We start from the raw sequence: 72,089 nt of genomic DNA, 5'->3' as shown, positions 1-72,089 counted from the left end.
ACAATGAGTTTGGTGTAGAACCTATATAGTATAAAACATTGTCCTGTAAGCAGGAAGTATGGTGAAACAGAAGGACTTTAGGGCTGTATTAATATGCTATCCTACAAGTTAGACTCATATACACCAATTAGAAATCTAAATGCACAAGTAAAATTCAGGTGCAAATATAGGATGGTTTGTAGGGTTTGGAACATTGAGACGGTTTCTGCAACAGACAGCTGGGCAGCTACAGGTCAAAGGGGGATCAATACTTGGGCTGAAGGGAAAGCCAGCTGTGATGCACAGTTCAAATTAGCAGAAAGGGGGAAGAGAAACACACAGGAAGCAGCCTATAGGGCACCAGCAGGATGGAAAACGCAAGCAATGGCCATAGACAAATGGGGAGGCAAAGAAACGTTTGCGTTAGAATACATTGTATAACAATCACTGTACAAACTATTATTCCCTTGATAGAAAGGAAGGAAGGAAAAAATAATATAAAGAATATAGACGAACATGAAGACTGAGAAGAAGTTTCTAAGCTGCAGTAATAAATATTCAATTATTTAGGAAGGACTTATCCCACAATTGCCCTGCAAGATTCCCCAAGGCTCCAGATTTCTCAGAGGAAGGCGTGGCTGGAGGCTACCTCCTCTCGCCCAACTTGCCTGCAACTCCTCCCTATATTCCCAGCTGAATTCCATCACCAGGATCGATGTAGCTATGAAACAGCCATGCTATGATTTTTAAGTGCGCTGCACCCTGGCATTTCTGAAAGGTCAGCCTGGGTCAGCACAGACAACAGCCATTTTGCCTTCAGAATTGCCAGGGTCCAAGCAGAACAGGGACACGGGCTGTGCGCCCTCCCGGAGACTTTACTTTTGTCCTTCTCGTTTTCCTGAAGCTAAAATGAACGTCTCTCTGACTGAAAACCCAGGGTTGCACTGACCTTGTGGCCTTCCAGCCAAACCCATTAAGGGCTCTTTGGGAGTTCTGAAATTTCGCACCTTTGTGAAGGGAAAAGGGAGCTCGCAGAACTCAGCGTTATATCAGGAAGTGACCCCTCCTCGGCTGGAAGGGAGTTGATCCAATTAACACAGAGATTCACTGATCAGAATCAGGAATGCCCTGGGCAATGGGGAGTCTAACTAAATTCAGTGACCACAAGCGCTAATCATTTACAAATGGCAAGGAGGACATGGGGCTGAATGGAGAGGAAGCTTTCCTAGATGTTTATTTTTAAGAGGGACCATTTAATGGGGTGATTCATCTTAGAAATAAGGTCACCCCCTCCCAAATTCTCCTAGCTGAGATAACCTCAAAAAGATCCATGTGCTGGAAGCCTGGTTAGCCAATGGTGTGAGAAGGGAAAACCAGAGCTCTTTTAGAAGCTGTACATTTTTATCACTCAACTGCCAGGTAATGTAATGGAGCTGAAACACTCATAAATTCCATGCCAGGAAAGTATAGTGATGAAATTGCATACAGATCTGCCCTATAAAGCATGTTGGATACTGCTTGCACTCCCCTTCCCGCACAAGCTAGGCCTTATTTTGGGGCTTCTTACCCCATAAGAGGGCCGTAAATACTTTCTGAGCCATCTGGTAGTCTTCACCTTGCCCTGACACAGAATGTTTAGATCCTGTTGGCTCAGACCCACCCACTGCTCTGGCTCTGTAATGTCTGTTTATAGCCAAGTGAGGGGGAAAATAAAGAACCAGAAGTAATTGCAGAGGATTAGATTGTGCCTAACTTTATGCAAATGTAGGTGGAGAGGGTACAAAGAGTCTACACATACACAGCCTTCTGCCTCTGCCAGGGGCAGGCCCAGTCTCAGTCCTCACCCTACAGACATGCAAGAACTAGCGGACTCTAATGCCGGCAGCGGCTCTAGAAACCCTAGGGAGCAAGGACGAGCAGCGTGAGGCATTCAGGCCTCTAGCACTCCCCATGATCCTGTTTGTAGGAGCTGAGCCCACTGCAACTAATGGGAGTCTCTCGCTCCATTGGCTTCAACAGGCTTTGGATGCGGCCCGAGAGAACAGTTTTCAAGAAGAAAACTGCACCACTTAGTGTCCTTTTGTCATATGCCCTTTCTTTTTAATTACTGTCACTCACTCTGCAGGAGGGTTCTGAAAGTAAATCCTCATTCTGACATTAAGTCCTCATGGTGAAATGGGGTGACATCACTTTGGGAGAATTATTGGGTCAGTAGCCTTACAAGGGGAGAATTGGGGAGGGTCTGTTGGCCGTCTGAAAAAGCAGTTAAAGGAAAGAGAGGGCCACGGATAGTTCTGGTCTACAACCCTGGTCTACATTCTGCAAATACAATGTTATTATTTATGTAGTGGCTAAATGAATGCATCCAACCTGTGCTGCAATGTGATGTGAAAATGCATTTACTACACATAAATAGTCCCATTAGGACATTTGCTGAGAGGAACAATGAAGCAGTACGACATTTACTACCAAAGTCCTTGAGTGCTTTTCTTTTTGAGCCTCTATGCCATTCATCTAACACTTTACACAAACATTTAATCTGCAGCAGCATTCTAGCCACGGCTTGGCAGTGGGCTGCACACCAGCTTGACGTGTGTGGGCCCACTCCTGAAATCCTGAGGGAGCACTCCAGTTCATTGCAGCAGGGCTTTGCCCTGAGTTAGGGTAAATTAGGGCTCCACAGCTTTTCTTGTACAAAATAGATGGGATTTTTAGTGTATTTTATTTAGAAACAGCCTGCCCTCATGTGGTGGAAAAATCCAAGACCATGAGAAAAGACTGATAGCTTTTTATCCATGGGAAATGTTGTACATTGAATTCGTTACAGCATAAGGTTTCTGCATAAACGATATGCTAGGCATCTGAACTGCAACAGGAATGCATTTTTTGGCACAGTAATAGTTTGAAGTAGAAAGAAATCACCTGAGTCCATCTAATATTTGTATCTTGTGCCCGTTCCTTGGTTCCAAGTGCTTCCCTCATTCTTTTAGAATACGCATTTGCTGTAGCATCGATTGCAGTCTTTGAGCCATATTATATCATAGCAATTTTTAAGCAGAATGGCCCATTGAAATCAGTGAAGGGTTCTGCCTAAAAATGCGTAAGCCTCTGGAGGTACATAAGCTGGTACTAACCCTGCTGCCATCTCTATTTAGACCAATTTCCCACTGCCCTCACTGGGAATTCCCCGTGTCAAGATCAGGTCCCTCTGCACACAGAAAATTCTCTAACTCATGGGATGCCTAATCTTTGTAGGAGTATTGGCTTCTGCCCTCTTGTTCTTGAGCCTATTCCCCTTCCCAAATGGGTTTCTGGCACCTACCTTTCCTATATGCCTCTGAGTGACAGTCAAGTACCCTCTTTTGGATAATGAAGATAAGCCTGGGTTTTTTTTAAAACGTGTTAGAGGATCCCTACTACTCAGCATGGATTCCCATGCACTCAGGTTTGGAGTTCTGCCTTCACCCAGCGGAGAGGAGAGCACAGCAAAAGGCTGCCCCCTTTCAATGCGCTTCTCAAAATTGGGTGCAGACATGCTGCCTTCTTCCTTCAAAAAGCCCGAGGGAACTCTGCCGGCTCTTGGGCAGACATCAGTTACCCATAACTGACTGTGCAAAATAATGGGCCAGATCCTCAGCTGAGGTAACTGGGCATAGCTCCATAGACATGTGTGTCTATAGAGATAATACAATGCATTCATGTACATAATGGGAAACAGGCCCTGTCCGGCTCATTTTTGTTTAGATTACAAGTGGGTTAAGGAGGTCACTGTGTTGACATAGTTTGACTTATGTAGGGCATTTGACTTAGTCGCACGTGACATTCTGATAAAAACTGTTCTTTGTATAATACTAATGTAGCCCATATTAAATAGATTAAAAACTAGTTAAGTGATAGATCTCACTGAGTAGTAATTGTAAATGAGGTACACTCTTCCTATGGGGGTATTTCTAGTGGGGTTCTGCAGGGACCTGGGTTTGGCCCAATGCAATTCAATATCTTTATCAACAATCTGGAAGAAAATACAAAATCATTGCTGGTAAAATTTGCAGGTCACAAAAAATTAGTGGATTGGTAAATAATGGTTGATTCAGGTCCATAATGCAGCCTGAGCTGCAGTGCTTGGTAAGACAGCTCCTTTGTTCAACCTACATTTTCATACAGCCAAGTGCAAAGTCATGCATCTAGGAACAAACACATAGTTCACACGCACAAGATGGAAGACAGCATTCTGGAATGAAGTGAAACGAACTTGCGGTAATGGCAGAAAGCCAACTTGAAACTGAGCATGAGTTCCCAGAGCGATGCTCTCGCTAAAAGGGTGAACACTGTCCTTGGAGGTAGAAGCAGAGGAATATCGAATAGAGGGAGGGAGATAGTATTATCTCTATAAATGGCATTAGTGAGAGCACTACTGGGATGCTGTGTCCAGTTCTGGGGTCCACACTTTTTAAAAGGGTGTTTACAAATTGGAAAGGGTTCAGAAGGAAGCTACAAGAATAATTCCAGTTCTGGATAACCTGCCTGGTAGAGACTAAAAAAGTTCAATGGATTTTGTTTATGCAAGAGAAGATTAAGAAGTGATTTGATCAGATTCCACAAGTACCTACATGGGGAAGAGATTTCTGACAGTCAATGGCTCTTTAATCTCCCGGGAAAAGTCATAACAAGATCCAGTGGCTAGAAGCTGAAGCTAGACAGGTTTAGACTGAAAAGGTGCAAATGTTTTAACAGTGAAGGTAAGTAACCGTAGAACAGCTTACCTACGGACATGGCAGGTTCTCCATTACCTGCAGTCTGGAAATCAAGACTGGATGTCTTTCTAAAAAGACATACCAAAGCTCAAACAGACGTTGCAGCCTTGCTGCAGAAGTTATCTGTGGTAAGCAGGTTAGTCTAGACAATCCTTAAAATATATGAATAGGTAGAACATGTTATAGTTACAAGTGCGTGCACATGCTTGTGTTTGTGACTGGGGGTGGGGAGAAGAAGGGCTGGAACACTCTCCCTATGCAAGGGAGAGGCTACAGCTACTTGCCTGCACTAGAGACAGAATAGACTAGAAATTGTAGTGGTCCCACCAGCCGTCTGGGTGCTGTATCACAATGTTCTCTTCCCAGTTGCACTCTAGCCTTCCATTAATCCATTCCCAGTGCTCGGGTTCCATCCCAACCCACTTCCATGGAATGATTTAAACTGTTTACATTTCAGCTGACCATCACCCTCATTCTTTACATTATTATGTGTATTACTATAGCACCTAGAGGCCCCAGCTGAGAATAGTCACATTGTGCTAGGTGCCGCACTCATACTTAGTGAGAGGCAGTTCCAGAGCCAGAGAGGTTCCTGTTATGAGCTGGGTGAAACCTTGCTATGGGCTGAGTTGAAACCCGATTGATAGGTGTGAACTTGTCCTTCAGTTCACTTAACCGTAAGCATATGCCCCCACCTAAGACACAAGGTATGTGAGAACCGATCATGGGGTTGGCTAAAGAGGCTGGGGGCAGAGGGGCTCTCAGTGACTTCACATGGAACATGCCAGCCAGATATAAGGGCAGAATTTGGTCCTTAAAACGAAAAGGAGTACTTGTGGCACCTTAGAGTATGTCTACACTACGGAATAAGGTCGAATTTATAGAAGTCGGTTTTTTAGAAATCGGTTTTATATATTCGCGTGTGTGTGTCCCCACAGAAAATGCTCTAAGTGCATTAACTCGGCGGAGCGCTTCCACAGTACCGAGGCTAGAGTCGACTTCCGGGGCGTTGCACTGTGGGTTAAGCTATCCCACAGTTCCCGCAGTCTCCGCTGCCCACTGGAATTCTGGGTTGACATCCCAATGCCTGATGGGGCTAAAACATTGTCGCAGGTGGTTCTGGGTACATATCGTCAGGCCCCCGTTCCCTCCCTCCCTCCGTGAAAGCAAGGGCAGACAATCGTTTCACGCCTTTTTTCCCGAGTTACCTGTGCAGACACCATACCACGGCAAGCATGGAGCCCGCTCAGCTCACTGTCACCGTATGTCTCCTGGGTGCTGGCAGACGTGGTACTGCATTGCTACACAGCAGCAGCAACCCATTGCCTTGTGGCAGCAGACGGTGCAATAGGACTGGTAGCCGTCATCGTCATGTCTGAGGTGCTCCTGGTCGCCTGTGTGAGGTCGATCAGGAGCGCCTAGGCAGACATGGGCGCAGGGACTAAATTTGGAGTGACTTGACCAGGTCATTCTCTTTATTCCTGCAGTCAGTCCTATTGAACCATCTTATGGTGAGCAGGCAGGTGATACGGATTGCTAGCAGGCCTATTGCATCATCTTCTGCTGGGCAGGCAAGAGATGAGGATGGCTAGCAGTCCTATTGTACCATCTTCTGCCGAGCAGCCATGAGATGTGGATGGCATGCAGTCCTTCTGCACCGTCTGCTGCCAGCCAAAGATGTAAAAGATAGATGGAGTGGATCAAAACAAGAAATAGATCAGATTTGTTTTGTACTCATTTGCAAACCCTCCCCCCCCGCCCCCCATCCAAGGGACTCATTCCTCTAGGTCACACTGCAGTCACTCACAGAGAAGGTGCAGCGAGGTAAATCTAGCCATGTATCAATCAGAAGCCAGACTAACCTCCTTGTTCCAATAAGAACAATAACTTATGTGCACCATTTCTTATTGGAACCCTCCGTGAAGTCCTGCCTGAAATACTCCTTGATGTAAAGCCACCCCCTTTGTTGATTTTAGCTCCCTGTAAGCCGTGTCGTTAGTCGCCCCTCCCTGCATCAGAGCAACGGCAAACAATCGTGCATCTGAGTTGAGAGTGCTGGCCAGAGCAGTCAAAATGGAGCACTCTGGGATAGCTCCCGGAGGCCAATACCGTCGAATTGTGTCCACAGTACCCCAAATTCGACCTGGCAAGGCCAATTTAAGTGCTAATCCACTTGTCAGGAGTGGAGTAAGGAAATCGATTTTAAGAACCCTTTAAGTCGAAATAAAGGGCTTCATCGTGTGGACAGGTGCAGGTTTACATCGATTTAATGCTGCTAAATTCAACCTAAAGTCCTAGTGTAGACCAGGGCTTAGAGACTAACCAATTTATTTGAGCATAAGCTTTCGTGAGCTCACTTCATCAGATGCATACAGTGGAAAATACAGAAGACGTTTTTATACACACAAACCATGAAAAAATGGGTGATTATCACTACAAAAAGTTCTCTCTCCCCCCACCCCACTCTCCTGTTGGTAATAGCTTATCTAAAGTGATCACTCTCCTTACAATGTGTATGATAATCAAGGTGGGCCATTTCCAGCACAAATCCAGGGTTTAACAAGAACGTCTGAGGAAGGGGGGCGGGGAGGAAAAAACAAGGGTTAATAGGTTACCTTGCATAATGATTTAGCCACTCCCAGTCTCTATTCAAGCCTAAGTTAATTGTATCCAATTTGCAAATGAATTCCAATTCAGCAGTCTCTCACTGGAGTCTGGATTTGAAATTTTTCTGTTGTAATATCGCAACTTTCATGTCTGTAATCGCGTGACCAGAGAGATTGAAGTGTTCTCCGACTGGTTTATGAACGTTATAATTCTTGACATCTGATTTGTGTCCATTTATTCTTTTACGTAGAGACTGTCCAGTTTGACCAAGGTACATGGCAGAGGGGCATTGCTGGCACATGATGGCATCTATCACATTGGTAGATGTGCAGGTGAACGAGCCTCTGATAGTGTGGCTGATGTTATTAGGCTCTGTGATGGTGTCCCCTGAATAGATATGTGGACACAGTTGGCAACGGGCTTTGTTGCAAGGATAGGTTCCTGGTTTAGTGGTTCTGTTGTGTGGTGTGTGGTTGCTGGTGAGTATTTGCTTCAAGTTGGGGGGCTGTCTGTAGGCAAGGACTGGCCTGTCTCCCAAGATTTGAGAGAGTGTTGGGTCATCCTTCAGGATAGGTTGTAGATCCTTGAGAATGCGTTGGAGAGGTTTTAGTTGGGGGCTGAAGGTGATGGCTAGTGGCGTTCTGTTATTTTCTTTGTTAGGCCTGTCCTGTAGTCGGTAACTTCTGGGAACTCTTCTGGCTCTGTCAATCTGTTTCTTCACTTCTGCAGGTGGGTATTGTAGTTGTAAGAATGCTTGATAGAGATCTTGTAGGTGTTTGTCTCTGTCTGAGGGGTTAGTCTCTAAGGTGCCACAAGAACTCCTTTTCTTTTTGCAAATATAGACTAACACGGCTGTTACTCTGAAACCTGTCCTTAGAACGGCAATCTGTCCCCCAGCAATCCCATCTTTGTAGCGTAGGAGCAATATACACCAAGATACTAATTAATAGTAATGCCTTTAAAAACACTCTGAAGATACCATAAACAGTGTTTGTCAAGATTAATGAAGATTGTAAGTATTCTTGCAAACTGCAAAGATCCATAGCACATGGTCTTGTTGCAACATTCTCTTCATGTTCTCCTACCGCCCTCATCGCCATATATCTGATGGCTAAAGCTTGCTCTCAGACTTCCCTGACAACCTCCGACAGACCAGGTTCTGCTCTGTGAGTTGCTCTGTTGGGGAATGTTTTTCGAAGTCCAAATCCATGTCTGTGGAGTTCAAAGGCCTACCAGTGCTTCTCTCTGGCTGACAACCTTCCAGCAGCTGGAACGTCAGCACTGGGGAGCTCTGCAACACAAACTACATTTGTAAGCCACCATCAACCCCAGTGCAATAAACCTGCCCTCCCATGAGCACGGGCTCCAATTCCATTTTATCGACGTGTCATCACCCTTTTAAAACAAACCAGGCCCACGTTCTATCTGGAGCGTAAAGCTGAACGGGCGTAAACAGAGTTTGGGTACATAAAAATATTTTGAATGGGTCTGTTCACAGTGTCAGTCGCTGGGAACTGCCTTATCAGAGCAGCTCTGTCTCAAAGCACTAATTGAAGGGTGATGTTTTGTTTACTGTTGTATTAGCAAACTTATACGCAGGCCATGTCGTGTGTACAGCGCTGCAGCACATCTGGTGAAGATGCTCTATGCAGATGGGAGAGAGCTCTCCCATTGGCATAAAAAAAATCCACCTCTGTGAGCAGCGGAAGAAGCTACATTGACAGGAGAAGCTTTCCGGCACACAAGCGCTTAGGTTGGTGTAACTTATATCGCTAAGGGGCGGGGGGAGGTATGGTTTATTCACATCTACCTGGTTACAAGAGACTATGAGTCAGCCCAACTATACTTTGATACAGGCTTGGAGCCCAGGAAAACATTTTTAGAGAATTTTGACCTATTTGGTTAAGATCTCAGACTTTTTCACCTAGGGGAGAAAAAAGACCAGACTTCCACATTTTTGCAAGAAATAAGTATTCAATACAGGCTTGTAGCATTTAAGGACAACAAGAATATTCAGAGTTATAATTTAAACATCAATAACTATTTTGGAAAGGATATAAGCCCTCCTGCTTCAGAATTTAAACTAAACTAACTTATAGCTCGGGGGGGAACTCTTCCTAGGGCCAGGTTATCCCACACTGTTGGGTTTCATGCATCTTCCTCTGAAACATCTGGTCCTGGCCAGTCAAAAGCAGGATACTGCACTAGGTGGACTGCTGCTTGATGTTCTGAAAACAATACAACTTCCTTGGAGAAGCTGGCTGGTTTTCTATAAAACTCAGGGCAACCGGGAGGGTGAAATCCTGGCTCGCTAAAGTAACCGAGGCCAGGATGCTAAAGTAACCGAGGCCAGGATTTCACCCTTAATTTTGGAATCCTCAGTTTTATTAAGGTTTCAGGTACAGCGGCCCCTGACACATCCCCAGAATACTGGACATTCACACACAATCATCATACCAGCAGGGATGAAGCAATGCACTCTTCAAAATGGTGTCCTCCATACGTGACACCAGACAAAACCACGTCCTGTTTTATATCATTACTGGACAGGGGACAAACCACACAAAAAGCAGATGAATGGCCAGCCTAGTTTCAGGTGCGCCCAGAGTCCTTTGTGAATTGAAGAGTCTGTAATGTATTAATCTACTTAATCCCTCATATAGTGCTTTACCAACATTAACTATTTAATATACACGGGAACAGCTGGAGTATTGCATCCTGATGCGTTCTTACACAATTCATTAAAAGATCTGCTCACTCTTTTCATATACTCATAACTTCATTAGTTTTAAATTAACTTTCTTCAAGCATGGCAAAGGCTCTAACTGAAGATTAAGTATTTGCCAAGATTTTTAAGCTATTTTGAGCTGAATGTTAAGAAGCCTTAAGTTTTTTCCCCGTGTGTTTCTCAAATTCAGTTTTGTTTTGGTTTTTTTTTTTTTTTGTTAAAAACTAAAGTACTTCCATGATATGAATTAGCATAAGGATTATTTTTTTGGAAGATGCAATGTCCTGAAAATAGAGATTTTTCATGATGCTGCCTTTTCAGAATCTCCGCTATATCTCTGCCACTGATACCATCATAACAAATAAAGTAAAACATTTTGAATCCGCAAATTAAGTTGTTGCTGGTTGTTCTTTGGAATGAAATACGTGGTTAAGATACAGACTTCCTGTACCTTAGCTGCTGCTCAAAAAAATGGAAAAAAAAATTCTACACATTTTTTTTCAATGAAATTAAAAGTTTTTGTTTCGTTAGAAATTTCCCTCCAAATTTTCTAATTTTTCAAAAAGAGGCAAAATAAACCAAATTAAATCGAATGAAGACAAATTTCTTGTGGGCTGAGTTTTTTCCTTTTCTCTCCTTCCCCTCCCCTCCAAATCAAATATTTTCCAAACTAAATTTCATTTAGTCAAAAATTGGAAAAATTAAAATGATACAAGTTTTCATGACATTTTGTATTGTTCAAAGAGGAATTTTTATCAAGAAAACCTTTTCGACCAGCTCTGCCATCATCTGCCAAAGTAACAGAAGCCAAATCCATAGAAACAGCAACAGTAGATGCCCAGAAAATGCAAGCCAGACTCAAGCATGTCTCTTATTTCTGGGGATAGCATTCTAGCTCAAGTCCTCCTCACATCTGAGGCTGCTGACTAAATGCTCATTAAGACTAGTATCAGGGGGTAGCCATGTTAGTCCGTATCCCCAAAAACAACAAGGAGTCCGGTGCAATCTACAGATGCATCTGAAGTGTTTTTTTACGCACGAAAGCTTATGCCCAAATAAATCTATTAGTCTTTAAGGTGCCATTAAGACTAGTGACCTTTGAAGTCATTAAGTAGCAACAGATTTGTTAGAATCGTTTTCTTTAAAGTTTCGGAATTAATCTTAGACATATCTGCCACCGTTTCATGACACTCATTGGGTTGCCTCTACCAGCAGAGACTGGCACCATACTTTGCATTTACTTTTGCATCAGCTAGAGCCCCTGCTGCAATCAGCATTTCCATGCGCAAACCAGTCACTTTACTCCTGCTTTAGGTCATCAGATTAATAAAATGCTCATTTCCTGTTTCATGGGATTTTTTTAAAATTATATATAAAACCATTTCCTTAGTGACTGACCTTTTCATGATTCAGGATAATGATTCCCCATCGTGTGTATTATACAGACACTTCCCTTTCAGAGGGGGTCAGATGAGATGATCACAGTGGTCTCTTGTCAGTAGCATCCCCTTGGAGTTTTGACAGGGTTGTACGCTCACTCAAGGTCTGGTCGCTCGGTAGCACTCTGCCAGGGACAGGTTCTCAGCCCTCTGACCTTCCAGCGTCCCAGAGAACAAAAACAAACAAACTGAGGAACAGGAAAATTAACAAAAACAAGAAAATACAATCAGTCCCAGGTGGGCCGCTGGGCTCTCTTCCTTCAGAGGGGCCTTGGACCACTTCAAGTCAGGCTCAAAGTCCAGCAGGAGAATATGGCACAGCCCCTTTCACCTCAAAGAATCTGGGCCTTCTTTAAGGCAAGGGAGTGGGCTCTGCTCCCCGCCAGGCCTCTCCCTGGGAGCTGGGAAGCTCAATACCGTACTCTGCTCACCTCCCAGAGTTGCCCACCCCTCCGTTGACCTTCTCCCTTCTCAAACTCCTCCTCCACTCTGGACATGGCCAGGCCCAGTGTTTATACCCCTGGTGCGGGGTTTGTATCTTCACAGCTTTTCTGGCCTGAAAAGCTGCCACTTTATGAAAAAAGGTGAGAAGCAGACATAACAATCAATGACCCCCACTGGGAAAGAAACCGGGCAAACTAACCGGTGACTGGTGGTCAATATGCAACAGAGAAGCTGAAATGCTTGACTACAGAACAGCAAAAGCACAGTAATTTAAAACAATAGGTAGCCGTACAAAGCCAAAAAGGACTAAAGTACATGAATGTTATAATTGCACGTGATTAACAACTCTTAAGTAACATGAAACTTTTGAGAAAAAAGGCACAAAAGAGTTAGTAATGATAGATGTAATACGTAGTTACTGCCTGAACCTTTGGGTCTCCAAAGCGACTAGGCTCAGATCTGGCTTCGATCCGGACAATAGTTGATTCAGTGACCAAGACAATATGAGCAAATTAGAAATACGTGCGCCTTTATGTCCAATGACTACAGTCTGATTAAATGTAATCTACTCTGAAAATCAAAACCAGTTATTACAGAAACACATTGTAATTACTTTGGACAGGGCAACTTGGAAACAATGCAAGATGAACCGAGGCAAGTATACTGGATATAAATTCTGAAAGACACTTCAGTTGGGGTTAACCCACTGATTTAGGCAGGATTATATTGACCAGCAACAGACATTTTAAAAACAAAGGTAGTCAGGAAATATTAAGAGTAATCTTAACAGTTTCTTTTAATAGAAAAAAATTGTATTTAGTGAATAGCCTTGATAGACAAAATGTAGCCTAAGGTAGGGTAATATCGGTATATTATGTCAGGATTTTGTTTTGTGGCACCATTTCAAAGAAAGGAAATTGAAAATAATAATACAGAAGTCTTCCCAGTCTGTAATAATAGGCTTGCAGGTTGTATTTTAGATGCTATTTGAGATTCCCAAAACAAGAATAGTTTCTGTCCAAGTAGCTTTTACTTCTCAAACAATATGTACCTTTTTCAATTTATTCTCCTCAAAATGCAATACAATACTGCCTGCCTTTCTTCCTGATGTCCTGTCCTCCATAATAGGAAACATTTTTTAAAATTTAAAATCCAGCCGACAGTCCAGCACTGGTGATGTCAAATAGCCCCATTATCTTTAATACCTCGAATGGAGAATTATATATTTGAAATATTTTTGTTTAAAAGCAACTATAAATATCTTAAATCAGACAGCAAAATAATTTACAAGAATAAGGACAGTAGAAATACAAAGATTTCTTCCTCCAGTACTGTGCCAAAGCAATAGTGTTGGGCCAAATTATCCATTCCTGTGCCCTTGCTATCAAGTCATCCATCTAGATACCCATCTGGCTCCCAGCACCATAACACTTCACAAATATTGATGAAATTATCCTCAGAACCTCCCAGGAGGCAGGGAAGTAGCATTGTCACCATTCTATAGGAGGGGAACTGAGGCAAAGCAAAATGAAATGACTTCACCGTCACACAGGAGTCTGTAATAGAGCCAGGGATTGAATCTAGCCTCTTGGGTCCAGGCCAGTATCTTCAGCCTAGCTTTCGTACCAGCATAACCATTTTGGTTACAGGTGCAATTTTTTTAAATCATTTATTTTAACCAAAGTAGTTATACTGTACAACCGCTCGTGGGCCCAGTTATACCAGTGTAAAGGGGTAGATAGTATTCCAGCATAAAGCACCTTTATACCAATGTAACAGCATTCACGAGATGTTGGTTTAACTGTCCCTAAACTTCTAACTCCCAGCTGCTGGGACTCATAGACATTAAGGTGAAAAGGGACCATCATGATCATCTAGTCTGACCTCCTGCACGTTGCAGGCCAGACTGGACAACAAGGGATGTTGTTTGATGATAATTGGCCTGTTCCGTTCATTCCCTTTGAAGCATCTGGTACTGGCTACTGTCAGGGTGAGGATACCAGGCTGGTGGACTACTGGTCTGATCCAGCATGGTTGTTCTTATGTTCTTAACTATAAAGTGGTCCAGCTTTTGTGTTCAGACAAAGCCCTCATGCACAAGGTTATCTTTCCTCTACATAATGTATAGTTAAATGGTATACCTAGATTTAGGCTTTTTGACACGGAATAGCTTTGAAAAGAAATACCTATATCTAGGTTTCCTATTTAGATACACAGAAACTTCAGTCTTTTGAGTAGTTTCAGTGCAATTAGAACATTTGAGGTTCTATTATTTCCACTTTTTTTTTTAAATGTAAGATGACCTTCATAGCTCCCCATGATAAACTCCCACTAAACATGGAAATCCATAGGGCCCAACTACTTCCAATACAACAAAACTGGCAGATTTCAGATAAACATACCTATTCAGGTTAACTTCTGAATTTTTAGTCCTGCTGGGGTTACATCAGATTAAACCAAAAAGCTAAAACCCTAAATATTTGCATTAAAATAAAGCCATCTTTTACAGCTCTTTAACAACAAATTGGACATAAGGCTCTCTGCAGAGTACAAAGGTTGATCTATTGCCAGCAGCAATAAATCTCCAAATATATTTTGATTGGAGTAAAATAGATTGCATATTTGAATCCGAAAAACTGTACTAAGCAAGTCAGCATTAGTCTACTATTCAATGGAGATTTTCGTTATTGGAGCACACCATTAAACTTTCCATATTTTAAGAGCTAAAGGGGGCTGTGACTAACCAACAATTATATGTATAGCTGGAATGTACAAAACAAACAAGTGTTTTGGATAAACTAATGTGGAAGCTTACAGCTTCTGAATAAAAATGTTCTTGCTCACTGACCTTTAAAGATTTTTAAAGAATGACGACAGCAGCGCGTGTGTGTGTTTAACTTTAAAATCCCTTTTCCTGCTGCAAAGTATTCCAATACCCTGCAATTCTGGTCCCACATTGCCATTTAGTAACTGACACCATTGATAAATGCAACCGCTAACAGAATACAAGTCCTGGAAACACAGGGACAGAAAAACATTCTGACCTGCTTTAGATTGCTTTAAATGGTGTAATCCAACAATAAAAACATATGTTATGTAAATGGTATATCAAGGCAAGCAGTTTGCAGAAGCCTCTTGCAACATAGCCTTGGATTTTTCTATTTTACTCATCAGCGTGTGGACCTTCATTCAGTGTACTTTAGGACTGGAGAAAGGTTCAACATTTGAGACTTTAATAGTGCAAGCAAAAAGACAGTGAGCGCTCCTCACACACCAAAATTGCAGAAGTGTGAACTTGTCATTTAGAACCAAACACCTAGTAGATAGCTAGCTCAGTTACCACATGCTCATCAGTTGCTTCAACTGTCGGTTGCTGGACGCATTTCAACTTTGTTACATGAATGCAGTGGCTTTAGTATTTCACCCCATACTTTAAACCTTGTCAGCAAAGCAATGTATAGGACAACGACAGCAGGGACATTTAGGAAAAAAAAGCTCAATAGAGAGACATGGTGGGGTCTTGCAGCAGCTAAATGGAAATATTGTTCCATTTAATGTCAGGTGCTGAGCACTGGTCTTATACATTTGCTACTAGACTGGACTCTCTCCATTAGTAGTGTTGGTATCAAGATTTTTCTGCTATACTAAACTGTGGTGAGGATGGTGACTTAATTTTTATTTAAGCATGAACACCCCCCACTGCCTTGTAATTTAATGGGGAGCCTAGCAATCACACCAGTTTGAGGTGTATGACATTGCAATTTCTCCACACGACAAAAAAGGTTACGATTAGTGAATATTGTGGCCAATTGTTCTGATGTCAACAAGCCTAGAGCAACTATGCTCTAAAGTTAGTGAGGAACACGGTCTAGTATTTGTGCAGTGAATTGAAAGTTCCAGACAAGTGCTCTATTTACACAAAGATTAGAAAGTAAACCTACAATTAGAGTCCAGGTTGTATAAGCAAATTCTGAAAACCCCACTCATGAATTTCTATTGTCCCAGTAAGGACAATACCAAAACTGCCATATACAGTCAAGCTAAAATTAAGCAAACTATTTCAAACCACTGCAGTGAATAGTATTTTTTCAAGGCATTTTTGAAATGCCTCATCATGCCAGGAGTTTGGGTAAACTCAAATCCTAAAAGACACTAATTTCATACTTACTCTGTGTAAGATGAGCAAAAACCCTGGGGGAATCCAGACAACCTTGAAGTCTGCATACACTCAAGATACCTTTGTAGGAGACAATATTTTTGACTGAGGTGTCTCTCAGCCAGGCATTATATGGGGAAATAAATGCCTTCCTTATACCTACCCTGATGTCTTAAGCAGGGGGAAGGTGCCTGTGCCTCTTAAGAATCTGGTACCCATATTAAACCTTGGAAGAGGGGGCTGGAAAAGCCACCATTTCTGTGACCCTCCTCTCAAGGACAGCACAAGGTTGATTAGAGGCCAGTGCTGAGAAAGCCAACTTTGCCGTCTGCCAATATCTGTCCTGCAGCTCCCTCCCTGGGCTTTGACTTTTTTTTTTTTTTTTTGGGGGGGGGGGGGGAGAGGACGGGACAGGACGACCACCAGCACTTCTCTTCTCCCATCTTGGAACCACTTGGGCTGAAGCTTGCAGTAACAGCAGCAGCTCAGTCTTCAGAGCATTGCCTCCCTCCTGCTTTCCCAGGAGGCTCTTCCTCCAGACCAGGGAGCATCTAGTTTTCTGGGGAGGCGAGACAGAAGGAGGTGCTGCAAGACAAATGTAAAGGCCGACCACGGGGGGACTCCCTCATTTTCCTCCCTATCTGCGGGAGTAGAACCACTTGAATGATACACATTGTTAAAAACAAGACTTTCTTTAAATCCACTTTATTGACAAGTCCACTACACCACCAGTTACATTCAGTATTCATACAAACTTCATTCTCCACATGCGAGTTCCACCTTGGACAGTCCTAACTGCATCCAATTTTCTATTAGTGGATTAGTGATGGAATTTTGAGACAACTGTCCCTCCACCTCACCCCCTCATAAAGCCTCAATTTTCAAAATAAAACCAAAACCATTTGAGACAAATTACTACAATTTTCACACCATTACATGTGAGCACTGACAAAAACTACATTGTCAGCGATGAAGGTCCTGCGGTTTACAGATGGATACCGTGCAATTTTTCTCCTGCTAAACTAATCAAAATTGCATCGTGATCCACCCGACAACAGCAAAACAAAGCTTAGCACACAGGCAACTTTTAGACAGCAGAATTGGCGACAAGTCCTCCTTTCCTCCACAGGCCGGGACAAGTGCAATACTCTACACATAGCTACAAGTAATGCAACAAATCCCCACCCATGGAGAAACCAGCGCAAAAGCCTTCATCGAAAAAATGTTCAGAAACCTATTCCTCGCAACCGAATGAATCCAACCACAGTCAGTTTTGCATGGATTTGCACAGCGTTTGGAATAAGCTGGAATGCAATCCTGCAAAACTGACTGTAGTCAGCACTATCTTTTCATGACAGCCACTGGCCAAGATGCATTTTATCTGGCAGTACTGTAAGTGCCCACATTACAGTAGATCCAATTAAAAAACTACCTGCACTATGAGCACTTTGATACTGCTAGGACAAAAATCAGTTTTGTTTCTTCCGTAAGAACCTTAAGGGAGAAAACACCCTGGGTTTTAATTACAGGCTATTTTAACGGTTAATCTAATATATGGAGGACGAACAAACTTTTTCAAGATGTACAGTAGGCAGCTTGTGCCAGAAGGAGCATTTAGGGCAGTAGATTCTAAGCTACTTCACTAACTGCACTAGATGCACCTTAACACAAGGAACACTTGCAAAGCAGATACAAAGCAGGCTCGATTATGGGGACATCTACAATCCTGCAAACGTGTGGGACTGAATGGCCATTGTAATGCTAGAAGTGCTTCCACTGCAGTAGATACCAAAATGCTACCTGCACTGTAAGCACTTTTGCACAACTCAAGGCCCTTCCACCAGGACGAAGCTCCTCAGACTTCGGTCGTCTCTTTTCAGCACAGTGAAGATCAGGCAGAAACGTGTTTCAGTATCAATGCGGCATTCAGGACAACACCTGCCAAGAGAAAAACCAGAACGTTACCACCACACACACAGAAAATATAGCAATTAAGAACCTACTCAGAAGATCTTGAGAGTAATTTATTGCTGAATTTAGGATTCGGTGCAACCTTTCCCCATTGTTCATTCAAGTGCAGATTCAGAACTAGGTTTTGAGTAAAAGTCAAGTTACCCAGTAAAGTTGAACCAGGTTGTTTAGCAGGAATTTAGTGAAGCAGATTCCAAAATTAAGCTAAAGTAAAAAGCCCATCATATGGCTTGCTTTGATTTTTTTTTTTAATTGAGGAGTTTAAAAAACAGGTGATGTTCTCTTAAGTCTTCTGGCCTACACCTACACTTAGGTGCCCCCCCAATCAGAAACCCAATACTTAGTATTGGAGGCACTTGGTCAAATTAAAGAAAAATATCTGCTAGCATTAGCTACCTTTTACTCATCCTGACCAATGTGCTCAAAGTTAATAATTGTTTCCCCAACAGCTTGAACAAAATTCTGTCGCGTGATTTCATTCATTGTACCATCACTGACAGAATTTACTGGACTACATCTGTAGCTAATTACAACAGATTAGAATTCCAAGATGAACCCTCAGATATTCCGTTATTTAAAATTAATGCAAAAGCCATGCTCTCAATACAAGTAAGACTCATAGGCAAAAGTTACGGTTGCATACCTTACATTATCACCTATAAGTGTGAAGCTGAAGACAAGATGCCCTCAGATCTGGTTTATCTAGAATCTAGATACAGCATATGGCAGATGTGTTCAGTTTTGAGTAGATTTTTCTATTAAGAACTATAATAGAGGGAGTCTTACCAGAAGTTTAATAGCAGTATAATTATGTATTGGTCAGTTTCCTCAATTAGGCACAGGAGGGCAGAATACCTACCCCATCCCCCAACAGGGCATTATCTCCCCCTTAGCCATTCTGCCTCTCCCATTTCCAAAGGCTCTGAGGCACTCATATCTTGCCATAAGTGTTATCTCATGGCAGACTGACCATCTGCTTGGCGGGGGAGGGGGAAGAAAGATTATTCAGCATTATTCCTTGTGTGCATGCAGACCACTCAATTGAGCTGGGTGCACCCACACTAAGACAACACAACCCTAAATAAAATAAGTGCTTTATAAGCATATCCAAGTTTATTTCACAGCACAAACCCACAGCTAGCTATTTATTTCAGCTAAAGGTTATAAAGTAGAAGGTGTAGTGTTGCACGCAGTTAAGTGACAATGAAAAGCTGGTTTTGATTAATATGGAATAAAATGAATACATTATAGTGGCTGCGGATTCAGTCTATGAACAGAGGCACACTTCTTGCACTTAATGCCTTACACAGTCACATGCTACCTAGCGCTGGTTATCAAACAATTGCCTAAATAATTTAAAATAGAGACCACATTCGATCACTTATGTAAAACAGGGACCTACTCGCCACATTCCACTGCCAACATTAAAATAAATTTAAATTCCAATGAAGAGTTGACTTGATCTCAAAAAAGTTGCCTCCAGATTTTAAATAATTTTACCCCTTTTATTTTTTTTTGTTTTGTTTTTTTGTATTTGTTTTAGCTGCGAAGTTGTCGTTGCTATTTGTTACGGGTAAGAGCTGTGCGCTGCCGGCAGAGCTTCAGAAACACTACCAGGTTAACCCCTCGTGCCAAAAGACAGATAACATTATTCAACATTGCGTCCTTCACATCTCTGAAAAGCTCCCTCACAGGGCAACCCACAAGTTCAGTTTGCAAACCTTGCTCCCTCTCTTGAATTAAAAATAACCGCCCCCCTCCCAACAAAAAATAAAAATACAATAAAAAGTTGCAGGACAATAAAAAAAAAAAGCTACAAAAACCTCCCCGCACCCTGGGCAGATTTTCGGCCCCCCCCCCGCAGACAAAAAACCCGCCTGTTCTCTGCAGAACACCCCCGGCCAGCGATCGGACCCGCACCTGCCCCCCATTTTCTGTGGGCCCCACAGCTGCGGGGGGAAGGGAGCGGGGGGAAGGCCGGGAGCTGCGACCCAGGGCGGATTCCCCGGCGGCGGCTCTCCCGGGAGGGGGGGGGGGGCTGGAGCCCCCCCGCCGTTACCTTTGGCTCGTGCATCGCTGCACCCGGGCTGCATCCCCGCCCCCCCCCCTCCCCGGGCGGTGCAGGGGGGGGGGCCCGGCCGCTGCACCCCTCGCCCGGCCGCCCCCCACCACGTGCACGGGGGCGGCTCGCTCCGGCCCTCGTGCTGCAGCCGCCGCGATTAAAGAGAAAGGGGCCAGGCATGCTGGGAAATGGAGTCCTCCATTCAAAGTCCCAAAAACGCGCCAAGCCGCGCCCCGCCCCCCACCCCCGCCGTGCAGCTCTCCCTCCCCCCCCAACCCCGCTGCCGTGTGTGGGGGGGGGCGCGCGCTCCCCCTCGCCCCGCGTGGCCGCAGCTCGCCCCCCCCCCAGCCCCACCCGCGTTGGCGGCGCGGGGACCCGGCCGCCTGCCCCCCAGCCGTGGCCAGTCCCGGGGAGGGGGGGGTCAAACCCCCCCCACACACCCCCGCCCCGGGAGCTGGGAACTCGCCCCCCGGGGACGAACTCGGGAAAGTTTCGCACCGGGGCGAAGTTCCAGCCCCGGGCCCCGCGCGCCCCTGGAGCGCACCGGGGGGAGGAGGGGGGGGTCCAATGCAGGCGCCCCCTCCCCCTCCGGGCCCTTTGTCTCCCTGAGTTACCCAGGCTGGGTCCCCCCCACCCCCCGGTCCCGTCCCCACGGCGGCGCCGGCCCCCGTTTACCCGCAGCCCGCGCCGGGTGTCCCGCCTGGACCAGCGCGCGCCTCCCGCCTCTGCCCCGGGGCGGGCCGCCGCCGCCGCCGCCCGAGGAGCCCCGCGCGCGGCTTCTCCCGGCGCCGCACATGGCCGGCTCCCCCCGCCCCCCGCGTGCCGCCGCTGCCCTGCGCGCGGGAGGCCGGGACTACACGCCCCAGAGTGCCCCGCGGCGCGGGCCTGCCCCCCGCCCATGCGCAGAGAGCGGCTCCGCGAGCGACGCCGGCCCTTCCCAAGGGCCCGAAGAAGGGGGAAGAGGCTTTAACCCCTGGCGCCATGTGCTCGCCTTGGGCCCCCCCGCCCCCGTCTCCTCCTCCCGCCGCCCCCTCCCCTCCCGGGGCCAGGGGGAGCGAGGGGCCCCGTCCCCAGCGCGCGCGGGCCCGGGCTCCCCCGGCTCCGCGGAGAGGCCGGAGACAAAAGAAAGACGAGCTGGGCTGGACGCGGAGCCGCGCCGCAAAGCGGCTGCCCCGGCCCGGCCCGGCGGCTCCCACGCGGGCACCGAGCAGATCCCCCCCCCCACGCGAAACTTCCGAGACCCCCCCCCCCAGCGGGCAGCGTGAATGCAACCCCCCCCCGCCCGCCCGCCCGCCGCAGCCGGGGCCGCCATCGGCGCCCTGCGAGCGTCCCAGCGCTGCCCCGGAGCGGCGGGCTCCAGCCTGCGGGCCGGGCGGGCGGGCCCCGCGGGCGGGCGGGCCCCGGGGGCCCCGGCAAGCCCGCTCCCCCGGGCGGGTCTGCAGCGAGCCGCGCCCCCGACCCACCATTCAACCTCCGCCGCCCTGCGCGGGGCTGCCCGGGTCGCCGCGGGCGCGCAGCGCGGCGGGAGGAGCCGGCGCCAGGCAAGCGGCGCGGAGCGGAGCGGGCTTTGTCGAGCAAACAGAAAGATAAACACGTTACCTTTTAGCTCGAGCCGAAGCCTGGAATAAAAAGGGTTTACGAAAGTGGCGCGAAGACAATATCATGTGATCCCAGCCCAGGGCGTCTCCTTCCCCTTTACCAACCAGCCAAAAAGAAGAGAGAGGAATAAAGGGGGGGGAGTACATCCGCTCCCCCCCCACACACAATTAGCATAATTAATTGTGTCCTGCAGCTGCAGCCCAAACTACCAGGCCAATGGGAGCAAACAGAACCTCCTCCTCCTCCTCCTCCTCCTCCAGGGTTCCCCTTCCTTACATTTTTCTTAAAAGACACATTACTCTGATCTGGAAATTTTTCAAATATTGCTTCCCTCACAATACATTAACAAAGTAAATAAAAAAAAACGCACCGAGCTTCTGAGCAAGTTAATTATCCAGGGGGGTGCACGTGATTTTTATTTTTTTGGTGGAGTGTTTTACCGCAATTAATGATTATGTTTCCCTTTTGAAATTAGTTTGTATTTACATAAACTTCATGCCCTTCCTGGGCAATGCGTGTAGGGCAAAGGGGTTTCACTTACTGCAATGGTTTGGAATGATCTGAAGAATAGGCATTGTGTGTTCGGCTCAGCACTTCCCTCCCGCAATGAACTGGAACAATACCCAACACCCATACGCACGCAGCTCCTTCATTTTATCTGGGAAGGCTGGAAGTCAGGAGAAATGCATGCATGTACTAACACATTGAATAACTTAATTAGATCCCATGCCAATGGTTTTATACCCCCATGGGTTTCAGCGTCGTCCAGATAAATAACCAGAATAAAAAAAATGGGCTGAAGGGGGACACTTTTTGGAACATCCAGTTTAGAGAAAATGATAGGTTGCTTTTCTTTTCTTTTCTTTTTTGTCTTTCGCCTTGAAATATATTAAACACCAGTAAAGGATGAGCCAAATATTTCGGGAATCGAAAAATAGAGAGAACAAAGCGATTCTCCACCAAAATGTGTTCAGAATAACTAACAGCCCAAAGTAAAGCACGTGATCTCCTCATGCTTTAAAAAACTTGTGGTCATGCTGAGGCTAAAAGCTAAGAGCTTGTGACCCCGCAACCCTTCTCCCCTCCCCCAGACCACAGCCCAGAGCTCCCACCAGGCTGCAGCCAGCTCCCTGAATTGTTGCAGGGACAATACTTTTTAGGCACTCACAGAGATAAAGGAGCAGCAACTGGCAGCCCCCTTGTCACATCACACACGTCTAAAACAGGTTGTACACAATCAAACTATATTTGTGTTTGTGAGCACTTGATCCCATAGAGCCCCAGATGTTATATAAGTGCTAAAAGAGGCATTAAAATTTCATCTCTGCTGATAATTGCTTTCTAAATTATGAATACATGAAATTCCTGTAAGAATCTGATTTAAATTGAATCGGTAACCTTTTATGTAATAAGGACTGTTCAACTTTGAATGCTTCATAGAGTACAAGAATCCCCTTTATCTTTTGTGATAAGGTATTTCTAAATCTGACAGCAAATTATCTGAAGTGTGGATTCTGTAAACTTTTATCTAAATTTGTTTCTAACTTTACAAGAATGATCAAGAATGTGCTAATTGTGCCTTGCCAGAGGCAGCAATTTAAAGAGGATTAGATGTAATCACTTTTAAAAATATCAATAAATAATTAACAATTTCACCCAGTTGGAGAACCATTTCATTTGATTCAGAAATAATATTCGGTGCTTCATTTAACCCTAATCATTGGTATCTTAACTTAGAACAAAAAGGTCCCCATGGAAACCAGAGAGTAATCTATCAGTGTTATGTTGGTTACACAATTAGAAAAGAGCTTTTGTTCAGCTTGTTTTTACTACTGTTTAATTTCTTTTTTAAATTCTAGAGCCAAGTTCTTTTACATTTTAACTGAGTTTTGCAGAGCTTCACTACTTTTCAGTATGTGTGTGAGGCCTAAAACAAAGCAACCATATCAAAGCACTCCCTGAACAAGATGGGAGGGCTCCCTACAAGCAAAAATATTTCAGATGCTACTTTGTTATTTGATCCAGAAACAGCAATTTGTGTCTTCCTTACAAGTGAAAGTGCTCTTTAAAATCATTCATTCTAAAACATAGCTCATGTAGATACTAAAAATTAATTATCCACTCATTTTGAACTGCAAACATATTTGTACAACTCAGAGTAGCATTCTGAATGTTTTTATAACAAGCTAAAAATAAGTTTATGAAAGCACAAGCCAACAATGGTAAAGAAAAATTAACTAATTAAATTAAAGTCAGTCATGTAACACATACCCATGGGCATATTTATTTGTTATTTTAGGAGTACATCAGCATAAATAGAGTAAGATATAAATACAATAATTCAAAATATGAACATATCACAAAAGTTCATGAATTAACAAGTATGTTCAACAAATTTATTATAGAAAGCATCTAAACATTAAATAAAGATTAAGTATAACCTGAATCATTGTAACAAGGTCAAATATATTTTTTTAAAACTTGTAGCAGGTAAATATTGTTAAGAAGGACACACACCACAGAGAAAGTATCCAACGAAAGTATTTCTTTTTTACATAATACACACAAATAGCATGTAGCATATACTCTGCATTAAGAGCTGAAATTATTTTCTATGGAACATTTGCTCTCGTACTGTTATTCTTCTGCCACATGACACACAAAGAAGAAAATAATGTATAAGAACAACAGGCTTTGCACAATACTGAAAAAGAATTACGCATCTGTTTTCTGTCAGTTCAAAAATAACTTGTACTTTCAACAAACACAGACGAAAGACAGTGAAATAAATCCATATGAAAATGTTACACAGATAAGGTTAAATGGTATTAACATTATTTTTACACCCTTTTGCTAAATTTTAACTTTTATTTTTGGAATAGAATCCACTAGTATTGCAAATATATCACATACTACAAAAATGTAATAATCACAGAAAACGTCTGTGAAGACTATTTAATATAAAGCTTTGTCCACTGATAGTATTCAGGCTGTGTAAATTAGTTGAGAAGAAAGTTATGCACTTTGTGGACGCCCTTTTCAAATATACATATGATTTATAGATTATTGCACACAAAAGTGACATTACTAAAATACATTATTTACCAAAGTAATATTTTGTCCTAAATTAAGAAAACAATTGTGAAGATTAAGTGAGGCATTTAATTGTATACATGGTGGTAATGTTTACTTATACATTATATTCAGAATTTATTGTGAACATATTAGGTTTAATTATTTTCCTTGTACCAGATATACAGAAACTAGGCATTTTATATCATTTAGCTATATACCTGCACACATGCAGAGAAGAAGATAGGGCAATATTACTTTTTTTCAGTGCTCTTTTTTCTTTTCAGTGTTACAGATAGTTTCTTATGTTCTGTCTCAGCTTGGTTACTGATTCATAACCTAACTGCTAGGTTCAAGATTCCCTTGGACTGTCTCCTCCATTTCTCTTTCCTTCAAGAATTAGTACTATTGTCTGACCTTCTGAGGAATGCTGAGTGAAATGTGCTGAACTATCCAGATGCACAAAAGAAAAGAAGTGAAAACTAGAAACAATTTAAATAGCTGAGATTAATATCTGTGAATAAGAAAATCATCTTTCAAATCAAACTACACTTATTAGATACATATCTGTTCTGACAAGAAGAGACTATGTTTTTGTCAAGTGAATGGAATCTACTTTGCTTCTTAAAACTAAGAATATTTACAAGTTAAACAAAGGACTTCTTCTAAAGTTGTAGAACTAACACATAAAAGCAATCCGTAGAAAACCAGATTATTTTATAGTCATGTCTGCAGTCTTTCAGTTTAACTCTACTTTTGGAAAGGAGTATCCAACAAGGGGCATCTCATCACAAAAAACAAAATTAAAAAACTGTTCTATTTACTACTTTAACCATTGTCCATAAAACATGGTCAAACATATCTAAACCATGACCCTGATCCTGTGAAGATTTACACATGCTTAACTTTTACAAACAGGGAGTAGTCACACTGAAGTCAGAAGGGCCAGGATTTCAAGCACAGTGCTTTATAAAGTTAAGTGTGTGTGTGTAAACCTTTGCAGGATCGGGGCCCAGGAGAGTAACATCGTATTTGGACTCTTGCACCATATCTATACAGTAAGAATTATTCTTGTAAACTATGTCTGAGGTATCATATCCTGCTGAATTTACCTTGTTTTAAAACAATATTCAGTTGCAACTGATTAAGAATCAAATAACTTTTCCCTTTGCAAGGACAGGGTAAAAACAAATATTTTGGGATTATAATTCAAAATTTTCTTAAGTGTCAATTAAAAATGAAATGTATTAAAGCATGTTTAGACTTCTGAGCAATTTAATATATTAAAAATATAGTTTGTGCAATTCTCTACGAAATACTGAATGAAGTTACCTTTTTGTATTATAGATTTTAAATTTGTATTTGTCCTTTAATTGCTAATTTATTATTTTTGTCTTGCTATTTCATCTACTCTATCTTACTCTTTTTGTAGACCAAGCTATTTAAAATAGCAAAAATTAGGGATAAAATGATATACTACTAACATACAAGTTCCAGGAATTTTTTACAAAGTGAATTATTATCTTTCTAAGGAACAATACAATCTTTATTCTACTAAATAAAGTTAATCTAAATGCAAAGGATGTTCTTTATTCTAATTGAAAAACAAACTAAATGTATACATAGTAATGTGGAGTTCATTTCTAGTTTTAGACTGAATTTTTATACTATTGGCTGCTATGATATGTAATATAACACTTGATACATATCTGATATGCCTTAAAGTATTTTTGCATATTAATATTTAGCCATTATTTTTAAAGAACTCTTTGGTAAGTTTACGATATGTATGTTTATGAAAGCAAAATTGAAATGGTAATCATGAAAACACTATTTTTTCCTGTATTTATTTTCATAGCTTGGCAGAATGTTAGAAATTAGTTAGAAAGTTAGAAGTTAAAAGTCTGCATGCAGCTCTCTGTAATCCTGAGTTCTATTCTGTATTCTATATTCTTTTCTAGGGATTTCTGAATTGCTCTTTCATGGAAATGTGGTTGCTATAGGGGCTGATTCTGCAAGGCGCTGAGTGCACTTAATTCCCACTGACTTTGGGGGACCTCAGAACCACACAGGATTAAGACCTTTGGGGATACAGACTGTCATGGGTTAAATCTTGCAAACAGGTATGTGAATGGCCCCAAGAAGGTACTACTATGCTCATGACTAAATTACTCATGTTGTCTTTTCAGGATAGGGCTCTATTGAACTTCTGTGCTTGAAAATACAACCCTCGTAGAGCAGGTTCTGAATTCCTTGCCGATTCAAATATCCCGCTGAAGCCAGTTAAGAGTTTTGGATGCACTTTGTATTACTTCTGAATTATATATTTTGTAATAATATATCATATTTACTCAGCTGCAAAAACTAATTTTGGTATTTAATGGTGTATGTTCTGATTTTTCTTTAGGTTTTGTATAAATGTCTATATTCTTATAGTCTCTCTCTATATATTTAGTAAGAATGTGTTTTGGTGTTAAAAATAGAAAATATTCCAAATGATGATCAAAACTTCTAAATGAATTAGGCACTCTGGCTTTTAAAACTGCAGTTTACTTAAATGAGGGCTATATAATGTAGTAAAACTCTATCTCTTGGGTAGCAATCATGCTTTCCATAAAAGCAAACTGCAATACAAAGGCAGGCTCTGGTAGAGCCTTCATCCTGCAAACATGATTAACTTTACATCTGTGAGTAGCCCCACTAACAATCTCAGGGGCAAAGAAGTCACATCTCCTAGGAGTCTTGAAGGTAGCCATATAGCCATCAGTACATACATTCACCAGATTGGTCATCTAGGACAAGATCTTCACCTCCACCTTGGCCCCTTTACACCAGGTCAGAGGGACAGAGCAGTGTAAAGCAGCCCTAAAAGCCCCATATCTGGGCAGGAGAGCATTGCCTTGGTGCAGATATTAAAAGACAGCCATGAGGCTGCCCTCCAATGGTCCCACTTGCAAGCCCCAGCACTGGGGGCATGAGGGCAGGTTGGAGGAGGGGGCAAGCATCCCATGCTCATAGATTTTGGTCAGTGCTTGTCTCATAGGGCAGCCATAACAAATAGATGCCCTCCTGAGGGCTATCGGAATTTCACCAGGGGCTTCTCCAGGCCCCAGAGCAGCACAGGATCAGGACAGGAGGGCACAAAAATGGCTTGAGGCTACCTTATACCCTCCCTTTGGGCTTAGAGGCATAGCACAGACTCTCAACCTTAGTATTCAACACTACTTGTCAGTAGAAGTGTCGTCTATGCTCCAGCAAGGAGAAGAGGGACGTGATCGTTCCCCTCTATTCGACATTGGTGAGGCCTCATCTGGAGTACTGTGTCCAGTTTTAGGCCCCACACTTCAAGAAGGATGTGGATAAATTGGAGAGAGTCCAGCGAAGGGCAACAAAAATGATTAGGGGACTGGAACACATGAGTTATGAGGAGAGGCTGAGGGAGCTGGGATTGTTTAGCCTGCAGAAGAAAAGAATGAGGGGGGATTTGATAGCTGCTTTCAACTACCTGAAAGGGGGTTCCAAAGAGGATGGCTCTAGACTGTTCTCAATGGTAGCAGATGACAGAACGAGGAGTAATGGTCTCAAGTTGCAGTGGGGGAGGTTTAGATTGGATATTAGGAAAAACTTTTTCACTAAGAGGGTGGTGAAACACTGGAATGCGTTACCTAGGGAGGTGGTAGAATCTCCTTCCTTAGAGGTTTTTAAGGTCAGGCTTGACAAAGCCCTGGCTGGGATGATTTAACTGGGAATTGGTCCTGCTTTGAGCAGGGGGTTGGACTAGATGACCTTCTGGGGTCCCTTCCAACCCTGATATTCTATGATTCTAAGATGACTTGTATATATTTTGCCACATTTTTGGATGTCCATAATTAAAGGATGAGCCTGCTTTCCACTCGGGAGCAATGCTGCTATGACAATCCCATCATAACAAATCTGTGGACCTTAGCTGTCAGAACACTGGTCTTGAACCCAGTCCCATAGGCAGCAGCCTTAGCTACTGCACCACAGTGATGCACTGGATGGGTGCCTCTGACCAACAGCTTTAGTGCTAAAGGCCCCTGATTGGATGGACAGGCAGCACTCTCACTGGGTACCTGGACAATATAAAGGTCTCAGTAGGAAGAGGATGCTGTCTGAGTTACAGACCCGAACCTGCTGGTTGCTCCCCAGATTGCCCTGCATTGCTGTCTTGCCTCCCCAATCCTTGACCTGGCCCCTTAGACTGGATCTTCTGGCTACTGAGCCCTGTGAGAACTCAGACCATTGCCTTAAGCTGCCTCTGAAACAGACTGACCTGTTAGCTACCCAACCACCAGTGCACACTTGGCTACTTGTTCTGGACTGTGCCCTAATCCGCCTCGGCCACCAGGTATTACATTAGCACAATGAAGAATAGGAACATTTTATCTGAGCCTACTGGAAAATTTCCTTTCTTTGCATAATAAGGTCCACAGATTTAGCCCAGCCTGGACACAGAGATGGAAATTGACATCCAGAGATTCAGATTTATTTTGTTAGTGGAAATTATCACCTTCCTCTGCAACAGGAGAGGCTGTTTTGTTTTTCTATGTAAAGTGACACAATCTCTAATTTAGGAAAGTAGGATGAAATTGTCCTGCTGCCTGTAGAAGTTGTCTCTATAGATGGGAACTTCAGCAGGTGGGCTTCAAAGTCTTGTTCTGAGCCAACCTGCAAGCAGGGTGAAGTGCATCATTAAGAAAAAAGTACAATGCATTCCAATCATTAAGTGACATTGAGCATTTTTTTTCTTAGTAAATACCTCAGGAGAAAACATTTTGGATATAAGCTCTCGGTGCCGAAAGGATTCCCACAAAGCTGGGGTACATGGAACTCCATGAGCAATATGGGGGCGATGGAGTTCAACCTCCAACCTGTGAACATGCTGCAGGGCTGTAGTACAGCACTTCTGCAGCAGATAGTTAAAACTATTGTCTGGAATAGAGGCAACAACTCCTCTGCATCTCCTTGGGTAGGTGTCCCCAGCCACTGGGGCCATATAAGTTCAGATACAGTGCACTCCTGTGGTCTGTGCTGATCTGTTCAGAGTTGGCGTAGAGCCTTCCTGCTCAACATTCAGAGGGTACAGAACCGCCTCCATCAGGTGGAGAGATTGGCTGCCATCATTCCCCGCACAGCCCCATCCTGAGACTTTAGTTGTGAGGATGGTCTTGGGCAGCCCCTCAGTGCTTGTATGAATTTCATCCATTTTGTATTAATAAACCTACCTGTCTTATTTTAAAACTAAATAAGACTTGTACACGATAATCTTGTTAACCCAAATAGGACTGGAGTGATGGGATTTATTTGGATAAAAAGTTGGCTTTTAATTTAAGTGATATACAACAAAGACCATGTAAATTCCAGCGATTGTTAAAGGTGGGTTTTACGTACAGTATACTAAATTTGTTTCTGTTGATAGTTAAAAATAAGCTGGATGTGGCTAGCCAAAGCTAAGCTGCAAGTAGCGTATGGAAGTTATGAGACTTTGTAAAAATGGTTTTAAAAAACATTTGATTATTACATTTCAACCACTGAAACAAATGCAGATACATAGTATAAAAATATATTTTTTAAACATAAACATTTTGCCCTCTTATACTCCAGTGGATAAAGCAGTGGATAAAGATTATTCCAAATGTATGAGTTCCTCAGAAGCAGTAATGTTACCTACTGAGAGTTATTGCTTACTAGAATTAATAAACCAATCAACTCATTCGCAAGTCTTACGATTATGTATTTCTCTTAAGTAATGTAGTTAGTGAAGAAAAGTCATATGAGAATAGTTTTTGCTTAGAATCTCATGGACACTCTGGACCAGTCCTGCAAACAGTTAAACACATAAGTAACTTTATGTAGGTGAGTAAAGATGGGACTTGTCATGTAAATAAAGTTAATCACATGAGTAAGTGTTTGCAGCTTTGGGACTTAAGTGTGTAATTTATAGCGGCTTCCGAAATTTCAAATTGTTCAGTAAATAAACAACTATAAAAGGTCTGTGTATATAACTTTCTATATTCCTGCAACTACAGGTTAATTCTTGGCAGTACTGAGTCTCAAAAACATGATACTCAATAGCTGCAATGTATTCATGCCTTGTAAAAATAAAGGGAAAGATTTGTTGACCTCTGCTTTCTACATGATTCATATAGAAGAATGTTAGGTTAGTATTACAGGGGTGACCCAAACTGAAAATGTCATCCATTCTGCAAAATACTTAATTATAATCGTCAAACTTTACTCTTAGAAATACACCATGTTCTAATATTTCAGTTAACTGGCAACATCTTATGTTTTCTTCCAAGCAATCATTAGAAGGAGCTTAAAAGAATCAAGAAAAAAATAATTTAAAATGAAATACTCATTATTAAATTTAGCAAATTACAGTTGCTGATGATTTTGAATGCCTCATAAAACATTTTAACACTACTTAAAGATAATGGCAGCAGCAATTATTAGCAATGAAATCATGCTTATCATAGTTGTGAATAAGTTTATAGCAAATCATAAGATTTTATGGATCCTGCACAACAGTGAAACTCTAGCTGGAATATATATTATACAAAACAAACTCCTCACCATTTCAGTAAAGAAATGCTTTTAAGGTATCTTGTGGCTAGGCACTGGGTCATGACCTAGGTCTTGAGAAGCTTGAGTTAGTAGATGTTAGGTCTTTGTTTACCATGGACTTAGACATTTTGTATTATTAAGAATCTGTGGCTTATGAGGACATTCTATTTATCTTACCAGTCTTTTTTGATGGAAATGCCTGAATTTTCTTGGAAACAGGGATTTTATTGTGGATTCTTGGTGCCCCTTGGAGAGGCTTATTTTTCTGGACAATAGTTTTCCTTAGTGTCACCACCCTTTTGATTTCCCAATGGTCACAGGCTCCCAAGGTCGTGCAGAGTGCATCCTTTTGTTATAATGAACCTAGAATTGTATATAAAAAGGCACCAAAAAACTTTCGTTAGTAATTTAAATATATTTACAGTCATGTATCTCTGTATTAGAATTTTGCTGGTCTGACTAAAAACCTGAAAAAAAAAGGAAAGGTGTGAGATGTAAAGGCAAATTGCAAGAATACAATTAATATAGCTATATCTTAAAGTCACCATATGTGCTCCCATATGTAACTGAAATGAGAATTCCGAAATAGGACTTTCTAAATAAACTTCTGTAAAAGTTCAGTGTAATCAGTGATACTGTATCTTAAACATATTTACAATGTAAATATTAAAACAATGTTCCTTTCTTTTTTGTTTTTTTCTTCTTTTGATTGTTTTTACCCCAGAAAATGTGGTCATTTAAATGATGCTTCTTCTTTTAAATCCTTGTTGTGGTTGTCTGTAGTACAAAGTGTTGATCATTGCTGTGGCTCACTGCATTTTATGAAGATGCTTAACTTGCCTAGAAGATGAATGGCTTCTCTCAGCGCTGATCGGAAAAAGCAGAACTCTATGAAGGTTGAACACTCAGTGAGATTAATAAGAATTTTAACTTGAAAATTTCCCTTAAGATTTGCCTGTGTTTGCAATTTCCTTTTGACCTCAGTAGCATCAACTCTTGATTAAATGTGAGAAAAGTGTGTCATCCTTCAGGAGTATTTCCATTCTTTATCTTTTCCTTACCCTTTCTAGCAAGATTACGTAGAATTCTCTATAAACTTTTTCTCTGCTTAGATGGGAAGTATATTAAATCTACTAAAACACTATCTGAAAAGATGGCTAGCAAAAGGTGTAAGCACAGTTCTTCTTTAATACATTTTTTGCCTGCCAAACCAGATTAAAGTGTCAGTTGCTTAATAGGTCATTTTTGGGTATTATTACTAAGTTTTCATTAATTATGGTAGACTGTACTTTCATGTTATTTCTTCTGTTTTCCATAATCAATTCAACCATTTTTGTATACTGTAAAATGGATTGCCAAATAAATATAATGCCATTCCATAATCTGCAACAGAAGAATCACCACCATCATAAATACAAAGAATTCCTGTTTCCAGGACAGGGGTATGGATTTCACCTTTAAACTAACAGTTTTGCTTGTTTCTGCAGAGATGGACAAAAATTACAGCAGAATTTATAAGTGTTTTTTGCAATGTCTTTTCCTTGACATTGTTCCTCAGAAATAAAATTAAAATGACCATAAATTATTTTTGTGTATTCTTTTTAATTTTTATGATTACATCTATGTTGTGTAAAGGGAAACTGTCAGGTTTTAAATCATGTGTTTCAAAAAAATATCTTTCCATGTCACCCTATTATGTAACACTAAAATATTTTATGACTACTTTTCACCAAATATACTTTTGTTTACTTTTTTGCTATTACTTCACTAGGCTTTGAAACTGTGAAGACACTAGTCAGTTTCACTTTTGCTTACAGCATCGGATATTTTTCACTTCCTATAACTAGTGAACTAGCTGTTAAAGCTGGAGGGGACTGTTTATATCCAAATAAAACTGTTTTAATTTAACATTTTTAGCTGTAAACATTTCCAGTAATAGATTTTTGCTTCATTTAAATAGAAACCTAAATTCGATGCATAAACTACCTGGCAATGTCCCTTTAATCATATGGGTCTTATCCAAAGCCACTGAAATCAATAGGAGTGTGAGTATTTCCTTCCATTGACTTCCACAGAATTTGAATAAGACTCTTGAAAAACAATTTTGGCAGGTTACGCTGTAAGATTTTCAAAATGACAACACCTACTAACATATTTTGAAACTACACAAAACGGTGGCTTATTCTGTGAAAATGTAGGGTGGGAGTCACACTGATTTCTTTTTTTAAGTAAAAAGAACAGGAGTACTTGTGGCACCTTGGAGACTAAGAAATTTATTTGAGCATAAGCTTTCGTGAGCTACAGCTGCATCCGATGAAGTGAGCTATAGCTCATGAAAGCTTACGCTCAAATAAATGTGTTAGTCTCCAAGGTGCCACAAGTACTCCTTTCCTTTTTGCAAATACAGGCTAACACGGCTGCTACTCTGAAACCTTTTTTTAAGTATGGCTCTTGTTCCACATTACTGCTTCTTGCTTCTGTCCAATTTTGCAGTCCTCTATGAAAAAAAAAGCCATTGGTTTCAGTGGCAGCTTTGCCTGATCAAGATTTTCAGGGCTGGTCCCTCTTTTTGTATTTGAAATGTTTTCAGGTCAAAGAAGAACTCATTCAGTAATTAAGCTCCTAGGGTACTAGTAAGGATAAAGATACAAGACGATGAATTCTGTAAATCCTCCATTACTGACAAACCAGGTTATTCCCATCTGCTCCTATTTGCTAAAAGCACTTATTTAATTTACCTCTGTGATTCCCACAGAGCAGCAATTAGGATTTTATTTACCTTGGATTTACACATTTCATATGTTAAGAGACAGTGGCTTCTGAAAACATTCTCTTTAATTTAGTTGGTTTTGAGGAAATGCTGAACTTTCTTGGAAACCAAGATTCCTTTTCAGTTTTGAGCCTTTGTTGAGCTTTTTGATGATCCAAGATATAGCCATAAACAGCCACACAAAGGCAACTGGGATTTTATTGTGCATTCCTGGTGCCCCTTGAAGAGCTTATTTTTCTAGACAATAGTTTTCCTTAGTGTCACCAACCTTTTGATTTCCCAATGGTCACAGGGTTCCAAGGTCGTGAAAAGTGCATCCTTTTGTTCCTCCTAACCTAAAATTTGTATAAAAAGGCAGCTAAAGGATCCTAAAGTTGGTTAAGACCTGGAGGAGTGTATTTTGTATTGCAAAACTTTGTATGAAGAAATGTTTAAACAATTCCATGCAATTAAATGTAAAGTTAATATTTTTCAAATATACAACTACTGGTGGAAGAGTCTTTTTATGTTATCTCTTGCAGCACTTCTAAATATCTGATCTGCTTTAAGTGCAAGAATGTGCGTGGCTTAAAGAAAAGCTTTTAATATATGTTTGGTTTTAGAGACAAATTTTTTTGTTAAAATACAGTTAAGGTTGCAATTAAAGAAAAGATGTCCTTAAATATGTCCTTTAAAAAACCCAAATTTAAAAAAATCGGAAATTACATGCAAAGGTTACAGAAGCAATCCTGACACAAATGCACAAGACCACGCAACAAAAATAACTCACTGAGCAGCACCTAAGCAACTTTAGCCATAATTTTTTTAAAAAATTGTTATTTAATTTTCTAGGATTATTGTAGAAGTGTTTTATGATGTTGCACTTTAAATGCTATTAAGATGTGTTAAAGTGATGAGAAGTTATATCCACGGCTGACAAGAGGGAAAGAAAAAAGGGACAATTATACCAGCCACAAAATGTCAGTAACATCTGTGTAAATAAAGAGAAATGGGAGGGGGTGGGCCCCAGAGAACATGATGTACGAGGCCCCCAACTTTTTCCCAACAGCCCTGGTTATATCTGTTCTCTAACCATTTAGGGTTGTAGCTCTTAGAAGCCCTTCTGTTGTTTCAAAAAGAAAATGGAGATTCTTATAGGAATTTCAGCAGCCCATTATGGAGGTTTTCTAAACAGACTTCAGTGCCTTTTCTTACTTAGGTGTACCCCATGCTGGGAATAAAGCCAATTGTTCTGATTTTGAATATTTCTGTGCCTAATATTACCTATCCCTCTAACAGGGATACCAATCTCTCTTTAATAGTTCAACAACACTTTTCTGTAGGATAAGCCAGTGGCATCTCTCTAATACCATCTCTCTGTGAGTGACAGGCCTTTCCATGGGTGGCCATTTCAGGGAGAGGGTACAGGCCTAGTGGAGACCGTTCTAATTTTCAGCTCAGAACATCGGAATTCTTGGGGGTGTAATTCTCAGAATTCATGGAAGCTGAAGGGTTAGCAGCATGCATTTTGAGAAAGGGGGAAGGTTATCAAATAGCTCCTTCCCCCTTGTACCCTGAGACAGAGAGCTGTATCGATGAGAAAAAAAAGGACTGGCTATTGGTACTCTCCAGCCAAAGGGTCTGGGAGAGGTTTTTAAAGAGCTTCAAAGAGACCTGGAGAGAGCAACAGATGCTGGTGGTGACCCTCCTGTGAAGAGACCACAGTGGCCATGGAGAGTTATGTGGATAACAGTCTGGAATGGCAATGTAGAGAAGCCAGGGAAGGTCTGGGGAGAAGGCCTAAGAGACAGAGAAGTAAAGCAAACCTAGGGAATAGCACAGAAACTTGGAGAATGGGGAGAGAGTGAATCAGGGATGCTTGAAACTGGAATGGACAGCTGCTTCATTGTTTAGGGTTTCAGGACCGGAGCTTGCAGTAGAGGAAGGACATGGGCTCTCCCTTATGCTTCAGTAATAGTACTGGTCACAAATTTATCATCAGAATTGTTTTTTGATGGAAAACTGTTTTTTTTGACCAAATGAAATGTTTAATGAAAAGTGTCTGCTTTCTATGGAAAATTTCCATTTTTTTTCATTGAGAAAATGAACACGTGAAAACCAAAATATTTCAATTTGGAGATGTTGCCAGGGTGCCTCACGGCCCCCATTCCCCTCTCTGGGCGAGGCTACTCTACCAGAATTCAATGATGCATCATGGTCAAGAGCTCCCACGATGGGCCATAACTCCTCTCCAAGACTGGAGACTGTGGTGCATCATGGGAGACATAGGCTGACCAGCAGTGGCGACGGAACTGGGGAGTCAGGGAGCCATGGTCCTCCCCACTTCCTCCCCCGGCCAGGCCAGCATGGCGCCCGCCCGGGGCATGGAGCCTGGGCAGTTGTGGGAGCTGCACATGCAGGCACTGCACCTGCCGGCGGTGCGGGAGGGGCTGAGAGCAGCCTTCAGCCCATGTCCCCCACCCCCTAGGCTCCTCGCTCAGCCCAGGGCAGGTGGAGGTGGAGGGTCCATGACTCCGCACTGGCTCCCCAAAGCTGCCCACGTGGCTCTCCCTGACCCGGCTCCAGCCTGGGGGGTAGGGAGGTGCTTAGGAGCCTCAGCCTGGCCATGGTAAGAGCCACGCCACAGGCAGCACCACAGGCTGGGGACTGCTCTCAGGTCCCTCACCCAGGGCAGATGGAAGGTCCACCGCGGCTCCCCACAGCTGCCTCTGCAGCTCTTATCATGGTTGGGCTCCAGCACTGATGCCCCACTCCCGGCCAGAGCTGGATCAGGGAGAGCTACATGGGCAGCTGTGGGGAGCCTGGGTCCTCCACCTGCCCTGGGCAGGGGACCCGAGGTCAGGGACACAGGAAGGGGGCTGCTTTTGGCCCTCATCCCACCCCAGGCGGGGTGGCGGGGGCGGGCCCCCCGGCCTCACTCCAGTTTCTGGCTTGGCTGGGGTGGGGGCTCTGGAAGTTTGGGAGGGGGACAAGGACTTGGGGGGAAGCTGTGGCCCCCAGCCCTCCCACTTTTGGGAAGGCTCCGGTGTCCCTGCTGACCAGGGAGACCAGCCTATAGAGGATAATGGAAGCACGAGGCACCAAAACTACAATTTCCCAGAATGTGCCCAGTTTTCAAGATTTCTACATGCAAAGTTGCTGCACATTCTTGAAGTTCCCTTGCATTTTTAGGGGAGACACAGTACAGAGAGTACATTTGTCCATAAACACTTTAAAGTGGTTGACTCCATGAACATCCTGCATGATGTCATGAACAGAGAGTTCCAATCAGTGGGCAGAGCAGTGCCAGACAATTACCTTTGGAAAATACAGCTGTATCCGAGTAGCCATTCTGCTTTTCTGACCTCGCATGACTGCAGCTTCATCACAAGCAAGAGCCACCAAGTGCTCCTTCAGGTAAGCCTCTGTGAACCCCACTGCAGCCAACTTTTGCAGCAAGATTCTGGCAATGGTTGAGGCATCAGTGGCTGGAAGCTCAATTAGGTCAACAAACAGGTTTATACGCTGTTCCATCTCCTCCATTGCAAATCATATGTAAACGATAAGAGTGGAAGCCTGACTCAAAGTAGTTGACTCATCAATCATTACTGTGATTTTGCACTTACAAGATATTATGTTTCAAAATATTTTTTCTTCATTTTCTCCGCAATGTGCTGCTGTGTGATACTGCAGGTGACGTTTTGGTTCAGAATTCGCCCCATATTTAGTCCATTTAACTTCAGATCAATTTCTGTTTCAAAATATAGGGGGGATAATTTTGTTTCGCCAGTTTGTAACACAGTACGGAATACTCTGCACATAGCTTCAATATGCTGCGACTGCCCTTGCACTTAACATGCTATCAATTTATCTTTCTCTGCCTCACTCTGAATATTTTCTGCAGCTTTTTGATTCTCTGAGACTTTGTGCTCATATATCTTTTTTCCCAGAGACTTCATTTGTTTTAATTTTCTGTCCCCATATCTTGAAATATCAGAATTAGTTCAAGCTTTAACAATCCTCAAGCCGTGACCTCTGCTCATCTCCAAGAGACAGGCAGTACTTCTGCACCAATGCTGCAACCCAGCTTACCTTTTCTAACATTTAGCCAGGGTTTTTTTTTGCAAAAATCTTTTTTTTTGGGGTGGGGGTGGAGGGTGGGCTGTCTGACCAACACAACAGTAGATCACTCCCACCACATTCTGGTTCGTCATCGTGTTCTTCTTGCTTGTCAGGGATGCACTGCACTGCTTCTTCAACCTACTATACATTATATACATATAATACATATATTTGGGTTATATCCTTTCCCCAGAGGGAATTAAGATGAATCCCCCAGAAGTGGAAGGTCATCCACAGCTGGGCAGTGCCCAGATCCTGTTGGGAATTACAGTGCTTCCTGGGCTTTGCAAATTTTTACCAGCAATTCATTCCTGGCTTCTCAAGGCAAACAGCCCCCATAACGAATCTTCTCTGTGAGGTTGTCAAATTTGTTTGAACGCCTGAAACTCACCATGCCTATGACCAGCTCAAAGCCACTTTTACCATCACTTCCATTCTAGTACATTTGGACCCAAACCAAGCATTCACAGTGGAAGCTGGTGCATACAAGTAGTCTCAGGGCCCCCATTCTCCTCTTTGAGCAGGTTCCCCCGCCAGACTTCCATGGTGCACCATGGTCAGAAACTCCCATGATGTACCATCTGGAGGATGATAAGGTTATAAGGAATAGCAAGCATAGATTTGTCAAGAATAAATCACGCCAAACCAACCTAATTTTCTTCTGTGACAGGTTGGCCTAATCGATGCGGGGAAGCAGTAGTCGTGATATATCTTGATTTTAGTAAGGCTTTTGGCACAGTCCCACAGGACATTCTCATAAGCAAACTAGGGAAGTGTGATCTAGAAGTTAATATAAGGTGAGTGCACAACTGGTTGAAAGACTGTATTCAAAAAGTAGTTAACAATGGATCTCTGTCAAACTGGAACAGTGTGTCTAGTGGGGTCTTGCGGAGGTCAGTCTTGGGTCTGGAACTATTCAATATTTTCATTAATGACTTGGATAATGGAGTGGAGAGTTTGCTTGTAAAATCTGCAGATGACATTAAACTGGGAGGGGTTGCAAGCATTCTGGAGGACATGATTAGAATTCATAACAACCTTGGCAAATTGGAGAACTGGTCTGAATTCAACATGATGAAATTCAGTAAAGTGCAAAGTACTACATTTAAGAAGGAAAAATCAAATACACAACTACAAAATAGGGAAAAATTGGCTAGGCAGTGATTGATTCTCCCGCCACTTTAACGGAAAAGTGTTCAGCTAATAGTGACTTAAGTTCTGGGTTTATTTGTTTTTATAGCTTCTCAAGTGGGAAACTAGTCCAATCCCGTATTTGCAAACGCAACTGCATGTCTTGCAAATGTAGTCATTGTTGAGGGGAGGCTTTGAGGAGTTGACCTTACGATGTGTTCTCTTCTCCTGCAAAGACCTCATGCACCACTCCTCAAAAGAGGACATGGCCTCATGGCACAGACCTCTTCATCTGGGTCTGTCCAGCGCAATGTGTTTCCAGGTTTTAATGTCTATCTTTCATGCTTTGAGGTTGGCCTTCAAGGTGTCTTTATATCTGAGGTTGACTTGACCTTTAGAGCAGGTTCCTGTGCTCAGATAGCTGTAGAACACTGCTTTTGGTATACAAGAAACCTCCACACAGACTATGTGTCCAACCCAGTGAAGTTGAGCCCTGATGAGCATATTCTCAATACCAGGGATTTGGCATCTCTCATAGACTTCAGTATTGGAGATCCTGTCCTGCCACTTGATGTTGCAGATGCATCTTATGCCGCAAAGTTGGAAACTCTCCAGCTATTTGATGACAGGTTTCAGAGTAACAGCCGTGTTAGTCTGTATTCGCAAAAAGAAAAGGAGTACTTGTGGCACCTTAGAGACTAACCAATTTATTTGAGCATGAGCTTTCGTGAGCTACAGCTCACTTCATCGGATGCATGCCATGGAAACTGCAGCAGACTTTATTTATACACAGAGAATATGAAAAAATACCTCCTCCCACCCCACTGTCCTGCTGGTAATAGTTTATCTAAAGTGATCATCAGGTGGGCCATTTCCAGCACAAATCCAGGTTTTCTCACCCTCCACACAAATTCACTCTCCTGCTGGTGATAGCCCATCCAAAGTGACAACTCTTTACACAATGTGCTTGATAATAAAGTTGGGCCATTTCCTGCACAAATCCAGGTTCTCTCACCCCCTCACCCCCCTCCCAAAAACCACACACACAAACTCACTATCCTGCTGGTAATAGCTCATCCAAAGTGACCATTCTCCCTACAATGTGCATAATTAAGGTGGGCCATTTCCAGCACAAATCCAGGTTTTCTCACATCCCCCCCACCCCCATACACACACAAACTCACTCTCCTGCTGGTAATAGCTCATCCAATGTGACACTGGTAGAGCGTCCACATCCCACATGCCATGCAAGCTGGCCTTTGCCAAGTGCTGAATGATCTCATCAACCAACATAGCATTGCTGGAAAGTATGCTACTCAGGTAGCAGAACTTGCTGACCGAGTTGAGGGACGTATTCTCAAATATGACAATGGGAGCCTGGTGCTTGTGATGCGGGTGGTCTGGTGCTGGCTGGTACATGACCTCTGTCTTTTTCAGGCTGATTGTGAAACCAAAGCATTTTGTAGCATAGATAAAGCAGTCCACAATAAACTGAATGTCCTTGAGCATGTGTGCAATGAGAACACAGCTGACAGCAAACAGGAGCTCTCTTAATAGCTGTTTGATTACCTTAATACAGACTCTGAGTCATTGCAGATAGAATAGACCCCCATCCAATCTAAACTGGATGTGTATGCTTCTATCAGAGTCCTGCAATGTGAACAAGAGCAAGACTGAGAAGACAATGGCAAAGAGGAGTACAGCCATTATGCTTCCTTGTTTGGTGCAGTTGGTTACAGGGAAGGCTTCTGATGACTCCACTCCATCACCCTGGCCATCATTAAATGATCAGATGACAGCAATCATCTTCCTTGGGCAACCAAATTTATGAAGGAGTTTCCATGGGCCCTCACAATTCACTGTATTGAAGGCCTTGGTCAGGTCAACAAACAAAATGTACAGGTCCTTGTTTTGTTCACCAGCCTTCTCTTGTATTTATCAGGCTGCAGAAATCTCCATAGTGCCATGGCCAACATGAAAGCCACAGTGTGACTCTGATACATTTGGTGCACTAGGCATAGGGTGACCAGATGTCCCAATTTCATAGGGACAGTCCCAATATTTGGGGCTTTTTCTTATATAGGCACCTATTACCCTCCACCCCCATCCCAATTTTTCACACTTTCTATCTGGTCACCCTAACTAGGTGAGAGACAAGCCTGTTGAGGACAAGCCATGCAAGGATATTTCCTGCTATAGACAGCAGTGAGATTCCACAGTGGTTGTCACAGCTATCTATGCTTCCCTTCCTCTTGTATAGATGGACTATGAAGGCATCTATATACTCCCGGGGCACGATACTGTGTTCCCATATAGTCTTGAAAAGACTGGTGAATTTCGTGACCAGGTGGGCACCTTCACATTTGTACACTTCAGGGGGAATGCCATCAGGGCTTGGAGAATTGCCTGTGGACAGCTGCTTGATGACCTCAGTAACCTCATCTATAGAAGGGTCCATGGACAGCTCCTTCAGGACAGGATGCTGTTGGAGTGACTCAATGGCTTCGTTGAACATAATGGATCGACAGTTCAGGAGACTATCAAAGTGCTTTGCTCAGTGACAGAAAATATAACTTTTTGTCTGTGAGCAGCCAATTACAATCTGCTGTGAGAATAGGGACTGTACCCACTGGATTTTGGACCATACGCAGTATAGGGGGCCTTCATGCCATGCTTGTCAACCACTTTCTGCAGCCTTCTGCTCTTACCTGTGATTCTTCATTAGCCTTAATCGGGTTTGTAGTATATCTTTGGTCTGATATATCTGGCCTTCTTCATTATTGATTTCTTGTCTTACAAAGCCAAGAACCTTGGATGTTGCATTATTTGTGTCATCTCTTAGCTTCTGCCAGGTTGCCTCAATATCTGTGAAGTTCTCTGGGACATCAGCTACCACAATCTCCAACTCTGTTCCAACTTTGTTTGTTTGCTGGGGTCTTTCATGGCAGCCACACTGATTTTCTTGGATGGTCTGAGGAATCTTTGGAATGCTTTGGTGAGAAATGTAGCAATGTGATGCTTCTCGCACAAGCCAATGGTCTGACCAGCATTCAGCACTTCTCAAAGAGTGACTGATGTACACATATTTAATGTCTTTAGATCATAAAATTACATAATCCAACAAGTGCCACTGTTTTGACCTCGGAGACATCCATCTTGTCTTATATTTGTTTGCCTGTTGGAAGACTGTACTGGTAACAGTGAGATTGAACTTGGCATACTTAGAAGAAGAAGTTGGCCATTGGAATTTGACCTTCGAATGCCATGATGGTCTTGTGCCGTGCTCCATTTATCAGAGTCAACTCCCACACAAGCAGTAAAGTCTCCAAGCACAACAAGTTTGTCCTGGTGTGGCACCCCTCTGACGACCCTCCTGAGACTTTCATAAAATGCCTCCTTGATTTTGTCTGTATGAATCATTGTCAGCGTGTAGGCGCTGATGAATGGTGACATACTGGTCTCTGGGTAAGTTGATTCAGGGTACCATAAGTCAGTCGTCTCCCTTGGGGAGCGAGTCAAACTTGCAGGCAACATCAGACCATATGCCGAACCCTACTCCCAACTGTGTTGGCTCATCTTTGGCCTTGCCAATCCAGTAGTAGCTGTAGCCTACTTCCACGTCCTCAAAGTGGGACTCATCAGCAAGTCTAGGAACTAGTACTGCTGAAAATGATCTGGGAGTTATAAGTGGACCACGAACTGAATATGAGTCAACAATATGATGCAGCTGCAAAAAAGGCTAATATCATTCTGGGGTGTATTAACAGGAACGTTGTATGTAAGACAGGGAGGTAACTGTTCCACTCTGTTCAACACTGATGAGGCCTCAGCTGTAGTACTGTGTCCAATTCTGGGGACCACACTTTAGGAAAGATGCAGACAAACTGGAAAGAGTCCAGAGGCAAGCAAGAAAAATGCTAAAAGGCTTAGAAAACCTGACCTATGAAGAAAGGTTAAAAAAAATGGGACTGTTTAGTCTTGAGAAAAGAAGACTGTGGAGGCACCTAATAATACTCTTCAGATATGCTCAGGGCTATAAAGAGGACAGTGATCAATTGTTCTCCATGTCCACTGAAGGTAGACAAGAAAGAATGAGCTTAATGTGAAGCAAGGGAAATTTAAATTAGATATAAGGAAAAACTTTCTAACTACAAGGGTATTTAAGCTCTGGAATAGGCATCCAAAGGAGGTTGTGGAATCCTGTCACTGAAGATTTTTAAAAACAGGCTGGACAAACACCTGTCAACAATAGTCTAGGTTTACTTGGTCCTGCCACATCGCAGGGAGCTGGACTTGATGACTTATCGAGGTCCCTTCCAAACTATATTTTTATGATTCATTTGTCCTTAATAAGGCAAGAAAGTGTCCGGAATGGGCCAGTTGAAGCTGTTAGTGTTTTCCCTTCAGAGGGCTAATATGTTGTAGATCAGATTTGCTACATATTGTTGACCTCTACCCATTTATGTGTATCATTATAATAATACTTGATTGGTAGTCCATTGCTCACCTTGAGTCAACTCCAAGACAACCAGTGCAAGCAGCTGCAGCCACAGTTGGTACACAGCTAAAGCATGTAATAAATCTTAAAATCACAGACAGGGTGCTTATTCTCTAAAAAAAAAAAGAAGCCCAGGGCAATTCTTGGTATTACACACTGGTGAGCCTTACCTTGGTACTTGGAAACCAAAGATAAAATAGTCCAATACTTGGATAAACCTCACTTGATAAAATCAAACCAATACTGATTTTCAAAGACAAAATTATGCCTCTCTGACTTGATTCAAGTTAATAAAATAGTAACTACTGGATACCTAGGGGATAAAATATACTCGGATTTTCAAAAAGCTTTTACTAAGGGCTCTCATAAAAGATTTAGAGAAGATAAACAGATGACAGAGTAAAGGGCAAAGTACTGTCGTGGATTAAAAAGCTGGTTAGCGATAGGAAAGTCATACAGAATGGCTGCTTCTCACAATGGAGATGAATAGCTTTGCCTCCAAAGGTTGGTATTGAGGCTGGGGCTGTTTAAATATATTTGGAGGAGGATGTGAACAGCAAGATAGTGATGTTTGCTGATTTCACAAAGTTGTTTACATTAAATGGATTGTAGAAAATATAGAAGAAAGTGAGAAGTTCCATATGGAGATGTGTGGCCAGGGCATTATGATGATACAAGAACTCCACTAGGAGTTTGTCCCTGTTACAGCCATCAGTGCCACCCATATAGCTCCACCCCTAGTGAAAACAAGATAAACTGCTATAAGCAATTTGCATCAATGATGTTTATTTCTGATTGAAACTGGGCTAAAACGCACTGGTGCAAATAATAATTTATAGCAGTCTTCCCTGCTTACACTGGGATTTGCACTGGGGCAGCTACCTCAGTGGGTGGCCACTGATTGAATATTAAACCTTGGTTACACAGAATTTCAGCAATCTGAATATTGTGATACACTGTCTTGTATGGTATGTTTCAAAAAACTGCTTTCAGAGCTAAATAAGCAGAGTGAAAGATAAATTAGAAATGACAGGGAGGAAAAACGGGTTCTCGGAAATAAGATGGAGAATCACTGAGGCCGAGATACAAGAAGGCTGTTCTAGATGGCAGAAGCTGCAAACGAGGAGGCCCCTCCAGTTCTAACAGAACCTAGTGAGGTGGGACCGAGATTACCATGGCTAGATGAGCTGAAGCGTGTGGATGAGTAGACAAGAAGTGCTGAGGCCATCTGGAGCAAATCCATGGAGGAGTTTTTAGGAAACGGCAATTACTTACTAATCTTCAAATGAATGTGGGAGCCAGTTGAGCTGTCTGAGCATGGCAGTAATGGGGCTGCATTTCTCTGTAAACAGGGTCCTGGGCAGCTTTGTCACTCGTGGGCCCCCCATTTCCCGACGAAGCCCTGTCAGTGCAGTTGCCCTGGAGCGTTGCTTGGCGCCTTTGCATCGGCCCCTGCAGCAATGTGCCAACCCCGAGCACTCAGAAGTCATGAGGGGAGCCCGGGAGGCAGCGCCAGACCAGGTGGGAAAGGATGAGGAGATTAATTGTGGGGTTTTGGAAGCCATGTTGGGTTGTTTATTTGTCTTCTGGGTGCTGAGCCCTTGGCTGGAGGGCTAGAAGCCAGCTCTGGGCTTCTCCTCTGCCGGGGCCCCAGCCGCTGGCTTGACACCTCGCCCACGGGGGCCAGGCTCGCGGCTAGGCCGGGGTCCTGCGCGTGAGGGAACAGCGGGGCAGCCGGTCCCCGCCCTTGGCGCCCCTCTGGGCACCGACGGGGGCAGGACGAGGGGCACCGGAGCGGCGGCCCCTCCTCCGCGGCCCGGCATGGGGGACCTGCCAGCAGCCACTGTCCCCCTCAGAGGGGTTAGTGCGAGGGGAGCCGCTTCCCCTGCCCGCCCCCGGGGGCGGAGCCGGCCGCGAGCGAAGGCCTGGCAACCCCGCTTTTCCAGGCCGCGTTGCTAGGCGGACTTGCGCCGGGCCTCTCGGCCTGCTGCTGCCCTGCAGGAGAGACTCCGCCCCCCGGCACCAGGTAGGGCTGGGCCGGCACCGTCCGCGCAGCCGCCAGCGGTGGTGCCCGGCGTGGGCAGAGCCCCCCACTGCACGCGCAACAGGGCTGGAGCCCGCCCTGCTCTAGGTGCCTGCACCCTAAGGGGTTACTGCCTGGGGCGCTGGGTGCCCCCCCAAAGGGGTTACAGCGTGGGGCGCTGGGCGTCCCCACCCTAAGGGGTTACAGCTTGGGGCGCTGGGCGTCCCCCCCCAAGGGGTTACAGCCTGGGGTGCTGGGCGTCCCCTTCTTTATAGCCTGGGGTGCTGGAAGGTGCCTCAACCGTATCTAGTTAGCTTCTCCTACAGCTTGGGGGTGCTGGGTGGCACTCTGTCCCTTTGATGTTCCTAGCATTATTATGGCTTTGTTGCCTCAGTGCTAGTCAGGTGGGGTGCTGGGTAGCCCCTCTGAAGCAGTAGTCCCCTTCTCCTGCTGTGGTTAGCCTTTGATGCTGGATGGTGCTGCTGTGACATTGTGTATCTCCTGAACTTGGGTCATTTATCACCTCAAACTCATGATGGGTAACCATAGGGTGAGGACAAACCCCCATTGAACCTTCTCAACAAGCAGTTTCTGCTTATCTTTTAAAGGGAGTAAAAATATGAACAAACATTTCTGGCTTCTGGTAAACTGCTAATATGAGTCTCTGTCCTAAAGTTTCCTATATTGTTAGAGAAAGGAATGCCAGGAAAATTCACCCCTGCTAGACAATATCATCAAGAATCTCCCAGCTCCAGGTAATATTCCCCCTTTCTCTTTCTTCATAGTTTATGTGGTTTTCATGATCACTTGCTAAATATGACCTTGATCCTCTGAGCAGCCACATGGGCAGACTCTTATTGACTTCAAAGAGGTTTCATATGTGCATGTATTGAACAGTTTGCAGCATTCGGACCTTAATGATGGCATGAGATTTAGCTTTGTCTGTAGCTTCAGGACATCTGTATGGTTTACCTAGATTTTCCCCAGCAATTTCAAAAATCACTTCATCGAGTCCAACAACGTTATTTTGTGTCCCCTTTGTCATCCCTCCCTGCATCTGGCCTATGCACTCTTTCAGTTTGTAAATAATAATTGTTCTTCAGGTGTGTGCTGCATTGATTCGCAGTGGTGCAAAATGTGGGGCGATTTAACACAGGAGTTAAAAAAGAGAGATTTGAAATACCACATAAATATGCATGAAATTAGTACTCCTCATTCTTTTTGCTGATACAGACTAACACGGCTACCACTCTGAAAACTTCATCCTCAGAGTAGGATACAGTACTGTTTTAAAGATCTGAAATTCCCAATTATCCAAAACAGGTTTACGTCCCCCAGTATTCATTACATAAGAACGGACATACTGGGTCAGACCAGAGATCCATCTAGCCCCCTATCCTGTCATCCGACAGCAGCCAATGCCAGGTGCCCTAGAGAATCAACAGAACAGGTAATCATCAAGTGATCCATTCCATTGCCCATTTCCCATGCTGCCAATCCTGTGGAGATTGATGACTTCTATCTTCAGAATGCATTGTAAGTCTACCCAAACTGCCCTGCCACTGTACCTCAACACTGATGAGGGACAACCTCAAATGAGAGGGTAACTGTCTCCATGATTATAAAGTTCCTGGCCTCTTTGAGTTAATCCCTGGCCCCTCTCTCCAGGTTTTTTTAGTCACTGGCAACAGCTGTAGTGATGGTCTCGCTGTGACATGGACACCTGTCCACAAGGAACTAGACTGAGGCCACCAAGCTCATTTCACATAGGTCATCAAATAGCCATTAGATCATGAGGGTCAAACTTTATTTGGAGAAGGCCTGTTCCATGTTTAATTATGGATTTTGGGCCAGGATAAAAATTTAAAACTTCATACTCTCCTCAATCTATGGCAGATCGTGGCCTAATGTCAGCAGGAGGTTGTACAAAGATCAAGTGCAGAATACAGCCTTCATGTAGTAATTAAATTCAATTTATTATGTATTCAGTACCTTATTGTCGTATTCAGTGTGACTCCATGAGAAAAACCTTGAGACACCTCTGAATTAGGGGGATCTTTCAGTCACTACTGAGCTGTTCTGAATTTGAATCAATGAAATATTAGTGCTTTTACTATTCTAGTATCATTATTACCTCTCTTACTCCACAAACTTATCCCTTGTGCCTGAGACATAGCTTGTCCATATTCAATTTATATTCCTACTTGGTTTTATAAAACTCTTCAATATGTTTAGACAGTCAAATCATTAGAGAAGCTAACTGACATAATTTCTTTTCAATATATTTTGCCTCATGTTATTGTTCTTGGATTTCAATGTAAATCCAAATAAAAATGGTAACTGTCTTAAATATTCCTAGCACCATGTAAACCTAGATTCATCTTGTTAGTTCAGTAATAATAGTGCAGGGAAACATGGAGTAAATAGCACAGTGGACTAATCCATAAATCTTTCACCTCTGGCAATCTTGAGTCAAATTCTGATTTAGTGTCTAGTGAAAAGAATTTGGGAATCTTATTGTTGTCCCTAAAACATTGATTCTCCTAGCAAAACTAACCATTGTTACACAGTTGATAGTCTGTGCTCAGAGAGGATGAGGACTGGAATATCAGGAATTTTGTAGGGCAATTGTCAGAGTTGCAGGACTCTGTGTATAGTCTCTCCATATTATGTGCAGATTTTCACTAATTTATTCTAATAAGCACTGACATCTCCACAATTTTTAAACACTTAGCATTTACGTACTGTAGTACGTCACATATTCAGATCCTTGCCTAGATGTTAACTGAATAAGCAGCTTTAAAGAGTTTGAGTAGTGATACAATTTAAAAAAAAAAAACAATTTACAAACAAAGAAAACATGATTCAGGCAAATCTCTCGTTACAGGTAATAGAAAATTTACCTGGTTTAAAAACTAGGATTTGCCCCATATAAGAACAGTATAAGCTTTTCTTTAGCAGGATCAATCTGTAAAATGTTTCCTCAAAGCAATCTAGTTTAATTTCATATAGACAGTTAAAACAGAGCAGGGCTTCTGTATAGTTAGTATGTTATGACACTAGTAACTTTGGACCAGTTTCTGATACTCTTATTCATGTTGAAAAGCACCTTACTCCAAAAGTAGGTCCACTGAAGTCATGAGTAAGGTGTTACCCAACATGAGTAAAGGTACCTGAAGCTAGCCCTCTAAAATTATTAGTAATTATAATTTGTAAAAATTCAGTTTCTTTCAGATGAAACTTCACATCAAAGTTTAAATGTGATCCTTCAGGTATTGATTTTACTTTTCTACTAACAGGCAGTGGAAATCTTAGAAATGGAGAACAAAGATAAACATTGGGTGGAGAAGTTGTTTTCTCCTCATTTTAGTGCACAATATTTTTTTAGTCAAGCCTATCAGCCTGAATCTCTGATGTTTGAAAAATTGGCTTTGGCAAGAGCAAAGAGAGTGGAAGAAATCTACAATAGAGCAATTAAAAAATATCAAGAAGAAAAAAGGCTCAAAAGGAAAGAATGTTTTTCCAAACTCATTGTACAAGAATATGAACCAAACATAGTAAGTGCAAAGATAAACATTTCAAAGAAGGAAACAGAGGGGGATTCTGCCTGCTGTGGAGCTGGTAATTTAGATGTTGGGACTGAAGAAAGCTTAAAGAAAACAGAGGGTCATTGTATCTGGAATGCAAAGGAATTAGCAGATTTGCGACAAGAAATGCACAAGAACCATATGGAAGGAGTTTCTCTGAAACTTCAGCTGTCCACCTTGAATGCGGAGTTAGTGGAATTGAAAGCTAAATGCAAAAAAATACAAGTGGACTTTGAAAATGCTGAACAAGAACTTCTAAACTCCAAAAAAGAGGTTCGCTGCAAAAATACCCAATTACAGCAGATTCAAAAGGACAGCTTAAAAAAAGATTTTGAGCTTCAAGCCTTAAAACAACATTTACATGAAAAATCAGCAAACATAAGAAGCTTAAATGAAGAGCTGCTTCAGGCAAGAAAAGAAATTCAGAGTTTGGATCTAAAGAACAAGGATTTACAACAAGAAGTTAAGAAGTTAAAACGGCAACATGATCTTGGAAATAAGGCCTCCATAGAGAAGGTGAAACTGCATTATGATTTCAAAATAAGAAACATACAAAAAGAACTGGAGGCTGTTAAAAGTGAGCTGAGTGATGAAAAGCTTTTGCATGCTAAGACTGTTAAGGCTTTAGAAATACTTAGGAAACATTTTTCAGCCCAACCATTATCTAATACATTTGACAATCTAAGAGTAGATTTTCTTTAAAATAAAACAAGGAGAGAGAATCCTTGCTAGTTGTAGTCAAAAAGCCCTAGTAACTATATTTGCAGTTTTACTTGACTTTCTACTTTTCAAACTCTTCTTGCTTTAATGTTGAACTTTTATTTTCAAGTTTTAAGGCAGTCAAGTGTGATACTAAAACACTATCTAGTTTTAAAATAGCTTTGTTCAGAGTTTTGTTTGAGTGAAATTGTACCTTGATTCTTTGACAAGAGCATCCCTGTGAGTCTTCATGCCACTGACATCCATTACACCCTTCTTGCAGTAATATGCATCTCCTTTTCCCCGGAGAACTGCTTTGTAGAGAGGAAACACTAGTTTGTATTGAGATAAATCATGGCTTTGATACTTAATTTGAATGCCGGGTTCTATATCCCTCACTCTTTAGATGTATGAACTGACAAATGCTGAATAAACAAATTCTGACATATTCCAGTCATCTTAAATGCTAAGAGAAATACCTTAATATAATAGTCCTGACTTGTAGCTCTGATTTTATTTCCGTTTGGTCAGCTTGTGATTGTTCATGTCTGAACGGGTATCCATTGCCACAGTATCAATCCTTTAGACAATACCACATGCAGGTCCTTTGATTACCCAGCAGGGTGTACTGTCTACACAGCTCTGAAGCATAATTCCACTAAAACCTTTAAAATCTGCTGTACCCAGATTTTACTTTCTTACAGTTTGCTAAAAATCATGTTGTTGTTACTAAGGCATTCGGTTTGCAGTTTATATTGTTGCTCATAACTGCTGTAACAAAGTTTTTTTCTCTTTAAAATCTCTTGGAAATTCATGTTAAAATTATATGTTGATTTTTGGAGAACATTATAAATCTATACCTTAATTTGAAATAATATTACTACTAAATGTTTAATTATTAAATAGTGCACCTGCATGTGAGAGGAGCTAGTGAATTTTTTCTAAACAGTCTGTGTTATAACTATGGTCTTTCTCTACTGAGAGTATGAATATGAATGATTTATTTAATAAAGTATCTTGATTATTGATGTGTACGGTATACACAGTCACTTAAAATCTCGTTTTAATTTTGGCTCAAAAGGATAACTCTCAAAAGCTGAAAAAACTAAATTCCAGAAACTATCCTGAGAGCAGAAGTGTAGAAATCTAGAATGGTATAGGATAATTCCTATCGTTTCTTTCCTCTTCATTATAACATTTTCTTGAATTTTAATTGGGTAAATAAATGAATCATGCAGTTCTATTCATTCCTAATGATGAAATGACTATTAACTAATTGTTGCCTTATGAAAAAAGAAAAGGAGTACTTGTGGCACCTTAGAGAATAACAAATTTATTTGAGCATAAGCTTTCGTGGGCTACAGCCCACTTCATCAGGTGCATAGAATGGAACATATAGTAAAAAGATATATGTACATACAGAAAACATGAAAAGGTGGATGTTGCCATACCAACTCTAAGCCCTGGTCTACACTAGGACTTTAGGTTGAATTTAGCAGCGTTAAATCGATGTAAACCTGCACCCGTCCACACGATGAAGCCCTTTATTTCGACTTAAAGGGCTCTTAAAATCGATTTCCTTACTCCACTCCTGACAAGTGGATTAGCACTTAAATCGGCCTTGCCGGGTCGAATTTGAGGTACTGTGGACACAATTCGATGGTATTGGCCTCCGGGAGTTATCCCAGAGTGCTCCACTATGACTGCTCTGGACAGCACTTTCAACTCAGATACACGATTGTTTGCTGTTGCTCTGACGCAGGGAGGGGAGACTGACGACACGGCTTACAGAGTTGGCTTACAGGGAGTTAAATCAACAAAGGGGGTGGCTTTACATCAAGGGGTATTTCAGGCAGGACTTCATGGAGGGTTCCAATAAAAAATGGTGCACCTAAGTTATTGTTCTTATTGGAACAAGGAGGTTAGTCTGGCCTCTGATTGATATATGGCTAGATTTACCTCGCTGCACCTTCTCTGTGAGTGACTGCAGTGTGACCTAGAGGAATGAGTCCCCCAGACGGGGGGCGGGGGGGGTGTTTGCAAATGAGTACAAAACAAATCTGATCTATTTCTTGTTTTGATCCACTCCATCTATCTTTTACATCTTTGGCTGGCAGCAGACGGTGCAAAAGGACTGCATGCCATCCACATCTCATGGCTGCTCGGCAGAAGATGGTACAATAGGACTGCTAGCCATCCTCATCTCTTGCCTGCCCAGCAGAAGATGATGCAATAGGACTGCTAGCAATCCGTATCACCTGACTGCTCACCATAAGATGGTTCAATAGGACTGACTGCAGGACTAAAGAGAATGACCTGATCAAGTCACTCCAAATTTAGTCCCTGCGCCCATGTCTGCCCAGGCACTCCTGATCGACCTCACACAGGCAACCAGGAGCACCTTGGACCTGATGATGACGGCTACCAGTCCTATTGCACCGTCTGCTGCCACAAGGCAATGGGTTGTAGCAATGGAGTGTAGCAATGCAGTACCGCGTCTGCCAGCACCCAGGAGACATACGGTGACAGTGAGCTGAGCGGGCTCCATGCTTGCCGTGGTATGGCGTCTGCACAAGTAACTCAAGAAAAAAGGCGCGAAACAATTGTCTGCCCTTGCTTTCACGGAGGGAGGGAGGGAACGGGGGCCTGACGATATGTACCCAGAACTACCCGCGACAGTGTTTTAGCCCCATCAGGCATTGGGATCTTAACCCAGAATTCCAGTGGGCAGCGGAGACTGCGGGAACTGTGGGATAGCGACCCACAGTGCAACACTCCAGAAGTCGACTCTAGCCTCGGTACTGTGGAAGCACTCCACTGAGTTGGAGCATTTTCTGTGGGGACACTCACACACGATTTCTAAAAAACCGACTTCTATAAATTCGACCTAATTTCGTAGTGTAGACATACCCTTAGAGGCTCTTAGAGTTGGTATGGCAACTTCCACCTTTTCATGTTTTCTGTATGTACATATATCTTCTTACTATATGTTCCATTCTATGCATCCGATAAAGTGGGCTGTAGCCCATGAAAGCTTATGCTCAAATAAATTTCTTAGTCTCTAAGGTGCCACAAGTCCTCCTGTTCTTTTTGCGGATACAGACTAACACGGCTGCTACTCTGAAACCTGTTGCCTTATGTGTTTTTAAAATGTCAAATACTGGGGTACTGCTACATCTAAAATCTAATTTATTGTAGCATTTTACCTGTTTTGGCTAAGAGTTTCTATAAATCTATCACCTAAATATGATTTACTCTCCCTGAAAAATCTCATGCTTTGTCTGGTTATAAATGTAACTTACATCAGTCAAGCAAGTGGTATATAATGTTAACTGAGCTTATTTAAACCTTCAACCAAACAATAAGTATTACTTGTTTATATGTTATAACATGCAAAAAGTTAGAACAAAAGAACAGCCATACTGGGTCTGACCAAAGGTCCTTCTAGCCCAGTATTCTGAGTGCCCAATGCCAGGTGCCCCAAAGAACAGAACAGGTAATCATCAAGTGATACATCCCCTGTTGCTCATTCCCAGCTTCTGGCAAACAGAGGCTAGGGACACCATACTGGTCCATCCTGGCTAATAGCCACTGATGGACCTATCCTTCATAAACTTATCTAGTTCTTTTTTGAACCCTGTTATAGTCTTGGTCTTCACAATAACCTCTGGCAAGGAGTTCCACAGGTTGACTGCATTGTGTGAAAAAATACTTCCTTTAACTCTAACCATTTGTTTCTCAAGTATATCTGCATCCCAAAATATTTTGCTGGAATATAATAATACACACTATAATAAAATGTGAAGTACTTTATATTGTGTATCTCCAACACTTATTCTTTTGTAATAAGTAGGTTTGTTTCCTTGTAGGGAATGGGCTTGTTTCATAGAATCATAGAATATCAGGGTTGGAAGGGACCACAGGAGGTCATTTTGTCCAGCCCCCTGCTCAAAGCTGGACCAATCTCCAGTTTTTGCCCCAGAACCCAAATGGCCCCCTCAAGGATTGAACTCACAGCCCTAGGTTTAGCAGGCCAATGCTCAAACCACTGAGCTATCTCTTCCCCCCCCCCCCCAGTTCTGCTGGGACTGCAGAATTCTTGCCATTTTCTGTGTCCTATCATTGGTAGAGCCAAACTTCAAAGGGGGAGGACTCAGAAGCTGATTGACAGAAAGACTGTTTCTAATCTACTGCAGAGATAAGCACTAAAACTAAGTTTCGTTTACACAATTCATATTGGGCTTCTGTTCAGTGGTTTATATTTATATGGGGGATACATTTAAATGTAACCCATTTCAAAGGTATTGGCCAGGTTTTGCCTGTCCCTCAGATCTAAGAGTGAGTGCATTTTCACTAAGGAATGTAATGGAAATTAAAATCTCTGTTGGAGTGGTCCATTCAACTCCCAAAGTTTCAACATAGTTTTGTACCTTGGATGAATGCTCTACTGAATAGCTTAGAGGGGGTGCAGAAAGCCACCTTAAACTAGGGAATGTTTCTGCTAATTGACTTAAGTACTAGTATAACTAGTTTAAAATAAATAAATACAATTGTAAAAATATAGTCGCAACCCATCCTAAGGGTAGAGGCTATGTCTTTGTTAATGGGGGTCTGAGTGGTTTTCCCAAACTTCCAAAGCAGGCTGGGAAGAACCCTTTTATCCAGTGGATTGAGAGAATCAAAAACCTGGTCCAGGAAAGTGACATTTAATCATGTAGATTCAAATATTCTGCCTGATGGCTGTCCTGAATAGTCAAGTTTGGAGATGGTTGCTGTCTAGGAAGTGGGAGGGAGAGTGCAGAGTGAATATGGATGTGTTCCATGGGCCTTTGTACTCTGTCCCACATGTAAGCCCTGTCCCCTGTGTGTTGCTGTGCAGCAACCTTGCACGGAGCTGGGTGCTGCTTCATCCAGTCTCCAGCCCTCATTTTGTGCACCAAAACTGCACCTGTTCCAGTGCAAAAGGATCCTTTTTACTGTCTCTCTCCTTCCTTTCCTACTCCCTACCAGGCAAGCTCTTGAAGTGCACTTAAATTTGGGTACATTAATTTAGCAGCATATCCAACTTGAGCCCAAAAATGAAAATTAGCCTTCTACCTTGTAAACACCACTGAACAGCAGAACTGGCTGACTCTGCCTCTTATCTTCCAGCTGTACAAAAGTTATTTTCTGATCCTTTTTGGCCAGAGTGCTCCATGCAGCACTTTGGGAAGAATGTTAAGTGTGAATGTGTTTTATGAGGGACAGTAAGGATCCCAATTTGCTTGCATGGTTTAAAGGACATGGGAGGCCAGTTTTAATTTTGAGTCCCAGATCAAAAGTGCCTAGTATGTAGGATTTTTAGGATAAGTTTCATGTCCCTCCAGCAAGCTTGTCCTTGAGGGAGGGGCATGAAACACGCATTTAATCCAACTTAATTAAAAAGGAAGTAGATCAATTTGTAGCACTGTGCTATTTTGTTCATGGACTGGGTGTCTTAGCAAACCAGTCTTGATAAAGTAGCCAGGATGAACACATATTTAACATAAGTTACAGTATTGCTTTCCCTATATTTGAGGGAAGGAGAGTGTGATGGGGCATCTGCCCCACACTGCCCAGTAGGGGGTTAATAGAGCCAATAGGAGAGGGGCTGGGAGGAGTGGCCAGTCAGCCCAGCAGGCCAATATAAAAAGAGCCTCAGGGCAAAGCAGACTTAGTAGCTGCTTGGAACTTGAGGAGGGAGGATTGTCTCTGGAGTAAGCTGTAACCCTGTAGCATCTTGGACAGGCAGGAACCCGGGGAGAAGAGTAGGCGCTCTGGACGGGCTGCTGAGACTGAGAAGGGTGCTGTGGCCACAGGGAAGTGGCCCAGGGAAATGCAGTGATAATAGAAGCAAAGGAATGCAGTAAGTGACTGTGATTTGGAGGGTACCTGGTCTGGGAGCCTGGGTCCCCCCCACTCACCACTGGGGAAGTGGCAGGACAATCGACTACAGTTGCTACTGGGGAAGTGGCTGGACTAGGAGCTAAACTCCCCCGGTCAGGGGAACATTGATAGGGACATGGCCGAGGGCTGTGTCACGAAGAGGATGCTGTGGATCCAAATACTGTAAGAGGGGCTGCAGGCAGAGTGCAGAGAAGGAGTGATGGTGTGCAGACTGCAGATGTGGGTGTCAACCTTGAGCTAATCCCCAGAGTGAACAAGAGGAGGTGCCAGGCTGATGGTGATTGATGTGCCCCATGACCGAGGGTAAATATTTTAATGCAAAATGCCCCATGTTTTGCTTAGCCTAATAATCTGAAGTCTTTTTGTGGCCCTGTCTGAGTCTGCAGGTCTCAGAGGAGCAGCTCCTCTGCTGAAGTCAGCAGGGCTGTGACAGTTTATAACAGCTGAAGATCTGCCCTCCACTCTTTAAACCACTATCAATCCTTGATTAGTATTGGATTAACAATTGAAAAATTAATGTTAACATTTATTCAAAATGCTTCACTTTTGAAAACCTCCTTTATAGTCTTCCTATACAGGCCTTTAGTATGCTAAACTTCCTTACAGGCCTCAGGCTAGAGTATATTGAGCTTGAATATTGTCAGAGTCCCAAATGCCATATTTTTAGCATGATAGTTATTGCTAGAAGTAGGCTTATAAATGTCACTTGTAACTGGTACATTGTTTTTCCACATCTATTTCACAGTTTATTTGCATTGAGTCGGTTTTTTAAAAAAAATCTTTTAACTTTTGTCTAGTGGGCTTCCTAAACTATAGTGTTCTTATAGTATGTTGGAGACCTCATTGAATTATTTGACATGACATATATGATACTGTGTGTGAATATCAGTGAGCTTTAGCCCAAAGACTGTTATTTTGCTGTTTATGGACTTTTGTCAGAGATGACTGAAATCACTTTAACTGCACCTTTTATCAAAGGGCTGGCTGCTTGCCAGACAGTAGTTCGTGATGATATCCACTTCTGAATCTTTCTACATGAACAGAAGACTGAAGGCTGCCCCTTATTTTAGTTTTTGGCCGTTCTGCTTAAGTGCCCTTTAAAGTGGGGAAACATTTCAGGCAAAGATTGGAAACAACAGTTCCATCAGCATTGTATTTCACAGTAAATCGTAAAGGTATACAATAGTATTGGTACAACACATTAAAAAGTCCAGTGCTACAGTTACGAAAACCAAACATTTTACATGCTAATTACAAAAGTAAAGACCTGTGTCAGAAAGTGTTTAAAATGTTATGACAATACTCCATGATATTAAGGTGAATAAATAAAGGTATAATATATTCTGTCTAGGTTTAGCATAAATAAAAGAAAAAGGTACAGTGAGGTTAAAAACACAGCTCAACAATAGTCTGATTCTCCAAGAGGATCTAGTGTTGCTGAATTACGTAGCTGCTGAATATTAAATGGCTTTAGAACTCTAATCCTCAGTGATACGCTTCACACTCTTACAGCACTTGCACCAATCAAGGCACTTCTGAAGCACCTACCACTGTCCAATCCAGGGGACATATCTGCAGCTGGAGGTATGACAGTTTATACTAACTGAAGATCTAGGTGGTGGCGGAGGACAATATTACAGAACTAGATCCTCAACTGCTGTCAAATGCAGTAACTGCACTGAAGTCAATGGGTCTACAGCAGCTGAGAATCTGGCCCAATGAATTTTGCCTCAGAGCATTCTTATAAAGTAAGTATTACACCAGTACCAGAAGTGGGAACATTGAGGCACAGAATTTAAGTGACCTGCCCAAGGACACTTGACAAGTCTATGGGAAAGCCTAGAAAAGAAATGGGACTCCATTGCTCTACTTGCTGGACATGGCCCTTTTGTGTGGGTGAAGCTTCTAGTCCCATACTAGTAAACAGTAACTCTTAGGATTAATGCAAGAGTTGGGACATGTGGGAGCAGATCTTCAACTGGGGAAAGTGATCATAGGCTGGAGCTATGATCATTTACATGAACTGAGGATCCGCCCTCTGGATTCTAGTCCCAGATCTGTGACCTTGGGCAAGGTGCTTAGACCAAAAGTTTCAGAGGTGTCCACTAACTTTTGGATGGTTAACTTGAGGCACTTTGAGTCTGATTTTAATTTTTTACATCAGTGCTGCTGTCATAATAGTCTGTCTTTATTGTCCTCACTGTAAGGTATGTATTTTAATAATTTTCTTAGTACTTTTAAACACAGGGCCCTGTACATGCCACAAATTCACAGTGGTAGAATCCATCCCTTGCTGCAGATATGGTCTCCAGAATCTAAGCTTTAATTAAATAATTTCCCCAGCCCTTATGTTTGTGAAAATAATCCTAACAATATGTGCCACCCATAAAATGATGCAATGATGTCCTTTTGAGGCTATAGATAGCTTGAAACAGTAACTCTGAGAAGTAAGAACCACCAATTAATTTCATTGGATTGATAACTCTTAAACCTAAAGATATTTACAATATTGTTGTTTAAATTAGTTCATTGCTGATCATTTTATAAATGAGTTCAGGATTTGGGAGGGGGCTCTGGGCTGGGGTGGAGGAGTGGGGTGGCGTGTGGCTGGGTATGAGGAATTTGGGGTGTAGGAGGGAGCTCTAGGCTGGGACTGAGGGGTTTGGAGGGCAGGAGGGGTGCAGGCTCTGGCTGGGGGTGTGGGCTCTGGCCTGGGGCTGGGGTGCAGAAGGGTGCTCTGGGCTGGGACCAAGGGGCTTGGAGGGCAGGAGGGGGATCAGGGCTGCAGCAGGGGGTTGAGGTGTGGGGAGAGGCTCAGGGGTACAGGCTCTGGGCGGCGCTTACCTCAAGCAGCTCCCGGAAGCAATGGCATGTCCCTTCTCCAGCTCCCGTGTGGAGGCATGGCCAGGTGGTTCTGCGCGCTGCACCACCTACAGGCACCGCCCCTGCAGCTCCCATTGGAGCGCCGGAGGGGACCATTGGAGCGGGGCCATTGGAGTGCACAGGAGCCAGAGGGAGACCATGCGGCAACTTCTGGGAGCCGTGTGGAGCGGCCCCTGACCCTGCTCTCCAGCTGCAGCACTGGAGGGGGGCCATGCTGCAGCTTCCAGGAGTCATGATCAACCGCCCCTGCACCCTGGCTGGAGTGGGGCCATGCGGCTGCTTCTGGGAGCCATATGGAGCGGGCCCCGACCTTGCACCCCAGCTGGAGTGCTGGAGCGGAGCAAGCCCTAGACCCTGCTCCCCAGCGGGAGCTCAAGGGCCAGCTTAAAACAGCTGGTGGGCCAGATGCGGCCCGCGGCCCGTACTTTGCCCACCTCTGCCATAGGACCTCACCCACCCACTCCCATAATAGGCCCATAACCTCTGGATGAGTTACAAATATTGATTTAAAGACTTCACATTACAGAGAATCCACCATTTACGCTGGTTCAAACCACCGAGTGACCCATATCCCACGCTGCAGAGGAAGGCACAAAAACAAAACAAAACCCTGGGTCTCTGCCAATCTGAGCTGAAGGAAATTCTTTCCTGACCCCAAATATAGCAATCAATTAGACCCTGAGCATGTGAGTTAGACCCTTCCTCCTGCCCAGCCACACACCTGGGAAAGAATTCTCTGCAGTAACTCAGTCCTCCCCATCTACAGTCCCATCTCCAGCAGTTGCAGATATTTACTAATAGCAGTCACGGATGGGCCATATGCCATTATAGGCAACCTCATCATACCATTCCCTCCATAAACTTATCAAGCTCAGTCTTGAAACAAGTTAGAGTTTTTGCCCCCACTACTCTACAAGAGGCTATTCCGAAACTATGCTCCTCTGATGGTTAGAAACCATTGTCTCATTTCAAGCCTAAACTTGTTAATGTCCAGTTCATATCCAGTTGTTCCTGTGCCAACACTGACCCTTAACTTAAATAACTCCTCTCTCTCCCTGCTATTTATCCCATTGATGTGTTTACAGAGAGCAATCCTATCTTCCTTCAACCTTTGGTTAGGATAAACAAGCCAAACTCTTCAAGTCTCCTCTTGTAAGCAGATTCTCCATAGCTGTAGTGTAGTCATACCCTAAGCAAAGACACTATCACTTGTTTTTTGGTGCTTCCTGCATTTGGTGAAGCAGGACTTTGTACATTCCTTGTAAATAAATGGGACTGTATAAAAGAAAATACCAGACTCAGTGAAATTTAGTGAGGGTGCTTGTCTTTAACTTGACCTCCTAATTCATTTGTAAACTACAAACTGGCTTATCTTTACAAGGATTTTACCGTGAGTTAGTTAACTACGCTTGTTAACTCGAGTTAGCTCACTTGAGTTAAGAACACACCTTTTCTGGCAGGAAAATGGTAAGTGAGGTTTGTTGACTCATTATTGCATGTCTGTTGATACTCATACAAATATAAAGGATGTAGAAGTGCTTTATAATGAGGACCTAGGGTATGGGCTGAGCAGTTTTTGAGGAGGATCCTTGGGAGCTGCCAGCCTTGGAGAGAAGGCTTGGCTGGATTTGATGTTTCATTTCAAGTTCCTCTTGTAAATAAAGCCAAATCCCAGATGGGGATAAGATTTGATCCACTTCCATTTATGTGTATTGTATTTGAAACATGGTGGGGAAGCCAGCTGCTCACAGAGTTTTATTTCAGTTAAGTAGATCTATAGTTGTAACTGTTTCAGGCTGATTGAACCTCTCAGAATATCTTTTAATAGCTCTTTTGGTATATTCTGAAGGAACTGTGTAATGGGGTTTTCTTTAAATCACCCATTACTCTGAGGAAAATAAAGTATGCGTTTTCCCATTGTTGTAATCAAAAGTTACATATACACGCTGGATTTCCTGTAAAATGTATTCCCCTACAGTTGGCCTATAGAAAATCCAAAGAAACTGATCATGTCTTTGATGGAAGATGAATGTTGTTCATACAAATCTGTGGTGTATAAAGCAACTGGATTAATGCTATGTCTGTGAGCAAATGACAAGCTCTGCCTTATAATTTAACTCGTTTTAGATGCTTGATTATGACACTTGTTCTGCTGAAATGGGAGAGAGTAAATAAATGAGTTTACGTGTAATGAGCTTCTCAAATAGACTGAGAAGTTCTAGAAGATCCCATTGTTGTTAATGTTCACTGGGCTCCTGGCCAGTGTAGTCAATGTATGTTAACATAAAGTTAGAATCTCCTTGTGTTGTCATGTAGTCATTATGATCAATCAGTCAGCCATAGTCTGGTAGCCTTAGCAACTTAAATATACCTTTGTTAACACTATTTCACGTGACCATCACTCTCAAAATCTCTGGCTCTGAAAATGTAGATTATAAAATATTAATTCATTTTCCTTGCTGAGCTTCTCAGAGAAACTGTCAGAATTTACTACTCATGGAAGGCTCAAGTCCAAAGAGCTCTTAAATGCTGCACAATAATAAAGTAAAGCAAAATACTACATTCATTTCAAGTTCCTTTAGTAGCAGAGGTAGAGACACTAGTGTTTGCAAAATTTAAAATAAAATAGGGCCAAATATCAGCCTGAGATCTGCACATAAAATGTCCCCTCCACCTTTGGATCTCATCTTTTGAACTGGAACGAGAAATTAATTGACTCCATGGCACCATTTTTCTCCCCAAGTTTGCCTGGACTATATAGCATCATGATGTATAGTATGATCTTGTGCAGAACTTGAAGCAGAACATCAAAACAACTGTCATCTCTGTCTTATATATTTTAAAGCTTTTAAGACTACTTGTGCCAGAGAGAGAGAGAATGGTCCCTTGAAGTATGTGTTACCTACTTACACTCAACAATCTGTTCCACCTTGTATTTAGCTGTGACTCTCTAAGTACGTTTCCCAGACCTAAAGAACTCTGTGAAAACTTTAAAGCATCTCTCTCTCTCCAACAGAAGTTGGTCAAAATAAAAGATGTTACCTCACCCACCTTGTCTCAAGTAAACCACCATTCTGGACAGTTGTCTGTCCAACCTGTTCTTATGAAGCTCTAATGATGGGGATTCCACTACTTCCCTTGGAAGTCTATTCCAGAACTTAACTCCCCTAAGCCCTGGTCTACACTAGGACTTTAGGTCGAATTTAGCAGCGTTAAATCGATGTAAACCTGCACCGGTCCACACAATGAAGCCCTTTATTTCGACTTAAAGGGCTCTTAAAATCGATTTCCTTACTCCACCCCTGACAAGTGGATTAGTGCTTAAATCGATGTTGCCGGCTCGAATTTGGGGTACTGTGGACACAATTCGATGGTATTGGCCTCCAGGAGCTATCCCAGAGTGCTCCATTATGACCGCTCTGGACAGCACTCGCAACTCAGATGCACTGGCCAGGTAGACAGGAAAAGAACCGCGAACTTTTGAATCTCATTTCCTGTTTGGCCAGCGTGGCAAGCTGCAGGTGACCATGCAGAGCTCATCAGCACAGGTGACCATGATGGAGTCCCAGAATCGCAAAAGAGCTCCAGCATGGACTGAACGGGAGGTACGGGATCTGATCGCTGTTTGGGGAGAGGAATCCGTGCTATCAGAACTCCGTTCCAGTTTTCGAAATGCCAAAACCTTTGTGAACATCTCCCAGGGCATGAAGGACAGAGGCCATAACAGGGACCCGAAGCAGTGCCGCGTGAAACTGAAGGAGCTGAGGCAAGCCTACCAGAAAACCAGAGAGGCGAACAGCCGCTCTGGGTCAGAGCCCCAAACATGCCGCTTCTATGATGAGCTGCATGCCATTTTAGGGGGTTCAGCCACCACTACCCCAGCTGTATTGTTTGACTCCTTCAATGGAGATGGAGGCAATACGGAAGCAGGTTTGGGGACGAAGAAGATGATAGCTCACAGCAAGCAAGCGGAGAAACCGGTTTTCCCGACAGCCAGGAACTGTTTCTCACCCTAGACCTGGAGCCAGTACCCCCCGAACCCACCCAAGGCTGCCTCCTGGACCCAGCAGGCGGAGAAGGGACCTCTGGTGAGTGTACCTTTTAAAATACTATACATGGTTTAAAAGCAAGCATGTGAAAGGATTACTTTGCCCTGGCATTTGCGGTTCTCCTAGATGTAGTCCTAAAGCCTTTGCAAAAGGTTTCTGGGGAGGGCAGCCTTATTGCATCCTTCATGGTAGGACACTTTACCACTCCAGGCCAGTAACACGTACTCGGGAATCATTGTAGAACAAAGCATTGCAGTGTATGTTTGCTGGCGTTCAAACAACATCCGTTCTTTATCTCTCTGTGTTATCCTCAGGAGAGTGAGATATAATTCATGGTCACCTGGTTGAAATAGAGTGCTTTTCTTCAGGGGACACTCAGAGGAGCCCATTCCTGCTGGGCTGTTTGCCTGTGGCTAAACAGAAATTTTCCCCGCTGTTAGCCACAGGGAGGGGGGAAGGTTGAGGGGGTAGTCACGCGGTGGGAGGAGGCAAAATGCGACCTTGTAACGAAAGCACATGTGCTATGTATGTAATGTTAACAGCAAGGTTTACCCTGAAAGAGTGTAGCCACTGTTTTATAAAATGTGTCTTTTTAAATACCGCTGTCCCTTTTTTTTTCTCCACCAGCTGCATGTGTTTCAATGATCACAGGATCTTCTCCTTCCCAGAGGGTAGTGAAGCTTAGAAAGAAAAAAAACCGCACTCGCGATGAAATGTTCTCCGAGCTCATGCTGTCCTCCCACACTGACAGAGCACAGACGAATGCGTGGAGGCAAATAATGTCAGAGTGCAGGAAAGCACAAAATGACTGGGAGGAGAGGTGGCGGGCTGAAGAGAGTAAGTGGCGGGCTGAAGAGAGTAAGTGGCGGGCTGAAGACAGGGCTGAAGCTCAAATGTGGCGGCAGCGTGTTGAGAGGAGGCAGGATTCAATGCTGAGGCTGCTGCAGGACCAAACCAGTATGCTCCAGTGTATGGTTGAGCTGCAGCAAAGGCAGCTGGAGCACAGACTGCCACTGCAGCCCCTCTGTAACCAACCACCCTCCTCCCCAAGTTCCATAGCCTCCACACCCAGACGCCCAAGAACGCGGTGGGGGGAGCCTCCGGCCAACCAGCCACTCCACCACAGAGGATTGCCCAAAAAAAAGAAGGCTGTCATTCAATAAATTGTAAAGTTGTAAACTTTTAAAGTGCTGTGTGGCATTTTCCTTCCCTCCTCCACCACCCCTCCTGGGCTACCTTGGTAGTCATCCCCCTATTTGTGTGATGAATGAATAAAGAATGCATGAATGTGAAGCAACAATGACTTTATTGCCTCTGCAAGCGGTGATTGAAGGGAGGAGGGGAGGGTGGTTGGCTTACAGGGAAGTAGAGTGAACCAAGGGGCGGGGGGTTTCATCAAGGAGAAACAAACAGAACTTTCACACTGTAGCCTGGCCAGTCATGAAACTGGTTTTCAAAGCTTCTCTGATGCGTACCGCGCCCTCCTGTGCTCTTCTAACCGCCCTGGTGTCTGGCTGCGCGTAACCAGCACCCAGGCGATTTGCCTCAACCTCCCACCCCGCCATAAACGTCTCCCCCTTACTCTCACAGATATTGTGGAGCACACAGCAGGCAGTAATAACAGTGGGAATATTGGTTTCGCTGAGGTCTAAGCGAGTCAGTAAACTGCGCCAGCGCGCCTTTAAACGTCCAAATGCACATTCTACCACCATTCTGTACTTGCTCAGCCTGTAGTTGAACAGCTCCTGACTACTGTCTAGGCTGCCTGTGTACGGCTTCATGAGCCATGGCATTAAGGGGTAGGCTGGGTCCCCAAGGATAACTATAGGCATTTCAACATCCCCAACAGTTATTTTCTGGTCTGGGAATAAAGTCCCTTCCTGCAGCTTTTGAAACAGACCAGAGTTCCTGAAGATGCGAGCATCATGCACCTTTCCCGGCCATCCCACGTTGATGTTGGTGAAACGTCCCTTGTGATCCACCAGAGCTTGCAGCACTATCAAAAAGTACCCCTTGCAGTTTATGTACTCGGCGGCTTGGTGCTCCGGTGCCAAGATAGGGATCTGGGTTCCGTCTATAGCCCCACCACAGTTAGGGAATCCCATTGCAGCAAAGCCATCCACTATGACCTGCACATTTCCCAGGGTCACTACCCTTGATATCAGCAGATCTTTGATTGCATGGGCTACTTGCATCACAGCAGCCCCCACTGTAGATTTGCCCACTCCAAATTGATTCCCAACTGACCGGTAGCTGTCTGGCGTTGCAAGCTTCCACAGGGCTATCGCCACTCACTTCTCAACTGTGAGGGCTGCTCTCATCTTGGTATTCATGCGCCTCAGGGCAGGGGAAAGCAAGTCACAAAGTTCCATGAAAGTGCCCTTACGCATGCGAAAGTTTCGCAGCCACTGGGAATCGTCCCAGACCTGCAACACTATGCGGTCCCACCAGTCTGTGCTTGTTTCCCGAGCCCAGAATCGGCGTTCCACAGCATGAACCTGCCCCATTAGCACCATGATGCATGCATTGGCAGGGCCCATGCTTTCAGAGAAATCTGTGTCCATGTCCTGATCACTCACGTGACCGCGCTGACGTCGCCTGCTCGCCCGGTATCGCTTTGCCAGGTTCTGGTGCTGCATATACTGCTGGATAATGCCTGTGGTGTTTAATGTGCTCCTAATTGCCAAAGTGAGCTGAGCGGCCTCCATGCTTGCCTTGGTATGGCGTCCACACAGAAAAAAGGCGCGGAACGATTGTCTGCCGTTGCTCTGACGGAGGGAGGGGCGACTGACGACATGGCTTACAGGGTTGGCTTCAGGGAGCTAAAATCAACAAAGGGGGTGTCTTTACATCAAGGAGTATTTCAGGCAGGACTTCACGGAGGGTTCCAATAAGAAATGGTGCACCTAAGTTATCGTTCTTATTGGAACAAGGAGGTTAGCCTGGCCTCTGATTGATACATGGCTAGATTTACCTCGCTGCACCTTCTCTGTGAGTGACTGCAGTGTGATCTAGACAGGGGAGGAGGCAAATGAGTACAAAACAAATCTGGTCTATTTCTTGTTTTGACCCACTCCATCTATCTTTTACATCTTTGGCTGGCAGCAGACGGTGCAGAAGGACTGCATGCCATCCACATCTCATGGCTGCTCGGCAGAAGATGGTACAATACGACTACTAGCCATCCTCATCTCTTGCCTGCCTGGAAGAAGATGGTACAGTACGACTGCTAGCAGTCTGTATCGCCTGCCCGCTCACCATAAGACGGTTCAATAGGACTGACTGCAGGACTAAAGAGAATGACCTGGTCAAGTCACTCCAAATTTAGTCCCTGCGCCCATGTCTGCCCAGGCGCTCCCAGCCGACGTGGCCAGGAGCACCTCGGACATGACGAGGACGACTACCAGTCGTATTGCACCGTCTGCTGCCACAAGGCAATGGGTTGCTGCTACTGTACAGCAAAGCCGTACCGCGTCTGCGAGCACCCAGGAGACATAGGGTGACGGTTACCTGAGCGGGCTCCATGCTTGCCGTGGTATGGCGTCTGCACAGGTAACTCAGGAAAAAAGGCGCGAAATGATTGTCTGCCCTTGCTTTCACGGAGGGAGGGAGGGAATGGGGGCCTGACGATACGTACCCAGAACCACCCGCGACAATGTTTTAGCCCCATCAGAGTGCTCCATTGTGACTGCTCTGGACAGCACTCTCAGATGCCCGATTGTTTGCCGTTGCTCTGACGCCGGGAGGGGCGACTGAGGACACGGCTTACAGGGTTGGCTTCAGGGAGCTAAAATCAACAAAGGGGGTGGCTTTACATCAAGGAGTATTTCAGGCAGGACTTCACGGAGGGTTCCAATAAGAAATGGTGCACCTAAGTTATTGTCCTTATTGGAACAAGAAGGTTAGCCTGGCCTCTGATTGATACATGGCTAGATTTACCTCGCTGTACCTTCTCTGTGAGTGACTGCAGTGTGACCTAGAAGAATGAGTCCCCTAGACAGGGGAGGGGGGGAAGCAAATGAGTACAAAACAAATCTGGTCTATTTCTTGTTTTGATCCACTCCATCTATCTTTTACATCTTTGGCTGGCAGCAGACGGTGCAGAAGGACTGCATGCCATCCACATCCCATGGCTGCTCGGCAAAAGATGGTACAATAGGACTGCTAGCAGTCCGTATCGCCTGCCCGCTCACCATAAGACGGTTCAATAGGACTGACTGCAGGACTAAAGAGAATGACCTGGTCAAGTCATTCCAAATTTAGTCCCTGCGCCCATGTCTGCCCAGGCGCTCCCAGCCGACGTGGCCAGGAGCACCTCGGACATGACGATGACGGCTTCCAGTCGTACTGTACCGTCTGCTGCCACAAGGCAAGGGGTTGCTGCTACTGTGTAGCAATGCCGTACCACGTCTGCCAGCACCCAGGAGACATAGGGTGACGGTTACCTGAGCGGGCTCCATGCTTGCCGTGGTATGGCGTCTGCACAGGTAACTCAGGAAAAAAGGCGCGAAATGATTGTCTGCCCTTGCTTTCACGGAGGGAGGAAGGGAACGGGGGCCTGACGATATGTACCCAGAACCACCCGCGACAATGTTTTAGCCCCATCAGGCATTGGGATCTCAACCCAGAATTCCAATGGGCAGCGGAGACTGCGGGAACTGTGGGATAGCTACCCACAGTGCAACGCTCCGGAAGTCGACTCTAGCCTCGGTACTGTGGAAGCGCTCCGCCGAGTTAATGCACTTAATGCACTTAGAGCATTTTCTGTGGGGACACACACACTCGAATATATAAAACCGATTTCTAAAAAACCGACTTCTATAAATTCGACCTTATTCCGTAGTGTAGACATACCCTAATAGTTAGAAAACCTCAATCTTCCTTGCTGCAGATCAGACCTACTACTTCTTGTCCTGCCTTCAGTGGACAGGGAGAACAACTGATCACAGTCCTCTTTATAACAGACCTTTACATATTTGAAAATTGTTATCAGGTCCCCCCTCAGGCTTCTTTTCTCAAGATTAAACGTGCTCAGTGTTTTGTTGTTGTTTTTTAGGCTTTCCTCATATCATAGGTCTGGTTTTGTAAATGTTTTAGTATTTTTGTTGCTCACCTCTGGACTCTCCAATTTGTCCACATCTTTCCTAAAGTGTGGCACCAAGCATTGGACACGGTACTCAGCAGAGGCCTCACCAGTGCTGAATAGAGCAGACAATTGCCTCCCATGTCTTATTAATACACACCAGCATCATATTAGACTTTTTTGCAACTGCATTGCATTGTTGACGCATATTCAATTTATGATCCACTATAACCCTCAGATTCTTTTCAGCAGTACTACCACCTGGCCAGTTATTCCCCATTTTGTAGTTGTGCATTTGGGGTTTTTTCTTCCTTGAATTTCATCTTGTTGAATTCAGACCAATTCTCCAATTTGTCATGGTCATTTTGAATACTAATCCCGTCCTTCAAAATACATGCAATCCCTCCCAGTTTGTCACCTGCAAATTTTATAAGCATACTCTCCACTCCATTATACAAGTAATTAATAAAAATATTGAATAGTGACAGACCGCTGTGGGACCCCACTAGATACGCCCTCCCATTTTGACAGGGAACCATTCATAACTATTTTTTGAGTATGGTCTTTCAATCAGCTGTGAACCCACTTTACAGTAATTTCATCTAGACCACATTTTCCCAGTTTGCTTGTGAAAATGTCATATGGGTCTCTGTCGAAAGCCTTCCCATGGAGAATTAACCTGTGCTCTAGGATAGTCTCTATCCATCTTCCATGCATTTTGGAATTCCAGGCTCACACCCAAAACCAAAGCAGCAGTTTGAGTTTGCCTCAGATTCCCCTCTTGCCCAGCAAAATTAATTTACTGCTTCTCCTTCTCTCTTTGGAAAAGAATAACACCATTAAATAAGTTGAACCAAACACGTACTGTGGGTCTCTTCCCTCATAAAATCAGAGAAAGGCCTGTAAAAAGGCAGAAAACAAACTTGGTCTTTGCTCTGAAGAAGAACTGAATCTCAAAGTAAAACAAAGTCTGTAGGCAGACGATAAACAGAAACCCCAGTGAATGATGTACATTTCAAAAAAGGAGTGAGTAATTAGGAATAATATCATGGAACTTTACAGGGATAATATCAATGCAAAACAAAAAAATGGCTGCGCTGGGCAAGAGCAACCCCAGCCCTGGCCGGGCCGGCAGGACCCCAGACCCATCCATGCCGGGCAGGCTCGACTGCCCTCAGCCACGCTGTGCCAGTGGGACCCCAGCTGTGGCTGTGCCATGCCAGTGGAACCCCAGCCTTGGCCGCAGCGGGCAGGCCAGTACAGCCCTGGCCGTGCCAGCCGTACCCCAGCCCTGCAGATGCGGCAGGACCCCAGCCCCAGCCTCCGCTGCACCAGGCCAGCCGGAGTGACCCCGGTTAATGATTAACCAGTTAAACAATATAATTTTAATCATTTAACCGGTTAACTTTTTAAACCAATATTTACATCCTTAGGGTGGACCTGATCCTAGATTTTGCAGCTTTGTCCTTTACTGCAAAATGTGGAGGCCAACCTTAGCTGACTCCTCCATTTGCTGGAGTGCCTTGCAAAATCTGTCAGGCAGTGGCAGTTTAGCCACTGGGTCAATGGGGCCCGTGCCCAGGGGCCCTGGCTAATTGAGGCATCCTCGTGCCCTGACCTGCTCTGCCCGCTTGGCACTCCTGACAGGAGTAGGGGAAGCTCCTGCGCCACAACCCCACTTCCTGGTAGGAGTGCAGGGTGTGTGAGGCAGGGCAAGCCCCCGTGCCCTGACCCTGCTCCTTGGTAGGAGTGCCGGGTGGGTGGAGTGAGGAAGCCCCCATGCTTTGACCCCACTCCCTGACCCCACTGCCCCACAGGAGCGCCGGGCAGGCAGGGGAAGTCCCCGTGCCCCAACCTTGTTTCCCAAGCAGGAGTGTGGGGTGGGGCTTAGGGGAGGGATTGCAGGTGGAAGGGATGGGGAGGGGCCCCCACTTGCTCTGGCCCAAGGCCCCACAAATCTCTAATCCGCCTCTGCTGTCAGGGCTTCGTACTAGAAGAAGAACACCATCTGCATAGTCAAGGTCTGAGAGCGAGAGATCACCGATCTTAATGCCTATGGATCTGACAGAATGCTGCATTAGGAAATCCATGGGGTGTTTCATCTCTTTTAAATCTCTTTTAGCAAAAATGGGTAACCTTCTGGGATCTGATCTTTGTCTTACACATTACTCCACTTGTGCTATTTAGAACAATAATGGTTTTGAATGCACTTTCTCTGCCCTGTGTTGATTGGCTGTTTGCTCCAACCCTCTTCCTGCTCCTCCCTCACAATCGTCTCCATTGGCCAGGAATGGGGAACCACAGCCACTGGGAGCTGGGTGGGAGGGCGTGCCTGTAGATGGTCAATGTCAGCAAAATGAGTTTCAGAGTAGCAACCGTGTTAGTCTGTATTCGCAAAGAGAAAAGGAGTACTAGTGGCACCTTAGAGACTAACCAATTTATCTGAGCATAAGCTTTCGTGAGCTACAGCTCAGTTCATCGGAAAATGTCTCATGGCCCACAGTCGGATTACCTGATGGGCTGCATGTGGCCAGTGGGCTGCTGGTTGCCTACCACTGACTTAGCACAATGGGACCCCATTTTAGGTTGGTCCCTTAAGCACTATGGTAGTAAACATGATTATTAATAATAAATTGGGAATACAGCTCAAGTTTCTGAGGTCTTGTATCAACTGTAATGTCAGCTCAATGTATAATTTGGGTGTCACCCCACTCTGACTCCTGTCTACACACAAACATCTCCAGCTCAAGTGAAGTGGTGCTTCAAACTCAAGCTAGCTGGTCTGTCAAGGGATATGGACTGAAGTTTGAGTGCTGCTGATGCCCAAGCTAGCAGTGCAGTGAGGATGTAGCTACTGGCTGTGACCTGTTAGCACATTTGTGTTTCTAATCCAATCACTCTGTGTAGCTTTGCAGTGTGGATTCTCTCACTCCAGGTGGCTAGCTCAAATGGAGTAACTTGAGCTAACCTTTGCCTTGAAGACAAGCCCTGAAGGGGGTTAGGCCTGACTTTTAGCTATGTTGCCTTTCAGATCAATTCATCCATATGTAGGTGCTTTGGTTCTCTTATCTCTAACCACTACTACACCATGTTGTCCTCCCAGAGCCAGGGTTAGAGTCCAGGGGCCAGATCCTCAGCTGGTGTAAACTGTCATGGTTCCATTGACTTCAATGCAATGTACACCAGCTGTGGATCTGCCCCTAGGATTCCTGACCTCCATTCTACTACTAACAAATAGCTGTGCAACCAACCCACTGAAAGTGTATCAAGTCCTCTAGGAGATAGTTCACGTACTAGTAATTACTCCTGTAGTTCAAGTGTACTGATCTGAGTCTCAAACGCCAGGGTTAAACCCTGTTAACAGCCCACAGTGGGGGATCCAGTAAGAAAACATCTTTTTTAACCTAAAAACTACTATAATCTGTGTATTATCGTGTGAAGCATACTTCATTTCACTTGTTTGTCATATGTTGGCAAGTCTGAAGGTAGGCTTCACAGGGGCAGACACAGGTGACCCAAATACTAAAAAATATTATTCCAGCTTCATTCAGGTTTGCACTCTATGACCAAATCTTAGTGGCAACCTCAGCAATGTTAATGCAGAATAACTTCCCAAATACCCAGGAAATGTGATCATTAAATGTGCTGATCTGTTGATGCAAGAGTGTTTTGAGGTCACTGTTAAGGGTTTGCATCAGAGTGCAAGTTTGATGGACCTCAGCTATGTGTTGGGTTTTTTTTTGATAGCTATTGACTGGAGATGGAAATAAAACCTTTACCCAGTATTAGACCGTGTTACCAACAGAACAGGAAGCGGGCAAGGCAAGCAGATTTTCCCTCTAGACACGGTTTTAAGAGTTGGGTGGGCTGTGTCCTGAGACAATGGATCTGTCACTAAGCAAAGCTATTGTGTTAATGTAACTAGCAGCAGCAGGTGACAC

At 43.7% G+C, this 72,089-nt stretch overlaps 1 protein-coding gene and 1 long non-coding RNA gene across 2 annotated transcripts; one reads left to right on the top strand and one right to left on the bottom strand.

The window, feature by feature from the left end:
- Positions 1-29,390: 29,390 nt before the first annotated feature.
- On the bottom strand, positions 29,391-50,897 carry LOC311526644. Its single transcript, XR_014713079.1, has 3 exons — positions 50,423-50,897; positions 31,577-31,762; positions 29,391-29,500 (listed from the first exon to the last, which is right to left on the bottom strand). It is a non-coding gene; the product is annotated as an uncharacterized lncRNA (long non-coding RNA).
- On the top strand, positions 49,336-50,211 carry CCDC160 (coiled-coil domain containing 160; the record flags this gene model as incomplete). Its single annotated transcript, XM_084638103.1, has 1 exon — positions 49,336-50,211. One exon carries the CDS (start codon positions 49,336-49,338, stop codon positions 50,209-50,211), a length of 876 nt encoding a protein of 291 aa, XP_084494229.1.
- Positions 50,898-72,089: the final 21,192 nt, after the last annotated feature.

Source organism: Lepidochelys olivacea (genome assembly GCF_965140295.1).
Source record: "Lepidochelys olivacea isolate rLepOli2 genome assembly, chromosome: 9".
Classification (NCBI taxonomy): Eukaryota; Metazoa; Chordata; order Testudines; family Cheloniidae; genus Lepidochelys; species Lepidochelys olivacea.
The sequence above is the reverse complement of the archived record's forward strand: the minus strand, read 5'-3'. Positions and strand labels throughout refer to the sequence as shown.